Raw genomic sequence first — 72,089 nt, forward strand, 5'->3', positions numbered from 1 at the left:
ACAAATGGAGACCTCAGGAAGCTAGTCCCAGTGGAATGGTGAGTACAGCACAGGAGCCCATCTCCCCCAGAGGCTGCAGAGAGGGGGAAGCTGCATTCAAGCAGTCACATGTCTGTGTGGAGTCTGTCTGTCACCACCAGGAAGGAAGTAGAAAAAGAGGGTAAACAATGAAGGTTTGAGGTTCATCTTCAGCCCTGGCCTAGAAAGAAGGACCCTTCTCCCACAGGATAATGACCTCAAGTCATTGTACTTGGGGAAATAGGAAGTCCCCTTAGGTGTGCTGTTGTCATTATGGTCATCTTATGGCTGTTGTTAGGTGGGTCTGGATTTCTGGTTTGGGATTCATAGTATTGGTCGATCCAATTGGTTGTGCTTTGTGGGAACTGAGAAAACCACTGTGCAGCCAGACTTAGATGAAGGGTTTTGTCCTTCCGGACTACATTTGATTAAATTTCAGCAGTAACTTGATTCCAGGTGAGAGATGTCTTTTTCGGAACATTGAAACCCAGCCAGAGAGCATTCATCCAAACTGCAAATGGGAAGGGTGTGTGTGTGTGAAGGACTGAAAGTCTGTCCCTGGGAACCTCCCAGCAGGTCAACAGAATGTGTTTGACCTGTTGTGTCTGCATTACTCTCAACTCCAGGGAAAGCAAGCAGCTTCTGCCTGTTCTTCTGAGCTGTTTAAATGGGTCAATTTCTTTATTTCCTTTTCCTATGAAAAAAAGGAGATTGCCTTATCATTTCTAGTTGTTTTAAGTATGATTTTTCTTTATTCTTTGGGAAAGTTGGACTGAAGTATGAGATTGAGAGTGGAGAATCCAAGAGGACCTTGGAACCCCATATTTCTGGGTCAAATAGCAACTGTGTGTTTAACTTTTTGAGCAACCTTTAACCTTTTTCCACAGCAGCTGTGGCATTTTATATTCCCACCAGCAATGTATGAGTGTTCCAATTTCTCCACATCCACAATAGCATTTGTTTCTTTTCCTTTTTTAAAAAAATATTATAGCCATGCTTGTGGGTGTGAAGTGGTTTCTATCTCATTGTGTTTTTTTTCATGGTTTCCTTCAGCTTTTTGAAGATATGTCAAATATTTGATTTGAAGTTTTCATCTACTAAGTACAATGTCTAGAATTCCTTGGGGACAGTTTCTATTAATATTTTTTTCTTGTAATGGAATTTCTGTTTTATTTCTTTGCATGCCTTGTAGTTTTGGAGTTTTTTTTTTTTTTTTTTTTGAAAAGTGTGCTTTCAGAGTATTTTAATATAGAAGTTCTGCAAATCCAGTTTTCCCCCATCTCATTGCTGGTTGTAGCTGGTGTTGTTTCTTAGTTTAATGATGTTTCTTTCCTTCTTTCTTTTTTTAAAAGATGACTGGTAAGGGGATCTTAACCCTTGACTTGGTTTTGTCAGCACCACGCTCTCCCTAGTGAGTGAAGTGGCCATCCCTATACAGGGATATGAACCCTTGGCCTCAGTATTATCAGCAACACACTCTCCCAAGTGAGCCACGGGCTGGCCCTAATTTAATGATATTTCTGAACAAACTTTGTAATGTCTGTATTTGTCATATGTGCATGTGTGTGTGTGTGTGTGTGTGTGACATTCCAAGGATATGCAGTAGCTTTAAAAATCCCTATTCCCTAAAGCATCTTATTCCCCACTGCTGCTTCTAGGATTTTTGCTTCATCTTTTGTTTTCTTCATGGTTTTCCCTTGTGCACTCAGCAGTATTTAATGCATTTGCATTTACATATGTTTAGACACATTCCCCACCCCCAGGTAGCCTCCTCAACTCTGGGGGAGTTTAGACTTAGACAAGTAAAGGCAGACCCTTTGAACCAATTCTTTAAGGAGCCACTGGATGGATTAAAACAAGTGACCACAGTTTTTTGAGAATAAGTTCTGTTCTGTTCCCTCCAGTACTGGGAACTCAGGCTGTTTTCTTCAAGGCATAAAATCTAACCTTACTCATCACAAGGAAATTCATACTGGAGAAGAACCTTATGACTGTAAACAATGTGTAAAATTCTTCGGCAGAAGTCCTTACTAATAGATCTGCAACATAACCAGCACCATTTTAAACAAGCCCAAGTACAAAACTGCACCGTCCACCTCCTCCCCTCCCCTCCCCCATTCTCTCTTACAAGAAGCCTCATGGTTTTGGAGAGAATGAAACTTTTGACATTTCAGCATGTGCAGAACTCTCCATTCCCATGACCTAACTCAATCCCCACCCCTGGAATTACATCAGCCAGCTCTTGGCACCAGCATACCAACATAAGCTCTACCACCCCCACACCTGGTGCTGTCCCCATTTTCAGGGCAGCCCTGGGCTGTCCTCCATTTTGAGCACAGCCCGGCAGATTTCTTTATTTAATAAAGCTTGAACAGTACCCAGCATCTCGGCTCACTTTCTTTCAGTTATCTTACAGTTCATAAGAGAAATACACAATGAAGATGAATCCTGTGAATGCAATGAACACGGGAAAACCTTCAATAATCCCTCATCCCTTAGATGCGTGTGAGAATTCACACTGGAGGAAAACCCCATGAATATAACAAGTGTTTTCATGTCTTCTGCACTCAGTGTATCCTCAAAAGGCACAATTGAGTCCATACTGGGAAGAATCACTATGAGTGTAGTCAGTGTGGGAGGCCTTCAGCATGACCTCTTCCCTTACTGTGCACAATAGAATTAATACAGGAGAGACCTTGAGTGTGATGATTATGGGAAATCCTTTAGGAAGTGTTCCATCTAACAGCATGTGAAAATTCATACTTGAGAAACCTTATGGAGAGAAACGTTATGAATGCAGTAACTGTGGGAAAGCCTTTACAAACTCTCATCTGAGATAAGAACTCACATGAGAACATATGAGCACTCACACTGGAGAAAAAATCTATAAGAGTAATTACTGTGGAAAATCTTTGAGTAGTAAGTCTTACATTTGTGTGCATAAGAGAATGTATTGTAGGTACATACGAATGCAGTAACTGTGAGAAAGACATTCTTTGATCTCTCATCCCCCAGACAACATGAGAAAACTCATACTGGATGTATGAGTTACCTGATGTCGCATAACAAATTAACTCTAAAAACTTTGGTGGCTTCAACAGCAAACATTTGTTATCTCACAATTTCTGTAGATCAGGAATTTGGGAATGGCTTAACTCTGTAGTTCTGTCTCAAGATTTCTCAGGAGGTTGCAGTCAAGATTTAACCAGAGCTGCAGTCATCTGAAGTCTTTCCTGATGGAGGGTCCATTCCCATAATGGCTCACTCACATGCCTGGCAAGTTAGTGCTGGTTACTGACAAGGGAGCTTCAGTTCCTCACCATGTCGCCCTCTCCACAGGTCTGAATGTCTTTATGATATGGCAGTAGGTTCCTTCCAAATCAAGTGATGCAAAAGAGACAAAGCAAGAGCCACAATGTCTTTTATGATCCAGCCTCAGAAGGACATATTTTTTACTTCTTACATATTGTCACACAAACCAATCCTGAAACAAGAGATGAATATCAGGAGACAGATCACTGGGAACCATCTGGGAACTGTGCCATGAAATAAGTATAGAAAAACCTTTAGTAGACCCTCACCCTTCTAATCTAATCATATGGAGTAGCATTCAATAACTCACAGTTAACTCTGGAGAGAAACCTCATTAGAGCAGTCTATATGGTAAAGCCTATAGAAAAGTCTTCAATGATAGTTCAGAGTCATGTGACAATTCACAGTGAGGGAAAACCCTATGAATCTCATCAAAATGAAAAACCCTTCAAGGGACACTCATCCTGTAAGACACACTCGAGAAATTACACCACAGAGGAACACTTTGTACTAAGGAATGTTGAAAAGTTTATAACACAAGCATTCACATTACTGACCACAAGACAAAACGGTTTGGTGAGATAGTCTGAATGCAATGAATGTAGAAAACCCTTGAACGTTCTCTGAATTTTTAAGATGTAAGAATTTATAGCAAAGAGAAATGCCTATTGAATATCATCAATATTGGAAAGCTTTCCACTTTTCCATATTTCTTTGGAACTTAGGAACTCATACTGCAAAGGGACTTAGGAATATAAAGGATGAGAGAAAGCCTTCAACAATGCATCTTGCATTAGGAAAAAAATTAAAATTCCCTCTGGATGCAATATCCATGGATGCAATACCATGGGTGTATTAATTTTGGGAATCTTTCAATGATTCCTTTCTTCATTATATATCTGAGAACTCATACTGGAGGAAAAACTAGGAATGTAATCACTATGTGTATGGCCCAGCCTAAAATCTTCACTGAGTGGCCACAAAATACCGTATATGGGAACAAAAATATATAAATGTTATTAGTGTGAGGTTAACTTTCTCAGTGTCTAATCCTTAATTTGGGCCACCAGCTCATTAATATTCAGTTTTTTTGTTTTAGCATGAACATTTATGATATAACTAAGCTAAAAATAAACCTTAAATTACATGACATTGTATGCAATATATTTATTATAATTAACTCTTTTAGAACATCAGTACATGGCACATTCAAAAAGGTGTTTCCAGATATCTCCTGAGTGATCTAGTTTGACCTAATGGAAATTGGACAGTATTTAAAGTTCATGAAGTCCATGGACTTCATGATATCGATTCTGTTTTCTCTTTCTATCCTAGTATGGCAAATACTGTTAGCATTGTCCCCAATGTCTGTTCTCCCCTTACTTATTTACTTAAAGAAGAAAAAACAATTTAATTCAAGTTGTCAAAGAGAAGTATTGAGAACACTTCATGGACCAGGCTTTCCTGAAGCCCAGACAGGCTTTGTCCCACTCTGCTGCCGTGAGAAGTCGGTAGAAGTCATCTGGATTGTTTTCCTCACCTGTGTTCTTTTCATTCTTTCTTTTGGAAAGTGGACACAGGGTGTAGATTTGAAATAGCCTTTTTATTTTTTTACCATAATAACAAAAAATCACACAGCAGAAAATATCCACAACAATTAGGGTTCTCCAAAAGCCTGACTGGCTGCATTAGCTCTGCACTAGTCTTCTATGTGGTTAAAAGTAACCCCTAACTGGTTAAAGCCAAAGTATGTGTTTGTTTGTTTGTTTGTTTAGGGGGGGTGTTCTGTTAACTTCCAGTAAATGCAATATCTAGCTGATAAATCTACTTATTAATTCATTTTTATAAATGTTCCTTGTTTCTTTGAAAACAATATATGTTATCTAATTTTTGGATAAAGGGTATATGTTCATTTACTCAAGCTAATTAATTGTTTTACTATAGTATATAGTTTCAGATTTTTCTCCAAACTTGATTTAGTGGTAAAAGCATATTGAAGTCTTCCACTGGAATTTGGATTAATAAATCCTTTTTGCAATGTCATTTTTACTTTACTTTTTTATGTAATATAACTAGGTGCATATAGTTTATGTATTCTCATGTGAGTTGTTCCTTTTTCAGTAGGGATCTATTTTTTTATGGTAAAGAATTGTAATACATTATCAGTAAAAGATCAGGGGTGGCCAGATGGCTCAATTAGTTAGAACATGGCATTGTAACACCAAGGTCAGTGGTTTGGATCCCTGTACTGTCCATCCATCAAAGAAAATAATAATAATAAATAATAATAAAAAGAAGATAGCTATTTAAAAAACCAAAATATTTAGCTAGCTCTTCCCATAACAAAGTCCTCTTATAAGTGTCTTATGAATATTATCTAATTGAGCACTCATTATGAGCTTATAAGGTATTTACTATTATTATTTCCATTTCAGACATGAGAAAACTGTCATGGAATGTTTAAGTTGTTTGCTCAGTTGACCAGCTCATAAGTGATGGAGTCCAGATTTGAACCCAGACAGTCCATGCTCAGAGCCTATTTACTGAATACATTTGACATGGCCAAGCACTGTTTGAGAATCTACATATACAGCAATGAGTGAAACTCCAGTTTTTCCATTGAGGCATTTACATCCTAATGGAGAATAAAAGATTATAGAAAAATCTACAAGAAAATATTATATGTATTAGGCAGAAAAATTAAGTATTGTAAGAGAGTTGAGGAGAACGGGGACTTGCTATTTCAAATACGAATGGAAAGCCGCCCAGTTAAGAAGCATTTGAGGAGAGACTTTAATGGGTAGGAAAGGGAGTCACATGAGTTTGTGTGGCAAGAGCAGTCTCGGCATGCAGAAACTCACAGCACAGGGGCCAATATGACTGGAGCAGAACAAAAGGGCTGCTGAGAGAGTGGTAGAAGATATGATCTGATATGTGGTGGATTCTGATCTTGTGCAATATTTTAGGTCACTGGTTGGACTTTTTCTTATATGTTCAGCAAGTTGGAACACCAGGATCTCAGCAGCGAACAGTGGACACAGTTCAACTAGGACAATTCAAGTATAGTTTTGATCAAGGACGGCTCACAGAGTTGTGGACAGGGTGTAGGGAAATAACAAAAGATAGCTGAGATGTGACATCCACCTTCTGCCTTCAGACTTCAGTATCCTGGTTCTCCAGCCATCAGACTCCAAGTGCAACTTACACCATCAGCCCTCATGGCTCTCAGGCCTTTGGGCTTGGACTGGAACTATACCACCGGCTTTCTTCATTCTCCAACTGGCAAAGGTCAGATCTTGTGGCTACTCAGCCTCCATAATCACTTCAGCCAATCATATATAAATACACACACACACACACACACACACACACACACACACACACACACATTTCCCCCCTCTGGAAATCTTTCACCCAGCACTGTGGTACCCAGTAGCTAGTAAGGACAGGGGTCTATCAACACCCCTAAGACTGAAGAGGAATGAGGTGGGGACAGTGACTGAAATCTGGACACAAAAGAGGAGAAGGCTGCATTCTAAAAGCTGAAGAAGTCAGGAGCAGCATCTGGCCCTGAGTTTCTCCTTCGGGAAGTATCCAGGATCAGACCTCACTTGGCTTTAACCTTACGACGTCATGCCTGAGCTCCCCACTGGCCAAAACCAGCCAGAAGCCATAAGGCAAGGAAGCCTGTTGATGTCATTCATATTGACTAACCCTCCTGGGTGCAGCAGGGCACAGAAGATGGATTCATTTGGGCAGATGGAAACATGCAGTACTTGTGACCCCTTTTGGTTCTTGGAATCTACTCCTGTTCATCACCTGGATGGAAAGTTCATATTCCTGTCCAGGAATCCCATCAGCAGTTGTACTGTTCTGGGGTACTGTCAAAGCATTGATTCTCCCACCTGAATAAGTGCCATCACCAGTCTTGTTCATGCAGGATGGGGATGGGCTGTTGGGGGAAACGTACAATAAATAATTAACCTAGAGGGTGAATGCTTTCACCAGAAGACAAAGTAAGAGTTTCACTGGACTTTAAGCTACCACTGCTGCTAGGAGCCCAACACACAAGAAAAGAAGTCACCATCCTATCTGGAGGACATGGGGCTGCTACTATACATTGAGGACGGGGAGGAAAACATTTTGGTACTCAGGTAATCCGCTGGGATGTCTCTGGATATTATTTCCCCAATCTCTATGATCACTAAACAAGTGCAGCAACTGTGTCCTGAGAAGGGCATGGTGACCAGTCATCCAGACCCCTTAGGGTGAGGATCTAGATCCCTCCAGGTGAGCTGCCTAGATTAGCAGAGGTGGCAGTCAAGGGTGAAGGGAATCTAAAATGGGGCAGTAGAGGAAGTGTGGTAATGAGGATCAGTTGCAGCGCTGGGACAAGCAGCTCAGGGTAGAAGGGCATGTCTGTGATTTGTCCCTGTGACCTTACTCTTGTAAGATTCTCCAGGCACAGGACTAACCCAAAACTTGCATGCACTTACTTTAGAAGCAAGTACAGCTCAGTGGCATAACAGTGGACCATAGTGAATACCAACAATCTGCTATCTGTAGGCTTGTTGTATCAACTTCCAGGAATTATAGTTATAATTGCTGTGTCTTCTTCTCTCCCCCAAGACTGTTTGTGTATTTATTTATTTATTTATTTTTAGCTCCCACCAATAAGTGAGAACATGTGGTATTTCTCTTTCTGTGCCTGACTTGTTTCACTTAATATAATTCTCTCAAGTTCCATCCATGTTGTTGCAAATGGCAGTATTTCATTCGTTTTTATAGCTGAGTAGTATTCTATTGTGTAGATGTACCACATTTTCCGTATCCACTCATCCGATGATGGACATTTGGGCTGGTTCCAACTCTTGGCTATTGTAAAGAGTGCTGCGATGAACATTGTGGAACAGGTATACCTTCGACTTGATGATTTCCATTCCTCTGGGTATATTCCCAACAGTGGGATAGCTGGGTCGTATGGTAGATCTATCTGCAATTGTTTGAGGAACCTCCATACCATTTTCCATAAAGTCTGCACCATTTTGCCGTCCCACCAACAATGTATGAGAGTTCCTTTTTCTCCACAACCTTGCCAGCATTTATCGTTCAGAGTCTTTTGGGTATTAGCCATCCTAACTGGGCTGAGATGGTATATCAGTGTGGTGTTGATTTGCATTTCCTGAATGCTGAGTGATGTTGAGCATTTTATCATGTGTCTGTTGGCCATTCATATATCTTCCTTTGAGAAATGCCTATTTAGCTCTTTTGCACTTTTTTAATTGGGTTACTTTTTTTTGTTGTTAAGTTGTTTCAGTTCCTTGTATATTCTGGATATTAATCCTTTATCATATGTATATTTTCAAATATTTTCTCCCACTCTTTTGGTGATCTTTTAACTCTGTTAATTGTTTCTTTTGCTGTGCAGAAGATATTTACTTTGATATAATCCCATTTGTTTATTTTTCCTTTGGTTGCCTGTGCTTTGGGGGTCATATTCATGAAGTCTGTGCTAAGGCCTACTTCCTGAAGTGTTTCTCCTATGTTTTCTTTAAGAAGTTTTATTGTTTCAGGGTGATTATTTAATTCTTTAATCCATTTTTAGTAGATTTTAGTACATAGTGAGAAGTATGGGTCTAGTTTCATTATCCTGCATATGGAAAACCAACTCTGTGATTCATTGATCTTTTGTATTGTTTTCTAGGTTTCAATTTCATTAAGTTCTGCTCTGATCTTAATGATTTCTTTCCATCTGCTAACTTTGTCTTTGGATTGTTCTCGTTTTTCTAGTTCTTTAAAGTGAAGTGTTAGGTTGTTCACTTGCCGTCTTTCCATTCTCCTGAAGTAAGCATTTAATGTCATAAATTTCCCCTTTAGTACTGCTTTTGCAGTATCCCACAGGTTTTGGTATGATGTATCATTATTTTCATTAGGTTCAATAAATTTTTTGATTTCCTATTTGATTTCTTCTTGGACCCATATATCATTAAGTAGAATGCTGTTTAATTTTCATGTGTTTGTATAGTTTCCAGAATTTCATTTTTTGTTGATTTCTAATTTTAATCCATGGCAGTCTGAAAAAATACATGGGTTAATTCCAAATTTTTGAATTTGTTGAGATTTGATTTGTAACCTAGCATGTGATCTATCCTGGAGAATGATCCATGTGCTAATGAGAAGAATGAATATTCTGAGGTTGTTGTATGGAATGCTCTGTAGATATCTGCCAAGTCCAATTGGTCTAAATGTTGTTTAGATCTTGTGTTTCTCTGCTTATTCTTTGCCTAGATGATCTGCCCAGTATTGACAGTGGGGTGCTCATGTCCCCTGCTATTACGATAATTGTGTCTATCTCCTTCTTTAGGTCTAAAAGAGTTTGCTTTATAAATCTGGCTTCTCCAACATTGGGTGCATATATATTTATGATTGTTATGTCTTCTTGATGGATGAATCCTTTTATCATTATGTAGTGGCCTTCATTATCTCTTTTTATGGTTTTTAGTTTAAAGTCTATTTTATCAGATATAAGTATAGCTACTCCAACTCATTTCTCATTTCTGTTTGCATGGTAAATATTTTTCCATCCTTTCATTCTTTGTGTATGTGAGTCTTTATAGGTGAGGTGGGTCTCTTGAAGGCAGCATAGAGTTGGGTCCTCCTTTTTAATCCAGTCAGCCAGTCTGTGTCTTTTGATTGGGGAATTTAATCCTTTTACTTTAAGAGTTCTTATTGAAAGGTGTTGATTTACTCCTAGCACTTTATTGATTTTTGTTTGGATGTCTTAAGTGTCTTTTGTTCCTTTCATTCTGATTTACTGTTTGTGTTCTGTATTTGTTGGTTCCTTGGGTTGTAGATAAACTTTTTTTTCTCTGTTTTCTCTTCATTGTTGGCATTTTTATTTTACTAGTGGGTTTTGCTTTTTCTTGAGCTTTTATGGCAGTGGTAGTTATTTTTCAGGTTTCAAACCCAGTACTCCCTTGAGAATTTCTTGTAAGGGTGGTCGTGTGGTGGTGAACTCCCACAGTTTTTGTTTGTCTGAGAAACATACTATTTGCTCTTCATTGTGGAAGGATAGCCTTGCTGGGTAGAATATTCTTGGCTGGCAATCTCTGTCTTTTTGTATTTTGAAGATATCATACCATTCCTTTTTGGCTTTTAGGGTTTGTGATGAAAAGTCTGATGTTAGTCTGATTGGAGCTCCCTTATAGGTGATTTGATGCTTCTCTCTTGCAGCTTTTAAGATTCTCTCTTTGGCTTTGAGTTTTGCCAACTTGACTGTAACATGTCTTGGAGAAGACATTTTTGGGTTGAATACAGTTGGGGATCTTTGAGCTTCCTGAATATAAAGATCTGTGTCTTTTCCTATACCTGGGAAGTTTTCTGCCACTATTTTGTTGAATATGTTTTCAATGCAATCTCCTTTCTCCTCCCCTTCTGGAATACCCATGACTCAGATATTTGAGTGCTTTAGGTGGTCGGATATCTCTCTTAGATTTTCTTCAATGTTTTTAATTCTTTTTTCTTTTTGTCTGCCTGTGTTATTTCAAACAGCCCATCTTCAAGGTCAGAAGTTCTCTCTTCTACTTGTGCAAGCCTGCTGGTGAAACTCTCCATTGTGTTTTTTATTTTGTTAAATGAATTCTTCACCTTGGCAAGCTCTGCTACATTCTTTTTTAAGGGCATTGACTTCCTTGTACATTTCTTCTTTCAGGTCCTGTATACTTTTCCTGGTTTTATCATGTTGTCTAGCTGATTTTTCTTGTATCTCATTCAGTTTCCTTAGAATTATAACTCGAAATTCCTTGTCAGACATTTCAAGGGCTTCTTCTTCTATAGGATCTAGAGCTTGAGAGTTATTACCCTTTGGTAGTGTACTTTCTTGATTTTTCATATTTCTGGTATCTTTCCTTTGATGTTTAGTCATTGTGGCAGGGAATTTCATGGTCCACTGGTTTGACACTATTGTCTGGCTAGGATGCTGCTGGGGCTGCCAATTCGGTATGGTTGCCTCAGTGTCTGCTCTGTTGCCCACTACTGCCTCAGGTGCATGGTTGCCTCAGGTTCTGGGCCTCTCCAGGGTGGCGCCTCTCTGGTGAGCATGCACTCAGCCAGGGTGGGGATGGAGTCGGGTGGAGGCAGTGAGTCTTACCTGCTGGGTCATGTGCTGATACCACAGGGTGCATGGTCTCCATGGAACTTCTGCTTCTCTCGCTGGGCACCTCTCTGATCCATGTGCACTCTGCCAGGGTGGGGATAGAGTCGGGCAGCGTGGTGAGGCCTGTCTGCTGGGTCATGTGCTGGCACTGCAGGGCATGTGGTCTCCGTGGAACTTCTGCTTATCCAGCTGGGTGCCTCTCTGATCCACATGTGTGCACTCAGCTGGGCTGGGGATGGAGTCGGTCAGTGGCGGTGAGGCCTACTAATAAGCTATTTTATAACAAACATCAAAATCAATGAGGAGAAAAAGAATTTTGAAATAAATGTTGATTGCAAAATTATTTGTTGGAAGCAAAATGAAATTAGATTCTTCTCTTAACAATTACCATGGTAAATTAAATTTTGAGGAAAACTCAAAAATAAGATACCTACGAGAAAGTATAAATGAACTCCCTGAGCATAAACAGAGATGAAAGAAATACAAATAAATGAACTGAGAAGATAATTGATAAACTCAAGTACATTAAAAATGTGCATATCAAAAACATTGTAAAGAAAATAAAAGACAAATTAAAAACTAGGCTATATGTAGGCTATGTATATGTGTGTGTGTATGTGTGTGTGTGTGTATATATATATAGACTAGTTTTTTATTTTCTGTATATATAATATTGTACATTCCAAAACAACAATGTAGACAGAAAACTTCTTATACTCTAATTAGAATAAAAATGCAAGATAAATAATCAAAGGATGTGAATCAAAGATTCAGTTGAATAAATACAAGTAACTCATAATCATGACCGTGTGCTCAATTCCAATAACACGCAAAGAAAAACCAATTTAAGTATTAAGGAAACCTTAAGAAATCTTAATCTACTGTTTGCTTTATTCCCACACCTGCAGCCTTAGAGAAATAAGTTTTCTTGGGGAGTAGAATTCCTCATGTGAGAGTCTCCGAAGGAATGTGGCCAGCCCACAGAGAGTGGAAAAGGGAAGAAAATGGATTCTCCTTTTTCATATGTATCAGAAGACCCCTATTTTCTTTGAGATCTAACTATTATTATTATAAGATTCGCTTAGAGGCAACATAATAACATCATGCCCCAGAGGGTGACTTGGGTTTGAGCCTCTTCACCACTGTGATACTGTGAAATATACATTTGAACTTCATCCAGTCTCCTGGTATACAATTCTTCAAAAATTCTTGGAATCTCCAAAGTGATGAGTCTTTTGTATGCTGATGAGTTGACTGATGGCTGGGGGCTCTGGAATAGCGTCAGGATGGGGGCTGGTCACAAGAAAGACCAGTGCAGGCCTGGATGGTTGGGACTTTGATCCACACTCCAACTTCCAGGGAGGGAAGGGTAGCTGAAGGTTTCATTGATTACCATTGGCCAATGATTTAATCAATGAAGACTTCATAAAAACCTAAAAGGACTGGGTTCAGAGAGATTAAAGAGAGCTTAACATGTGGAGGTTCCTGGAAAGTGGCACCCCAGGGAGGGCATGGACTTTCCCAGTCCCTTCTCCCAAACCAATCACTGTGCATGTCTTCATCTGTATCCTTTGAAGTGCAATTTATAAGAAACTGGACATACAAAAGTGTTTCACTGAGTTCTGTGAGTTGCTCTAGCAAATCAATCAACCCGAAGGAGGGGGCTGTGGACACCCCCATTTATACCTCATCATTCAGAAGTACAGGTAAAACAACATGGGGCTTTCAATCAGCATCAGAAGTAGGGGGCAGACTTGTGGGACTGAGTGCTCAACCTGTGATGCTATCTCCAGGTAGATAGAGTCAGAATTGAACTGGAGGATACCCAGCTAGTCTCTGCTGCCAAACAGATTGCTGTTTCATATGTGGGGAAAACCCTCACACATTTGGTTACAAATCTTCTATGTTCATTGCGGTATGATAGCAGAGAAAAAACAGTTTGTTTATTCCTCTGTATTCTTAAGTACATCTGCGATCTTGACCTAGTTACCTAGTTACCATAAGCTCTCATTTCCTCATAAAGAAATTGAAAGAAAGTGAGCCAAAATGCCGGGTACTGATCAAGCTTTATTAAAGGAAAGGAATCTGCTGGGCTGCCCTCAAAATGGAGGGTTTGGTGTCCTCTGCAGTGTATAACCCCAACCTCCTTTGGGAGTTGTGCAGCCTCAAGAAGTATCATGATAAGATGTCCATTTTTTACAGGCCCTCCCTGAGTGGTCGTGTATCCTCTCTCCTTCCATATGGCCGTGCAGGAGTGTAGGATGTGGTGAGCACACTTAGAGTCAGTGTACATATTGACTCTTTAGTTACTTGCCAGAGTGAAAGCACGGGTGAGGGCAATGAGTTCTCCTGTTGGGAAGTGGTGTCAGGGGGAGGGGGCAGCCTCAATAGTTTGTGTTAGATTTACTATGGCATATCCTGCCCAGGGGGGTGGGAAAGGAGGTGGCACCCCCATCTATGAACCATGTATGTTGGGGCCGGATAATGGGAGGTGGTGAGATGTTTGGAAAAGGATTGAAAAAGAGGTCTAAAGCCTCCATGCAATTGTGTTCTAAGGGTCATGAGTGTTTTGGGATGAGAGTGACTGGATTTAAGGGAGGGCAAGGTTTAAAGGGAACTGGAAATATTCCGTGAAGGTAAGGTGGATAAGTTGTAGGTGGGAAGGGGAGAGAATTGGCTTGGCCTTATGGCTGAGAAGGTCTTGAAGATGATGGGGGGAACAAATGACTGTTCGTTGTCCAAAAGTTAGTTTAGAGCTTTATTGTGCTAAAAGGGTGGATGTCGCCAAGGCCCATAAACAGGGAGCCCATCCTTGAGCTGTAGCGTCTAGTTGTTTAGAGAGGTATGTAACCAGGGAGAAAATATCTCCTGAATTTTGTCCCAAAACCTCGACCACCAATCCTTGGTTTTTTGTGATGTATAGGATAAAAGGATGAGATAGGTTTGGGAGGGATAGAGCTAGGACTGCAAGGAGAGCAGCTTTTAATCACTGGAAGGGAGAATGAATGGGCTTGGTGGGATCTAAGGGGATGGCAGGATCCCCTTTGGCAGCCTCATAAAGTGGTTTTGCTAGCACACCAAAGTTGGGGATCCACACATGGAGGTATCCAGCAAGCCTCAGGAAAGAGAGAATTTCACTCTTTGTGGTGGGAGTTGGTAGTTTAGAAATTAAAGTTTTGCAATCCATTGTTACTTCTCTGGGGTTGGGGGTGAGGTGGACTCCCAAATAGGTCCTGAAGGGAAAGAAATTTGGGCCTTGCTGGGGGACACTTCATATCCCCTGGAGGCCAGGAAATTTAGGAGAGCAAAAGTGTGGCCTGCGAATTCTCACAGGAGAGGCTACAAAGCAGGATTGTTGGAGGAGGTTCAGATAAGTCTTAAGCTAAGGCCTGGCTGAAGAAGTGGGGGCTTTCCCAAAATCCGTGGGGCAAAACTGTCCAAGTAAGTTGTTGGGAATGGCATGTCAGGATTAGTCCTATACTAAATGGTATGAGCCGTTAGGCTTTATAACCAGAAGGATGGGTGTATTACAAGTTGAATGAGTGGGTGTTAGAAGGAGAGAAGAAAGGAATTTGTTTATAAGGGGTTTTAACCCTATTAGGTGTTTATTAGCCATGGGGTATTGTGGGACATTAGGGAACGAAGAAGGATCGTGCAGCCTCATGAAGATGGGAAGGTGATGGGTAGCGATGGAGGGTGGGGAGGTGTCCCATAGGATGGGACTAACTTTGTCAGGGAGAAAGGGGAGGGCAGAGGTTTCAGGGCTCGGGTCTGGGGTGGCCTATAGCAGGAGTATTGTAGCTGGAGTTAAAGTGTTTAAGGTAAGGGTAGCTTTGAATTTGGAAAGGATGTCCTGCCCCAATAAGGGGACAGGGTATTAAGGTATTATTAAGAATTTGTGGGTGAATCGGGTATGATGTAGGGTGCAGGAAAGGTGGTTGAGTGATCTGTGGGCAGTATTCTGATTCTGTGACCCCTATTATTGTGATAGAGGATGGGGTTGCTGGTCTTACATATTCAGGAAAGGTAGAGTTAAGTGGCCCCTGTATCGATGGCAAAAGAGATCAACTTACCTGCCATGAGGTGAGTTACCCTGGGGTCACATGTGGTGATCTCTGTGGGGGGCTTGGACCCTGGGCATCACCAGTCCTCCTCCTGGGCAAAGCCGAGAAGCTCTGGCAGGGATGGCCATGAAGCCAAAGGCTGTGGGTTTGGGGACTGAGCCACTCACGCTCTGGTGAGTTGAACTGTCAATCCCCCCAGTGACCTGGCTGTTTGCAGTGAGGACAGGGCCCTGGAGGGGGCCTGGGGTTAGAACAAGCCCATGCCCAGTGGCTCAGCTGACCTCATCTGAAGCAGTTCCTGGGTGGCATGCTCCTAGAGGCAGATGGCTTTGGAGTATGTGAGCCACAGATGGCATTAGCCAGGAGTTGGTGTTTGGCCTGATCTCTTTGGTAACAATACTTTTTTTCCTTCTATTGTTAAAAACCTTGAAAGCTGCATCGAGGAGGTCATGTAAAAGAGCCATGTCTCCAGGGGACTTTGGATTTATATGTGTGTATTTATGTAAAGCCTCAGAGAGGCAGGATAGGAACTCACTGGGATTTTCAGTGGGTCTCTGTGTGATTTATTTCCATAAGTTTATCATAACTGACCAACTTGTGAGTAGGCATTTGGAGACCATAAATCAAGTGTGTGATCATGTTATCCCAGAAATCCTGATCCCCATTGCTGGCCTGGTAGTCCCTGGGTCCATGCAAAGCACTGCAATGGCTCCCACTGGCTGTCTCTTATTTTGAACATGTTCCTCATCTGCCTGTTGTTGGGCCACTATCCAGACCTGCTCCCTATCTTCAGGGGATGGATATGTGTCTGGGTCAGATTGGAAGGATCCCAGTCATTTTTTGATTTGGGAGAGATTGGAAAGAGAAAAGGGGATATGTAGCTAGATAGTTCCCTCTGTCCCAGCCACTTCATGGAGGGGCTATAAAGGAGCCAGAGCTGAGGCGGGGTTGTCATCTCACTAAGGAGAAGGAGAGGGGGGTTGAATGGCTGAGGATGAAGAGAGGAAAAAGGTGGAGGGGCTGGTGAAGGATCTGGACTGTAAGGAGTTAGTCAAGGTGGCCCATACGGGGAGCAGAGTAGTCTGACAGATCAAAAGATTGATCCATGTCTGGAAAGGGAGGTCAGGCATGAGCTGGGAGAATTTGAGACAAAAGACAGTTTTGACAGAGAGAAGGACTGTAGTTGGAGATAGAAAAAAGACTTGGACATAAGAAATCTATCCAACTTTTGCCATTTTGGTGGGTATCTAAATCGAGAGTGCCATTTTGTGGCTACTGGGGTCCATTGTAATGAGGTGTTCAAGTTTTAATGTCTCCCTGAGACAGCCCAGAGGCATAGAGCACAGAGTACAGTAGAAAACAAGACATTTATGTTTAATGTCTCCCTGGAGGCTATGGGGTAAGTTGTTCATGAGAGCATGGAGGTTTGGATGGTGAGGATCCCATGTAGAGGGTGAGAAAGGGAATGGGCAGTCCTGGTAGAAGAATGTTGCTAACAAAGAGCATCCTCTTTGCTGTGCACCTTCTTTTTGAGAGAAAAGACATGACCAGCTTATGTAGCATCCTCCAATTGCTGGGGGGCATGAGAGGAGTTTCACTGGCCAGGCACACCTGGGCTTTGAGAATGAGAGAGAGCAAGCGAGTTGGGGCAACCCGAGGAGAGAGAGGAGTGACCCATTGACTCACCCTGAATTGAGGTCAATGTTGGATGCATTAGTCTGAAACTGCAAAAGGAGAGAGTCCCAGAGGTACCTGGTTTGGCAGGTCTGAGAAGGGTGGCCAAGGGCCAATCAAGCCAAGAGAGGGGTCATCCAGCAGTGTTGGCCAGATCCCTTCCTGGGTTTTGGCATCATAATGAAGAAAGTGAGCTGAGATGCTGTGTACCAATCAAGCTTTATTTAAGCAAAAAATCTACCAGGCTGCACTCAAAGTGGGATGTGGGGGAGAGAGAGCTTATATAGGGCACCAAGGGCTGGCTGATACAATCAAGGAGGGGCATTATGCTAATGTAGAAGCTATGTGACCAGGGTGTAGAATTGCACCCTTGCAGCAGCAAAAGGGTTTCTGTTTTGCAAAAGTCATGAGTCTTCTCGTAAAGGGAAGCAGGGACAGATTTGGTGCTGGAGTGGAAGACAAGGCCAAGGGCTATTTTGTGCTTATTGAATGCAAAATGGCACTGGTCACGCTCAAGATCCATCAATTACCTCTTGTCATTTTTGATAATAGCCATTCCAATAGGGGTAAGGTGATTCTCACTGTGATTTTATTGGCAGTTCCCTGATAATTAGTGACAGTTGAGCACCTTTTCATATACTTATTGGTCATTTGTATGATTTCTTTGGAAAAAATGTCTATTCAGGTCCTTTGCCAAATTTTTAATTGGGTTATTCGATTTATTGTTTTTAAGTGATAGGAGTTCCTGCATATCTTTGAAATTAGCCTCTTATCAGAAATGTGGTCTTCTAATATTTTCCTTCACTCTGTTTGTTGTCCTTTAATTTTTGGATTGCTTCCTTTTGCTATGCAGAAGCTTTTAGTTGATGTAGTCCCACTGCCTTATTTTTCCTTTGTTGCCAGAGTTTGTATTCTGTCCAAAAAAATGATTGCCAAGACCAATGTCAGGAAGGATTTTTCCCTATGTATTATTCTAGGATTTTTGAGGTTTCATGTCTCACATTTAAGCATTTAATCCATCTTGAGTTCATTATTATGCATGGTGTAAGATAAGGATGCAATTCCATTATTCAGTATATGGATATCCAGTTTTCCCAGCACCATTTATTAAAGAGACTATCCAATTCTCATTTGTGTTCTTGGTGCCCTTGTGAAAGATCAGTTGACCATAGATGTGTAGGTATTTCTAGGCTCTATGTTTTTTTATTGGTCTACTTTTTAAATTCCTTATGAATATTCATGAGATACAGAGCTGATCGTCACCCCTCATGCCTAAGATGTGTTGGCCAGATCCATACTGGTAGCATATCCATTACCACAAATTGCATTTATACCCTGTGTCCCCCACCCAATTATCCCCAACCTCCCTCTGCCTCCACCTTTTCCCCACTCCACTTTGTATCCCTGGGTATGTTCTCTTCCTCTGCAAGTCCAATGAACCACTGTGGTCTTTCTTTCCTACCTTCTTTCTCTCTTTGCTCCCACTTATGAGTACGTGTGGTATTTATCCCTTTGTGCTTTGCTTACTTCACTCAACATAAGTTTCTCCAGACTCATCCATGTTGTAGCAAATGGGAGAATTTCATTATTTTTTTATGGCAGAGTAGCATTCCATATCTTGGCTCTTGTAAACAGAGCTGCAATGCACACGAGAGTGCAGGTATCCCTAGGACATGATGATTTCCATTCCTTTGGATATGGACCCAGAAGTGGGATTGCTCGATCATATGGAACATCTATCTGTAGTTGTTTGAGGAAACTCCATACTGTTTTCTGTAGTGGTTGTACTAATTTACAGTCCCACCAACAGTGCAGGAGTGTTCCCTTCTCTCCACATTCTCACAAGCACTTGTTATTCGCCATCTTTTTGATGGGCAAAGGAACTGAATAAACATTCCTCAAAGGAAGACATACAAATGGCCAACAGGTACATGAAAAAATAGTCAATATGTTATGCTCTATTGTTTCATGTATCTGCTTTTATGTAAGTACTACACTGTTTCAATTACTGTATCTTTGCAGTAGATTTTGAGAAAAGGTAGAATCATGCCTCCAGCTTTTTTCTTTGTTCTAAGGAAACAGAAAACCTATTTTCAAATTTAGGTGGATTCTTAAGGAATCCCCCAAACCCAAATAGTCTTGAGGGGAAAATAACAAATTATGAAGACTCACATATCCTGATTTCAAAACCTAATAAGTAGCTACAGTGAATAAAAACAATGTGGTGTTGGCAAAAGACAGATATATAGAACAATGGAATGGAATAGAAAATCCAGAAGTAAACTCTTCTGTGTATGGTAAAAACATTTTTCACAAAGTGCCAAGATCATTCAACAGAAAAATAACCAACATTTTCAAGAAATGATGCCAGGAAAACTGCTTATCCACATGCAAAAGAATCAAGTTGGAACTTTACTTAACACTATATATAGAATTAACTCAACTAGCCCAGTGATGACCAATGAGCCACCACAGGAAGCACCCCAGGTTCCTGAGCTGGGACAGTGGGCAGCCAAGGGCCTCAGCCACACCACTTCTGCATCTGCAACCAGCCCAGCAATGACCACCAAGGCACCACCAGAAACAGTGGGTTACTGAGCCAGTGTGGTGGGTTGGACAAGAGCTTCAGCCATACCCCCTGACATCTGCATCCGGCCCAGCAATGACCAAGCTCCTGCTGGAAGCCCCTAGGTCTGCCTTGTCAGAATGAGGGGTGTTCCACAGGTCTCAACCATGCCCTCCCTCCTTCTTCCTCCTACCACCTTATTTCCCTGCCTCTATCCCTCTCCCCCGCCCCCAACTGCTCCACAACAACATCTCAGAATGTAGAACAATAATAATATTAATAAATAAATCAATTTTAAAAAAATAATAAAAAATAAAGTTAACTCAAAATAGATCAAAAACCTAAACATAAGAGCTAAAACTATATATCTCTTAGAAGAATACATAGGGGTAAATCTTATTTTTGACACTAGATTTGGCAACGATTTTGGGGATGTCACAGCAAAGGCAAACTGCACTTTATAAAATTAAAAAACTTTTGCATCAAAGGACAGTATCAATGCGATTAAAAGGCAGTGTAAATCATACATGTGATAGGTGATTAATATCCAGAATGTATAAGGAGCTACTAATGCTCAACAGCAAAACCATATAAAATTGGTAAAAACCAATTTAAAAATGGGTAAATGACTTGAACAGAGATTTCACTATAGAAAATATATAAATTTACAATTAGCACATAAAAAGATGCTCAGCATCACTAATTATTAGGAAAATGTTAATCAGAACCACAATGAAATATCACTCCATTCCCATGAAAATGGCTATTATTTTAAAAAGAAAAAGAAAAGAAAAAGAATGTGTGGGAATGCAAAATGGTGTAGGCACTGTATAAAACAGTACGGCAGTTCCTCAAAAAATTAAACATAAATCCACCATATAATCTAGCAATTCCATTTGTAGGTTTATACCAAAAGCAATTGATACCAGGGACCCGAACAGATGTTTGCATTTATAGCAGCATGACTCACAATAGTCAAAAGATGGAAATAACCCAAATGTCCATCGATGGATAAATCAGTACACAAAATGTAGTATATGTGTACAATGGAATGTTATTCAGCCTTAAAAAGAAGAAAATTTTGATATGTTATAATATGAATGAAACTTGTAAACATTATGATAAATGAAATAAGCCAGACATGAAAGAACAAATAGTGTATGATTCCACTTATATTATGTACCTAAAAGAGTCAAATTAATTTACACAGAAAGTAGTGGTTGACAGAAGTGCAGGTAGGGGAGAATGGGGACTTATTTTCTAACGGGTACAGAGTTTCAGTTCGAGAAAAATGAAAATGTTCCAGAGATGGATAGTAGTGATGGTTGCACAATGACAGGAACATTCTTAATACCACTGAATTTTATTCTTCAAGATGGTAAAATGGGAAATTTATGTTATGTATGTTTTACCACACTTCACTGAAATTTTTTTTAAAAGAGTGGCCTAGTCTTAAAAGAGAGTTTATTCCATAAATAACTTATTGTTAGGTATAGGAAGGAATCCAAAGTTCACAGAGACTGGTATGCTGGATGTTCTCAGATCCAATGCCTGAAATCTCCAGAATGCCCTAAGAAGAAAGGGCTTAGAGGCTGTTGTGTTCACCAGGAGATCGAGAAATACAGATGATATGTGTACCATCTCCTTGGAAATCTCTGTAGGGTTGTCTTAATGTATGACTGAGTTAGCGTGGGAAATGTTGGAAATGAAATAAGGTCACCCTGAGTTCAGTGGGGAGAATGGCATCTTGGACTGCCAGAGGCCAAGTGCACATCACTCAACCCAGGAGGCAAGAAACTAATTGTTAATGTAAAAGTCAGTGGGACCAATGTTTTATTCCCGACTCACGGAACTACAGAAATTTTTGGAAAAAGAAATTGATTATGGTGTCTCCGTGAAGAAATATGATGGGCATCTTATTAAGATCCCATGAATCTGTGTAGCAACAACAACAACAGTCTAATTCTTATAAATAGAAGATTGGTCTAAGTCACCAGAATGAAGATTCAAAACATTTCACTTGATTCTCACAATTGAGACTGTCACTGACACAGACCCACCAATCAGGGGCAAGGTAACCTTGAGAAAAGACTACTACTGCATACATGAATGCTCTATGTTTTCCTCCTAACTCTACACAAAGGCACTGGTCTGTTGGAGCCAGCTCAAAACAGGTCATGAGGTCTGACTGTACACATTGTGTCTCACTCCATGGTCAGCAAAAGTCACACTGATAGAATGAAATTGCCCAATGGGAGAATATTTATGCTACAAAAGTCAGCAAATGCTACAATTAAGCACTTCCTTCCTGTGGATTTTTCCTAGAAAATTATAAAGTGGTTAATAGGAAAATAGCATTATGGCATACAGATTAATGTGGTCATCTATGGGAAATATGATAGTAAAGCATTAGCCCTTTGCTGTTTCACAAAGCTTATCTTACTTCCATAATTATATCCTGATATTATTACCTAATTTATGGAATGCATAGTTGAAAAATTTATAATTGGCCATTGGTAGAATACCTACAAAGCTTTCATAATATGTGAACAAGGGATATTATGGTAGCTGGTGCCAAGAGAAATCTACAGTGTTCCTGCCTATCAAAATATTAAGAGTAACAGTGCATTCCCAGGAAAATCGCAATGATTAGTGACACTATCAGTGCTTGAAATACCATGGCTAGTGATGACTGTTATGACCCTACTTAACTAATGTTTTGGATGTTACAGAAGAAAATTAGATATCGGAGAGTGAATTCAGATCACTGTAAACTTTATCATGTTGTGACTCCAGTTGCCTCTGCTATTGCAGATGTGATTTCTTTCTGAAGTGGGTTGACACAAATCCTGAAAATTGGTATATAGCCTCCACTTTGATAAATGATTTTTCTCTAAGAGCAACTTATATTAGGGGCAGCTGTTTTAATCTGACAGGCCCAGCAGTACACATTTGCTCCTATAACACTTCCTATAATATTATAAGTATCCAGTTTCCTGTATTATACATTTTGCTGCTACAAATTCATGCACTGGATTCTATTTTCAACACTGAACCCCGAAAAAATATAATGAGAAAGATCAAAAATTTTTTAAAGAAAATACAGAAAAAAAAATCCATTTCTTAAAGTGTGTGAAATGTTAAAGAGACCAAACTTTGTCAATAAGGTAAATTGCAGATTGTATCAGTAAACTGAAAAAAATATATTATGATTTATGTCTTCTAGGGTTTTGAGCACTGTTACTGATGAATAAGTCTATATTCAGACAAAGAATCTCCTTATGTAGAGAATGGTTTTGGGCTGAAGAGTTTGTAAAGGGCTTGCTTTATGTCCTTGTTTTTAAGACTGTAAATAAAGGGGTTCAGCATGGGTGTGACCACAGTGTACATCACTGAGGCTATGGCACTTGCCCTGTGGTTTTGGGTAGCTGCAGAACTAAGGTACACTCCAAGACCTGTACCATAAAACAAGCAGACAACTGAGAGATGAGACCCGCAGGTAAAAAATGCTTTATACTTGCCCTCAGCTGATGAAATTCTAAAAATAGATGTTACAATCTTAGAGTAAGAGAAAAGGATACCAGTGAGTGGAATAACACCTGCAATTCCAGTCACAAAATACATTACAACGTCATTGGAGAAGGTGTCAGAACAAGCAAGTTGGAACAACTGATTAATTTCACAGAAAAAGTGGGGAATTTCCACTTCTGTACAAAAAGACAGTTGCAAAACCATTAAGCTCTCTAACAAAGACTGCAGGGCAGTTATGATCCAGGATGCCAGAAGCAGGAGGCCACAGAGCTGGGCGTTCATGATGATGGTGTAGCGCAGGGGGTGACAGATGGCCACAAACCGATCGTATGCCATCACAGTTAGGAGGAAGTTATCCAAATCTCCAAAAAGCACGAAAAAGTAAATCTGAGCAATGCATCCTGCATAGGTAATGAGTTTGCTCTGTGTCTGGAAGTTCAGCAGCATCTTTGGGACAGTGGTGGAGGTTAAGCAGATGTCAGCAAAAGAGAGATTGGAGAGGAAGAAGTACATGGGTGTGTGGAGGCGGGAGTCGGTGATAACGGCCAGGATGATGAGCAGGTTCCCAGAGAAGGTGACCAGGTACATGGACAGGAACCACCCATATATGAGAGGTTCCAGCTCTCTCTCCTCTGAGAGTCCCAGGAGGATAAATTCTGAAACACATGTTTGGTTTTCCAGTCCCATGTGCTGATGAAACTGCTAGAAAAGATTTTAAAAGATTGCAAATTTAGAGACAAGCAGTGTTCAACAGATTAACAGAAGTCTTGTTTGCCTTTTGCACACATTTAGTGATTGAATTCCTTTATATCATATACAGGTCTATGAAGCAAACATCACCCTGATACCAAAACCAGGTAAAGATACACCAAAAAAAACAAACAAACAAACAACAACAAAAAAAAAAAACTACAGGCCAATATCCTTGATGAATATAGACACAAAAATCTTCAATAAAATACTAACTAACAGAATACAGCAACACATCCACAAAATTATACACCATGACCAAGTGGGATTGATCCCAGGGATGCAAGGTTGGTTCAACATACACAAATCAATAACTGTGATACACCGTATCAATAAAATCAAGCATAAGGACCACATGATGATCTCCATAGATGCTGAAAAAGCATTTGATAAAATCGAACACACATTCATGATAAAGACTCTGTACCAGTTAGGTATAGACCGAAAGTATCTCAGCATAATTAAAGCCATATATGATAAACCCACTGCCAATATCATCCCGAATGGGGAAAAGCTGTAAGCTTTTCCTTTAAGAACAGGAACTATACAAGGATGCCCACTCTCACCACACCTATTCAACATGGTGTTGGAAGTACTAGCCACAGCAATCAGAGAAGAGAAGGAAATAAAGGGCATCCCGACTGGAAAAGATGAAGTCACACTGTCCCTGTTTGCAGATGACATGATTCTACATATCGAACAACCTAAAGGCTTTACAAAAAAACTCTTGGAGTTCATAAATGATTTCAGCAAAGTTGCAGTATAAAAAATCAACACACAAAAATCATTCTCCAAAAGTGAACATGCAGAAAGAGAAATAAAAAAAGCCAGCCCATTTACAATAGCCACCAAAAAAATTAAATACTTAGGAATTGAGTTAACCAAGGATGTGAAAAATCTCTGTAATGAGAACTACAAACCACTGCTGAGAGAAATTAAAGAGAGCACAAGAAGATGGAAAGATATCACATGCTGTTGGATTGGAAGAATCAATATTGTGAAAATGTCCATACTGCACAAAGTGATATATGCATTCAATGCAATCCCCATCAAAATTCCAATGACATTATTCTCAGAAATGGAAAAAACTATCCCAAAATTTATATGCAGTAAGAATAGAGCACACATAGCCAAAGCAATTCTGAGCAAAAAATAAAAATAAAAGTAAAGCTGGAGGTATAACACCACCTGACTTTAAACAATACTACAAAGCTATGATAACCAAAACAGCATGGTACTGGCATAAAAACAGACACACTGATCAATGGAATAGAATAGAGAATCCAGAAATCTACCCACACACCTACAGCCATCTGATCTTTGACAAAGGGACCAAGCCTATACACTGGGGAAGAAACTGCCTCTTCAGCAAATGGTGCTGTAATAACTGGATATCCATATGCAGGAGAATGAAACTAGACCCATACTTCTCACTATGTACTAAAATCTACTAAAAGTGGGTTAAAGAATTAAATATACACCCTGAAACAATAAAACTTCTTAAAGAAAACAGGAGAAACACTTCAGGAAGTAGGACTGGACACAGACTTCATGAATATGACCCCCAAAGCACAGGCAACCAAAGGAAAACTAAACAAGTGGGATTATATCAAACTAAAAAGCTTCTGCACAGCAAATGAAACAATTAACAGAGTTAAAAGTCAACCAACAGGGTTGGGAGAAAATATTTCCAAAATTTACATCTGACAAAGGATTACTATGCAGAATATGCAAGAAACTGAAACAACTTTACAACAAAAAAACAAGTAACCCAATTAAAAAGTGGGCAAAAGAGCTAAATAGGCATTTCTCTAAGGAAGATATACAAATGGCCAACAGACATGTGAAAAAATGCTCAACATCACTCAGCATTTGGGAAATGCAAATCAAAACTATACTGAGATACCAGCTCACCCCAGTTAGGATGGCTAATATCCAAAAGACTGTGAAGGATAAATGCTGGTGAGGTTGTGGAGAAAAAGGAACTCTCATACATTGTTGGTGGGACTGCAAAATGGTGCAGCCTCTATGGAAAATGGTATGGAGGTCCTTCAAACAATTGCAGATAGATCTACCATATGACCCAACTATCCCACTGCTGGGAATATACCCAGAAGAATGGAAATCATCTAGTCAAAAATATACCTGTTCCCCAATGTTCATTGCAGCACTCTTTACAATAGCTAAGAGTTGGAACCAGCCCAAATGCCCATCATCAGATGAGTGGATACGGAAAATGTGGTATATCTACACAATGAAATACTACTCAGCTATTAAAAAGAGTGAAATACTGCCATTTGCAACAACATGGATGGACCTAGAGAGAATTATACTAAGTGAAACAAGTCAGGCACAGAAAGAAAAATATCACATGTTCTCATTTATTTGTGGGAGCTAAAAATTAATATATAAATGCACAAATGAACTGGGTGGGAGGGAAGAAGACAACAATTACAATTCCTTGAAGTTGATATGACAAGTGAACAGAAAGGACATTGTTGCGAAGGAGGGGGGAGATGGAGAGGGGAGGGAGGTTTCGGTGATGGGCCACAATAATCAACCACATTGTATATTGACAAAATAAAATAAAATTTAAAAAATAAATAAATAAAGTAAATTTCTTACTTCCCCAAAATAAGAAAGCTGCCAGACATGAGATTCTATGTTTGAGTTGCTGGTCTTTACATGTATAAGCATATTATATTCCGTTACATCATGTATGAAATCATATCATCTATTGTATTTATATAGTTGTATATCTTATACATAATTTATATAAAGTATACATAATTAATTCCTCCATTATCTACAATTTTTGTATGTCAATTTCCATTTGGTTTAAATTATACATTTTGGAATACAAATTACACTTTTGAAATACAAATTTTGAAAACAAGTTTGGGATATATGCTCCACCTGTAGCCCTTTACTGATAATTTCTTCTTCTCCCTTTATACAGCCAGTGCAATGATAGTGGTATTGTCTGCTCTTGCAAACAAGGCATGAGTGATTGTCCTTTTGAGGACACTCTATAATATGAGCCGATCAGCTTCCTTCTCCCTTGAGATTTGAGTATTGTAACTCAGCTTTCCAATGAAGCTAGTCATGGGGGAAAAAAAATTGCAGAATTGAGAGAGGGAACACTGGAGAACCAATAGAGCATTATAATTTCTCCTTATAATCTCCACAATGCCCAGAAAAAAATAATCATAATGGAAACATCAAAGTAGATAAATATTTCTAATCTTTATGACTTAAAAAGATGTGTATCCTTGTACAATCATGATTAAGTTCAAATATACATATCAAGGAAAAATAAAAATTCACATAAGAAATGAACAAAAACTTAAAAGATTTCCAGTTTTTTAAAAAAAATCTAATGGTGATGAGAAATATCTAGGTATATGAAACTGTCAGTATAAAACGTTATTAATGAAAGGTTAGTAAATTTTTACCACTTTAAGGAAGAATCAGTGGCAATACTTCACAATCTGTCAGAAAATAGAAGCAGAGGTAGCCCTTCCTAACTCTTTGAGTGATACTAGCATTACCATAATACCACAGGATCATTAGTGTCTTCAAAGATAATTGGACTAGAGGACCAATTCCAGAAACCACAGAACCAACTGAGAAAACACACCCTTAAAATTCTCTTACTCTATTCAAACAGGAAAAAAAATCTGTATTGACTGGGGATGCCTTCATAGGTGGTAAAATTATAAAGAAAGGCAAGAATCAGGCTACTGTTACTTTGGGGGAGGGAAGAGCTGTAACTGGGTAGGGACACAGGGAGAATTTCTCAGATGCTGGCAATATTCTATTTTTTGATATGGTTGGTGCTCATGTCATAATAATTCATTGGACTCTGTGTGTATATTTTACAAACTTTACTTATACTATATTCAATCATTTAAAAGTAAAATTTTGAATATTAAAAAAAAACAATCTGTCACTCTAGAATCACTCTTGGTACCAAAGTCTGTATTAGTCAGGTTTCTCCAGAGAAACAGAATCAATATGTCAAATATAGATAGATAGATAGATAGATAGATAGATAGATAGATAGATAGATAGATAGATAGATAGATAGATAGATAGATTAGATAGATAGAGAGAGAGACAGAGAGACAGAGAGAGAGACAGACAGAGAGAGACAGAGAGACAGAGACAGAGAGACAGAGAGACAGACAGAGAGAGAGGGAGAGAGAAATTTGCCATAATAAATTGGCTCACATGATTATGAAAGAAGAAAAATCCCAAGATCTGCACTCATAAGGCTAAAAACCCAAGATAGCCAATAGCAGGTCTGAAAGCTTGAGAACCAAGAAAGCTGATGATGTGAGTTACAGCCCAAGAGCCAGCAGGTCTAAGACCTTCCAAGAAGAGCTGATGTTTCAGGTCAAGCCCAAAGGCAGGAAAAGACCCATGCCCCTGATCAAGCAGTCCGGCAGGAGGAAATGCTTCTTATTCCAAGGCAGGCCAACATTTTGTTTCTTTCAGGCCTTCAACTGATTGGATAAGGACCACCCACATTAGGGAGGGAAATGTACTTTGCGCAGTCTACCTATTTAAGTGCAAATGTCATACAAATACACCCTCACTGACCACCTAGAATAATGTTTAGGCAAGTATCTGGGTTCTCTGTGGCTCAGTCAAGTTGATACATAAAATTACCATACTGGTATAAATAAGTGACTAAATAAATAAATAAGAAAAGACAAATCTCTCATGCAGAAGAAATCCAATAATTTTTATAAATATTTCACATTCAAGATTGTGGAGAATAACTCATCACCCATGAAGTGTGGACAACACATAGTAACTTCCTTACAGAAAGTACAGTATGGAAAGGAGAGAAAAAGCGAAATTTCACAGTGCAGAAAGCTGACAAACAGTATCTCAGTCACATGATAAAGATCAACATGAAGAGAAAGACATCAAATTGACGGTATGTACCTTGATCGGATGTGATTAAAAATGATATGTAACTTCTGTAGTATACTCTTCCAAAAGTTTATAATCCCAGTTAAAATCATGAAATAATCATCAGTCAAGTTTCAATCAAAGGAAATTTGTCAAATACTCAAACAGTACTCGTCATAATTGTCATGTTCTTCAAAAACAAGGAAAGTCTGAGAAACTGTCACAGCCAAGAGGAGCAAAGGAGAAATGATGACTAAATGTAACATATTTTAGATGGGAGACATTAGTAATAAGAGAAGTTGGTGCAGGCTTATGGGAATTATTTGTGCTATATTAACAATTTTCCTATAAATCTAAAACTATTTTTTTTAAAAAAGGAAGATTACTAAAAATAAAACTATTGATGAAATGCAAAAGCCTTGGAAGCAAGGAGCTCTGAGCTTGACTCCAGACTCCACTGCATGCTTTGGACAAGCAATATCACTGCTCTCACATTTTTCATTCACAAAATCTGAGTAATAATACCAAGTTCATAGACTTATTGAAAAAATTAAAATAAATAATGAACATAAAATGCCCACCCTTGTGCATAGTGTTCCTTCTCCCGTGCATAGTGTTACCTGATAAATCTTTGGAAACATTGCTCCAACGACTCATAGATTCATTTCCCACCTTCCATCCCCACATCCACTGTTTTATTTGCACCCATCCCCTCAATATCTCATCATGGCTTTGACAGAAGCAATAATCTGTTCCTCATACTGACTAAGGTGACCACTTCACAGGGTGGGCCTCGTAATGGACATCACCTGCTATCCACTCCATACTGACTCTTCACTCATTACAGAATTATGAGTTAACTCTGTAGCTAAAGTTAAAAATCTCTGTTATTTGGTAGCTTCTTTCTGATCATGGCCAAATTTCATTTGGCATCCTTGGCCTTATGTTGTTGGTCAGGTACTAAAAACTGGTTTTCATTTCTTAAGCACAATTTACAGTGTATTTTCTCCCCACATTTCCTGCCCTACTTCTTTCTTGGACAACTTTCATGCCTTCTTCACCTGGAATTACTCCACTCCTACTTCAAGGCTCTGTACATTTATAAACTTTACTGTGGGGCTTTCACTGATCTCTCCAGAGAAAGTCTAATATTTTAGAAACTGTTTCATCAGTATTGGAGTGCAGTGTCAGGAGACTGCATTTGCTTATTTCTATGTCTCTTCCCCTATTTAGACCATGAGCACCTCAACAAAAAGAGCACTGTCCTATTTATTTATTTATTCTCAGTATATAAAAATTACAGAATAAATGTTTATGAATGACTGAAAAAACAAATTTTCAGCAATGTTAAACACTAGGGAGGAAGGAGAAACTGTGAAATTTGGAGACATGATGTTGAGAGAGGGTAGTGCTATGATTGACAACCAACACCAGAAGACAGATTGCAAGAAGATATTTGCGTGCATGCAGAATTGACCTCCAATGTGCAGCTTTAAATCAGCAAGAGTTTTTTCACCAAACTTTATTTACTTGTTATCCATTTGTATTACTTAAAGCTAATAACAAATAAAATGAACCCTATACACCATTTCCAAAATCCGCAGTACCTGTGAAGATGCTGTGGTTCGCCCAGATATAATCATGGAAGAGTCTTGAGTTCACTGATACAGTTTCTTCCCTGTAGGATGAATGAAGTTGCCTCAAGAGTGGCAAAGAGACAGAGTCACTCATGAGGCCTCCAGAAGACACATTGTATTTCCTCATCATTTGAGATTGGTAAAGTAGACTTGAGAAGGTTTAGTGGAAGAATTTAGAGTTTCTGTGCCTTTATGAGCTGAATTCCCATGAGTCTCATTGATGATGTTTTCTTTTGTCCCTCAACTCCCTGAGAGATTTAGTTCTCTGAAGCTAGGAGAGAAAAAATAGAACACAAACTTGTACCAGATTGCGTCCTGGGGGAAATCTATGGATTCTTATCTCTTTGGACTCTTTCTTCCTAGAAGGAAATCACCACTCTTTAGGTGTGATATCCAGGATACAGGGAGGGCCATAATAACTGTTCGGTCCCTGGATCTGGGGGGAGATTCTGGATGCACTAACACATCTTCTTTGTCCCATTTGTCTTCTCTGGTGTTGTTCACAACCACAGAGCATCCTCCATCAGCAGTGATTCCCCTTGTTTTACTAAATCTCATGTTTCCCTTCCATGCTGGAAGTATATTACCTCACTCCTTCATCTGACATTTTAGTCTTCTACAAATATTTATCAAGCAAATACTGTACAGTAGGCACTAAAACATGTTCTGAGGATGAAGAGAGTAGTAAGACATTGTTCCTTCTTTTAAGGAACTCAATGTCTGTACAAGAAAAGACATGTAAGTAAATAAATGCAGTATTATGAGGTAGCACTGTAATCCTGCTGAAATGGACCCCCAAAGCAGTCAACTATTCCTGAGGAGGTTAGCAAGCCTTCAGAGACAAGGATAGAATTTCAAGTACTGAAACTTGAAGGAGGATTGGAGTCATTCCAGTGCGGAAGCACACACCAGAAGTAACTGCATAACAACAAAACTGCAAAGTATAGTTAGGAAATGAAAAATAGTTATTAATCTGACCATCAGTGAGGGGCAGAGTATGAAAACTGAAACATGAGCCTGGACAGGTAGGCACTGGCCAGACAGCAAAGAGCCTTCTATTCTGGCTACAGGATTGATCATTACTTTTAAAATTAGTACAGAACAGTGGAAAGTTTGTGGTAGGTGATGTTCATAATCAGGCCCACCCTGTAGAATGATCCTCCCAGCACAATATGAGGAACATACTATTGCTGATATGAAAGCCATAGATAAAGGATAAAGTGGAAACAGCCTGGTGGATCTAGGTATAGAAAGGAGAGAAATAGATGGAGACACATTAGTTTAAATGAAATTTTTTTTAAAGTCATTAAGTTGTAGGAGTTTCTTATATATTTTGGATATTAACCCCTTATCAGAGACACAGTTTGTATATCAATTACACTTCATTAATGCTATTTAAAGAAGGAAGCCTAGCAAAATTCAGCATTTCACAGAAAGGCAAATAATTGAATTGTATCATTTTTTTAAAAAGTCCTAGAACTTAATCTTTTCCTAAAGTATGATCCAGTAAATATAATCTGTAAAATAAAGATTTATGATATTTTAAAAAACTAAAATTTATTGAGTAGTAAAGATGATAGAGTAGGGAACTCGGGTCCTGTTAACCCTTCAAAACCTCCCAAACATCTGGAAAAAACAACAATCAACCTGATCAGAATTATGAAAGATTGTCAAAGTTTTCAGCAACCAATTAAAGTCTTAACCAGGAGGAAAATGACTTAAGTTCAGTAAGAGAGCCTAGAAGCATTTTTATTTTTATTTTCCCCACCCCTCTCCCCATCCAATGTTGGGCTTATAAGCAGCAACCCATGATACCAGTGCGGGTTCCTGGTTCAAGAAGAAGTATAGCAAACCTCATTCCCAAAGAATTGTGTTTGTGGGCTCCCTGAAAGACTGATGTAAGGATTTGTCTTTCTTTTGATTAATTTGAATCTCTCCCAGGTAAGAAAAGCAGGTACAAGTAGGATGTTCCTCAAAAACATTGAAAGGCAAATAAAGAAGCCACTATCACCTGGCATAAAAGATAACAGTTGAGATAGGCAATAGATGCAACAAAAACCTAAGAGGAAAAGCTGAAGTGTGCGATAAAGCCTTTGAGAGCAATTGTGTATGTCATACAACATAAACAGGTAGGCACACACATGCCCAGAGCAGGATGCATACTCAGAAAGATCTGAGAAGGCCATAAGCTTTCCTCTCTGACTGGCTTTTGCCTTTAGCAAAAGTAGAGATGTACATTGGCTCACTATGTGTTGAAGGAGTGTTCCAACATAGAACAAACTTGTAAAGTCCCAGAGAGGAAATTTTTCCTTTGTATTTGCTTTCTCTCTCTCTCTCTCTCTCTCTCTCTCTCTCTCTCTCTCTCTCTCTCTCTCTCTCTCTCTCTCTCTCTCTCTCTCTCTCTCTCTCTCTCCCCCTTCCCTCTCCCCCTCCCCTCCCCTCCCCCTCCCCCCCCCTCTCTCTCCCCCTCTCTCTCCCCCACTCTGTCTTTCTCCCCCCCTCTCTCTCCCCCTCTCTCTCCCCCACTCTGTCTTTCTTTTTCTGTTATGTCTCTAGGCATTAAAGCAATTCTCTTTCTAACTCCTAGCTGAACACCAAGCTAAAGGAACAGAGACTTCACTGACCAAACATGACAAAGAATACTATCTTTACAATAATAGTTTGGAAAAATCACTAAGCAAACAAACAACTATAACACATAGGAAAAAAAATCTTGGGGAGAGTGGAGTATCTGAGCCCCAGAGTTACCACATCAAAATATTAACTATATTCAGTTTTCAACAAAAAAATTTTAGGATATGAAGAAAGACAGGAAATTATGGCTCATTTTCAGGAGTTAAAAAAAATTAACACAGACTGTCCCTGAATAAGTACAGACATTGGATTCACCATTGAAGTCATTAAAGACTTTAAAACAAGTGTTTTAAATATTCTTCAAGAGCTTCAGTAAACCACAGGAAAAAACTTAAGTCAGGAGAATGATGATACATAAATAATGTCAATAAAGAGGTAGAAATTATAGAAGAAAATAATTAAAAAGTCTGGAGTGGTTAGATCAACTGAAATTTTCCATTGTGAGGAACACAAAGAAAAATAATGAAAAAAATAAATGTATTCAAAGAAATCTGTGGGACACCATAAACCATACCAAAAAATGGGTATAACATGAGTTCTAGAAGAAGATATAGCAAAGGAGACAAAGGATATTTGAAGAAATGATGGTAGAAAAAGTCCAAAATTAGACAAAAGATGTGAATGTATTCATCTAAGAAGCTCAATGAACTCCAAATGGGATAAATTCAAGGAGATTCACCCAACAACATTATAATGAAACTGTCAATAGCCAATAACAAAGGGAGACCTTGAAAGCAACAAGAGGAAAAGAATACATGACGTATAACAGATTCACAATAAGATTAACAGCTAATTTGGGGGGTGGTTGGGGGCCTTGCACATTTTTATTTGTTTCATTAACATTTCAAGTTGTGTTATAAGTCCAATCTAACAGTAAAATCTTTTTTTAGACACCATGAAGCCAAGAACATAGTGGAGTGACACATTTAAAGTGCTAGGGTGAAAACTCTGTCAACCAAGAATTCTATATCCTGCAAAACTATCCTTCAAAAATGAAGAAGCCATTAAGGCATTCTCAGACAAATAAAAGCTTAGAGAATTTGTTACTGGTAAACCTGCCCAATAGGAGATACTAATGACACACTGGCTAAAGACTAGAGGGGCTAAAGCTGAAATGGAGGATGCTAGAAAGTTATTTGATGCCATACATAGAAATATAGAGCATTGGTAAAGGTAACTACAAAGGTAAATATAAAAATCAATATTACTGTATTTGGGGTTTATACATCCTGTTTTTTCTATGCAATTTTAAATGCAAATGCATAAAACAATAAGCCTATGTGAATGTACAGAAAATGTATCTGTGACAACAAAATAAACAGAAAAGAAAAAATGTATTTTTGTACACAATAGAAGCAAATTCTGTATTAATTAAAATTAGATATTTATAAGTTTAAATCATTAATTGCAATATCCAAAATAAAAACTAAAAAAAAAAAGGAAGTGACAAGGGAATTAAAACAGTATAGAAAAACAACAACAAAAAATCAATTAAAGGCACAGGAATGTCATAAAGGAGGAACTGAGCAATGAAAAATATACAACATCTTTAAAAATACTAAAAAAGAAAAATTAAGCGCTCCCTTATCAAAAATTACTTTAAATGTTAATATAATAAATTCTCCACCTAAAATCCAGTTGGTTAGGATAGATAAATACACATCATCATGGACCTAGAAAGAATTATATTAAGTGAAATGAGTCAGGAACAGAAAGAGAAATATTACATGTTCTCACTTATTTCTGGGAGCCAAAAATAAATAAATACACAAATAAACTGGGGGTGGGGAGAAGAAGACAAAACAATCACAATTCCTTGAAGTTGATAAGATAAGCGAACAGATATGAGGTTGTTGGGGGGGGAAGGAGTTTTCAGTAATGAGCCTCAATGATCAAACACATTGTATATTGACAAAATGAAATAAAATTTTAAAAAATAATAATAAGTGTTAATCAAGACCTGTTTAAAAAAAAAGAAATGAGTGAGAAATAGTGTATTTCCCAGACAAACAAATGTTGTGGTAGTTCACCACAACACAATCAGACCTGCAAGAAATTCTCAAGGGAGTCATTCATCTGGAATCTGAATAATGGTGACCACCATCACAAATATACAACAACAAGCAAAACCCACAGTTAAAAGAAAAATGCCAGCAAGAAAGAGAAAGAAGCTAAATCAGTCCACCTTAAATTCCCAAATCACTTTGAAGAAGAGAAATAAAAGGGGAAATAATGATATATAAACCACCTAATCAAGTAGCAATTAAATGAAGGGACGGAAAAAGATATACCATGCAAGTGGAAACCAAAAATGAGCAGGAGTAGCTATTCTTATATAGGACAGAATAGACTTTAAAACAAAAAATATTAAAAAAAAGACAAAGAAGGCCATTATATAATGATAAAGGGGACTATCCAGCTAGAAGACATACCAATCATAAACATGTATGCTCCCAATACCAGAGTACCCAGATATATCAAGGAAACACGCTTAGACTTGAAGAAGGAGATAGGTCCCAATACATTAATAGTGGGTGATCTGAACTCCCCTCTCTCTGTATGGGACAGGACTTCCAGGCAACAGGTCAACAAAGAGACACAGGATTTAATCTGCACCCTAGACCAACTGGACTTGGCAGATATATACAGAACATTTCACCCAACAGCTAAAGAATACACTCTGTTCTCATCTGCTCATGGTACATTCTCCAGGATAGACCACATATTAGGTCACAAATCTAGTCTCAGCAAATTTTAAAAATTTGAAATCATTCCAACAATTTTTACAGACCACAAAGGACTAAAACTGGAGATAAACAATAAGCAAAATGCTGGAAGATATACAAATAGAGGGAAAATAAATAATAGGTTCCTGAATGACATATGGGTCCTAGAAGAAATTAAAGAGGAAATCAAAAAATTTCTAGAAACTAATGAAAACAAAGATACATCATACCAAAACTTGTGGGATACTGCAAAAGCAGTACTATGAGGCAAATTTATTGCAGTTAATGCTTATATCAGAAAAATGGAAAGACTTCAAATAAATGACCTAACACTTTACCTCAAAGAACATGAGAGACAACAACAATCCAAACCTAAAGGCAGTAGACAGAAAGAAATAATTAAGATCAGAGGAGAACTAAATGAAATAGAGACCCAAAAAACAATAGAAAAGATCGACAAAACTAAAACTTGGTTTTTTGAGAGGATAAAAAAAATAGACACACCATTAGCTAGATTAAGAAAAGAAAGGAGAGAAGATCCTCATAAAAAAAATCAGAAATGAAAAGGGAGACATTACAACTAATACCACAGAAATACAAAGAATCATTAGAGACTATTGTAAACAACTGTATAACAACAAATTTGAAAATCTGGAAGATTTGGATAAGTTTCTAGACACACATAAATTACCAGGACTGAACCAAGAAGAGACAGAAAACCTGAACAGACCAATAACAAACAGGGAGATTGAAGTGGTAATTAGCAATTTTCCAACAAAAAAAGTCCAAGTCTGGATGGTTTTACAGCTGAATTCTATCAAACTTTTAAAGAGGAGTTAAAACCAATTGGCATGAAACTATTCCACACAGTTGAAACAGATGCTACTCTCCCAAACTCATTCTATGAGGCCAACATAACTCTGATACCAAAACCAGATAAAGACACAACAAAACAAGAAAATTATTGGCCAATATCCTTGTTGAACCTAGATGCTAAAATCCTCAACAAAATATTAGCAATAAGAATACAGCAACACATTTAAAAAATCATACACTATGATCAAGTGGGATTCATTCCTGGAATGCAAGGATGGTTCAACATATGAAAGTCAATAAATGTGATACATCACATCCGAAAGCTCAAGGGCAAAGACCATATGATTATCTCAATAGATTCTGAAAAAGCATTTGACAAAATTCAACATTCCTTTATGATAAAGCTTCTCAACAATTTAGGTATAGGAGGAAATTATCTTAACCTAATAAAAGCCATTTATGATAAGCCCACCACCAGTATTATTCTGAATGGGGAAAAATTGCAGGCCATCCCCTTAAGGACAGGTAGAAGACAAAGATGTCCACTCCCACCACCTTTATTCAACATATTCCTGGAGTCACTAACTAGAGCAATAAGGTAAGAGAAAGAAATAAAGGGACCCAGATTAGAAAAGATGAAGTCAAACTGTCTCTATTTTCAGATGACATGATACTATACATAGAAAAACCTAAACACTCTATCAAAAAACTTATAGAGCTGGTTAATAACTTCAGTAACATTGCAGGATACAAAATAAATGCCTCCAATTCAGTAGCATTTGTATAATCAAATAATGAATTAACAGGAAGAGAAATAAAGAAAGTAAGCCCATTTACAATTGTCACCAAAAAAATATGATACCTAAGGATCAATTTAACCAAAGAGGTGAAAGACCTCTACAATGAGAATTGCAAACCACTTCTAAAAGAAATTAAAGAAGACACAAAAAGATGGAAAAATGTTCCATTCTCTTGGATTGGAAGAATTAACTTTGTGAAAATGTCCGTATTACCCAAAGTGATCTACATATTCGACGCAATCCCCATCAAAATGCCAGTGACATTTATCACAGAATTTCAAAAAAACAATCTTACCTTTCAGATGGAAAAACAAAAGACTTTGAATACCCAAAGCAATCCTGAGCAAAAACAACAAAGGTGGAGGCAATACTCTGCCTGACTTAAAATTATATTACAAAGCTGTTGTAACCAAAACAGCATGGTACTGGTATAAAAATAGACATTCAGATGAGCGAAATAGAATAGAGAGCCCAGAAATCACTCCTCAGGCTTATAGCCTTCTGATATTAGACAAAGGCTACAAAAATCTACATTGGGGAAAAGATTGCCTCTTCAACAAGTGTTTCTGGAAAACTGGATATCCATATGCAGAAGAATGAACCTAAATATGCATCTCTCACCATACACTTAATTCATCTCAAAATGGATTAAAGACCTAGGTATAAGACCTGAAACTGTAAAATTACTAAGGGAAAATCTAGGTGAAACATTTCAGCAGTTTGGTGAGGGCAGAGGCTTTATGAACTTGGGCCCAAAAGCACAAGCAGCAGCAGAAAAAGTAAGCAAATGGGACTATATCAAACTAAAAAAGTTTTGGCATGGCAAAAGAAACAATCAACACAGTGAAAAGACAATCTACAGAGTGGGAGAACATTTATGCTAACTATGTATCCAACAAGGGATTAATATCCAAAATATACATAGAACTTAAGCAATTATACAGTAAAAAATTAAAAGACCCAATTAAAAAATGGGCAAATGAGCTGAATAGACTTTTTTGAAAGGAAGACATACAAATGGCCTACAGACACATGAAAAAATGCTCAAAATCACTAGTCATCCCCAAAATGCAAATTAAAACTTCTTTGAGATACCACCTCACTCACGTTAGACTGGCTATAATCAAAAAGACGGTGAATAACAAATGCTGGTGAGGATGTGTAGAGAAGGAACACTACTGCCCTGTTGGTGGGATTGTAGATTAGTACAACCACTTTGGAAAAAGATTTGAAGGTTTCTCAAACAACTACAGATAGATCTTCCATATGATCCAGCAATCCCTCTTCTTGGTATATATCCAGAGAAATGGAAATTGTCATGTCGAAAGATACCTGCACTCCCATGTTTATTGCAGCTCTGTCTGCAATAGCCAAGATATGGAACCAACCTAAATGTCCATCAATAGCTGATTGGATAAAGAAACTGTGGTATACATATGCTATGGAATATTACTCTGCCATAAAAAAGAATGAAGCACTCCCATTTGCAATGATGTGGATGAGTCTGGAGAAACGTATGTTGAGTGAAACAAGCAAAGCACAGAGAGATAAATACCCCATGTGCTCACTCATATTTGAGAGCTAAGAGAGAAAAGAAGGCTGGATAGAAAGACCACAGTGGTGCTGTGATCCAACAGAGGGAGGGAACCTTCCTAGGGCTGCAAATTGGAGTGCAGGGGGGAGGTTTGGGGATAATTGGGAGGAGGCAAAGGGTACAAAAGTAATTTCTGATAATGGGTATGCCCCCAGTATGAATCTGGCCCTCACATCATGGGCAGGAGGGGGAATAATCAGCTTGTATCTGATGAATATTTGTACTAAATAAATATTTTTTAAAACCCTTTGATTTTCTTGAATAGATTCATTACTTTAATTGCAAAAAAAAAAAAAAATCCTGCAAACAGTAATGTGAGGGCTGTGTTTTATGCCTAATTAAAGTTCTTACCTAAGTATCTGTGCTCTAATTAGCAGTTTTTTTCTATGGTAGAATATGCTTCAGAAGAGCCATTTGAATGAAAAAATATTTCACAAAGAGTAATTTTTTTTCTTCATAGCCATAATGAATTTTCCCACCTTCTCCCCAACCTCCTAAAAACTGGTGTTATCAACTGTATCATTACCATCTGTGAGTTAAAGTAGGCTTCCAAAAGAATTCTAGAAAAAAATAAAAATAAAACCCACTAGGTTGTCAACATGAATGAAAAACTGCTGGCGATTATGTGGAACATCAGGAACTTTTAATGTGTATGCGAAGTGATTCACCCGCTAAGGAAAACTACTTGGAACCATTCAAAGAATAGATACTTTGTTACACTGAATATTCTACCCCAAGTATAAAACTCTTTTTTATTTCCATTAGGAGACATATACAAGAATATTTAAAAGATTTATTCATAATAGTAGAAAAATATTAACCACCAAAATGTCTATCACTATCAGAAAGAATACCAATTTTGAAAAGTCACCATACATAATGTAAAAATATACAGTATTAAACATAAATTAAATACTGCTACACCCATTAACATGATTGAATCTTTAAAGTGCAATAATGTAAAAACATTCAGAACGCAAAATTCCAACATTAATATTGAACTTTTCACAAGTTTTTAAAGAAGCCAATATATAAATTGGACAGGAATACATACAAGGGTGATATGACAATGGCATTTAATCCTATTGCCATTTCCACTGGGCAAATATAATCAAATACTGATAATTTCTTTCATAGATTTCAACCTCGTAGAAGAACATAAAAAATGATAAATATGGAATTTAGAATAATGATTGCTACTTGCAGTGAATATACCACTGTGATTAAGAAACCCTTCAGGTAAATACTATGGTGATGTCATGTTACTATTCTTTCAAAATTACAGATAGATTTTATGCATAACTTTGTGCATACTATTTTAACAAGTAAAATTGAGCAAAGTCCTTCCATATTCCTAATTTGAAATACATCTTCTGAAGTTCTTCTCATGGGAAAGTCATGCATCTCAGACTTCAGAGAGCATCAGAATCTGACACAGTGCTTACTAAAAATGCTTGTCCCACACATGTATCCCTATATTCAAAGTCAGTAGATCTTGGGTAAGGAATGGGATCCAGTCCTCTGAGAAAAAGCATCAGATGACTTACCTCTGCAGGAGTTCTATATATGTCAATGGAGGAAGCTCTGCATGGAAGACAGCTTGGGAGCCAGACAAAGAGCTGTTTCCTAGACGTGGTGCTGAAAATAACAGCATCCCCTCGACCTCCAGCGATGATCACACAGAAGGCTCTCTAGCCACTCCTTAGATTCTCCTTTGAGACCACCATAGTTTTAGCCCTCATACACACAAAGACAATTCTGATTTATGGCCCCCAATTTGTGTGCATATGGGGAGAGTGATGTCCCTAATCTTGCCAGTTTTCCTTTTCTCCCATCTTCACTTACAGTCAAGATATCCATCTCAAACTAAAGTACTTCTCCATAGGATAACATTCCTCATAAAGGCTCCTAAAAAAGTTTTGCATGAGAGCCCTAAGACTGCAGCCAAACACATCAATGATATAATCAATTTTATTCAATGTTTTCTATGTAGACTCCAACAGCAAGATTTTTTAAAAAAAGAAGAAGAAGAAGAAACACAGTATAAAAAGGTGACTAAAGAGAAAGTGAAAAACCATATACATTCTTACAAATAAGTTCCGGGAAGGTTTCAAAGCAAATAAGATGCCAGACCACTAGAACCTTTTCATGGTTACCTAATAATTATTTATTTTATTATGTTATTCAGACAGGAAAAGCAGCTAATAAATATAACAATGAACAAAAACTAACCTAACTACTGAGACAAGTGGTAAAGATATAAAAGACCAGTAGCATTACAAGATTATGCATATAGGCAAAATAAGGAATACAATAATGCCAGTTAAATTTTACTGAGTACTTACTAGGTGTGAGGAATTCTACTAAGTGTTTGTAGTACTTATGGGAGTGAACTTTCCAACAGGAATTACATTCCACATGGCCAGTCAAAGTATCTCTTAGAAATTGTTTTCTTCACACCGAGGAATTACCTTAAGAAGTGGCATATTATTCAAATACAGTTGGCAAGACTGAAGAAGATACATTTTGGATGACTCTGTGCAATGTCACTTATCAATAGACCTAGGGAAGGATGGTCAGGTTTCTGTCTCTGGGCATCATGTCTGCATGTCTGCCTCTATTGCAACCATCCAGGTCCATGAGGAGAAACAGCTCTAGGATAAAACCACCACGGGAGGAGTAAATGGATTTTCCTCTATGTACACCATCTCTGAAGTCCTTGTAATTAAAGGTAACTCTCTTTACTGCTTGTGCATATCAGAGTCAGGATTACTTTCTCTCATTAGAAAGAAACAAAGGCTTCCTAACCAATGATGATCAAGGTCTCAAATCATCTCCCATCACTGAGCTAAACTAGCTGTAGAAATTCTGTAGATGATAAAACTGAGTGTAGTGGATGCTGAAGCTGCATGACACACATACAACTTACCAGTGACCAGTCTCCAGAACTACTGAATTGTGGCATGGAACATCACTCCCGTGTTTCTGGGGTGCAATTCACATGTGTCTAAGAGTGGGATAAGGTAGAAGTCTCCACTATAACCACATCTTTGTTTGAGTCTTTTCAACGACCGGTCCAATTTCTCCATTTTTCCTACTTCTGAGAATGTTCCAACAAAATCACTATAACCCTTACCTCAGGTTCAGATTCCATAAACTCCAATCAAAGGAACTGAGCTAGAGAATGGAATTTATTTTTGAAATATCACAGAGCCATACAAAGGGCATGACAGGTGTCAATGCGAAGCTGAAATAAATTTACCCATTATGTCATTAACTCCTTTTGGAACTTCCTAATGCAGAAGTTTGGCATTCTGGCTCACTGAGAATTTCTCCTTGACTCACAATGAATCCCTATCACAAAGCAGATGACACAATCACAAAAAAGAAGGTATCCTACCCATGAATTTCCTCAAGGCTCCCTTCAGGTCCCAGTTCCTCAGGCTGTAGATGAAGGGGTTCATCATGGGAGTGACCACAGTGTACATCATTGAAGCCACTGCAGTCTTCCTGGAAGAATGTGTAAATGCAGAACCAATGTACACCTCAAAACCTGTCCCATAGAACAAGGACACAACTGAGAAGTGAGACCCACAGGTGGAAAAAGCTTTATATTTTCCTCCTACTGATGGGATTCTCATAACAGAAGAGACAATTCTAGCATAAGAGAAAATAATTCCAGAAAGAGAAACATCACCAAATATGCTAGCTGCAATATATATCAGGAAGTTATTAATAAGGGTATCAGAACAGGCAAGATTGATGACCTGAACAACTTCACAAAAGAGGGGGATTTCCAGGTCTGTACAGAAGGACAGCGGCAGCACCATCAGGCTGTGGATCAGGGCATCCCCGATGCTAACAAGCATGGAGAGCAGAATCAGCAGACCGCAGAGGCGGAGGTTCACGATGACTGTGTACCTCAGAGGGTGACAAATGGCCATATAGCAGTCATAAGCCATGGCTGCAAGGACACAATTTTCCAAGCCACCAAAACCAGGACAAGGCAGATCTGGGTGAGGCAGCCTGTGTAAGTGATGCTTTGACTCTGTTTTTGCATGTTCACCAGCATCTTTGGGATTGTGGTTGTACATAAACAAATGTCAAAAAAGGACAGGTTGGAGAGAAAGAAGTATGTGGGTGTGTGCAAGTGTGCATCAGAGATGACAGCCAGGATGATGAGCAGGTTTCCCAGGATGGTGGCCAGGTACATAGTCAGGAAGAGGCTGAAGATGAGGGGCTGCAGTTCTGGATCTTCTGTCACTTCCAAGACAACAAATTCTGAAACTGCTGTTTGGTTTCTGAGTTTCATGTTGTCAATGAATCTGATAGATACAATGGGGTAAAATAGAGAAGACAATCAAGTGTGTGTTAACTAGACCAGCAACGGGAGCTTCATCACAGGTAAATGCCATCCTGGGAAGGGAAGAAGACTGATGGAGGGCAATGCCAAGGGTGTACCTTCCATAAATGTATTATTTTGTTGCTTTTAAAAGAGCTTGGCATCTCTGGTGTATTATATGGAAGATGTGTCCTCTGGAAGGGAAGAGGGACTGAGTGAGGCACCGGTAAAATATACAGTGTGTCAGATGGTTATGAATGTTAGGGAGAAAAAAATAGAGCATAAAAGGGGAATTGGCATGTGGGAAGATATGATACAACTTATAACAGGTCTCACTAAGAAGGTGACTTCTGAAGAAAACAGAGGATGGGGACGAATGCATGCATATATCTGGTAGAAGAACTGACAGGGAGAAAGAATGGCAAGTGCAAAGGCCCTGAGGTGGAAGCATACCTGGTGGGCTCAATAATAGAAAGGGAGTTCAGTATGGCTGAGGGCTGGCTGGTTATCTCAGTTGGTTAGAGCATGGTGTTATTACAGCAAGGTCAAGGGTTCAGATCCCCATACTGGCCAGCCACCAATAAAGGAGGGGGGAGGAGGGGGGAGAGAGAGAATAGAATATGACTGAAACAGAATGAGTGATGGGATAATGATGAAAACAAAGAGGAAGCTTGAGGGAGATTGTACAAGCGACCTCCTGATGGCACAGGCACACTCAGGGTACCCTAGGTTGGTGCTGTTCTAATCATCCCAAAATAATGGTCTATTGTGGTAATAGCGAAGCTGGTGAGATTTGGCTGGACATTGGATATATTTTGATAATATAGACAAAAGTGCTTTCTGAAAGACTGTGCACAGGATGTGGGAGAAAATGCAAAATTAAGATGATGCCAAGATTTTTGGCTTGAGCACCTAAAACAATGGAGTAGTCATCAGCTGTGATAGAAAACACTATGGGTAAAGCATATTTGGGAGATTATATCAGGGTTTTGGATATGTTTTTAATTTGTCTATTGGGCATCCACAAGGTGAGCTGAGCGAGGCACTCGGATATACAAGTTTGGAATTTAAGGGAGAATGCCTTTCTGCACGGGTAAAATCAGGAGTTGTCATATGCATGTGACTTTCTCTTAAATTGTGCTAAAATATACATTACATAAAATTTATCATCGTTGACATTTTCACATGTAGAGTTCAGTAGTGTTAAGCACATCCACATTGTTGTGCAACCGATCTCCAGAACTCTTTTTATCTTGCAAAAATAAAACCCTATGCCTTTAAGCAGCAGGTACTTATTTCCCCCACCCCACTTCCCCTGGCAACCATCATTCTAATTTCCATGTCTATGAATTTGAGTACTGAGTACTTCATGTAAATGGATGCATGCAGTATTTTCCTATTTGTGACTGCCGATTTTTTGTTTTTATAAATAAATAAAACAAAAATGTTTTAAAAACATCATGTTGTACCTGATAAATATATACATTTTATTTGTCAATTAATAAATTAATTTCTTTATAAAAAAAATAGCCAGTCACAAGGGAGCTAAGAGAGAAAGAAGGAAGGAAAGGAAGACCACAGTGGTGCATTGGAGTTGCAGAGGGAGAGAACATACCTAGGGATACAAAGTCGAGTGGGGAAAGGGGGAGAGGGAGAGCGGGTGGGGATAACTAGGTGGGGGACATGGGGGATAATCACAATTTGTGGTACTTGGCATGCTGCCAGTGTGGATCTGGACATCACATCTTAGGCATGAGTGGTGACAATTAGCTTTGTGCCCCAAGAATATTCATAACCAATAAAATAAATAAATAAAAATTTAAAAATATGTTTACACTACGAAATGGCTAATTCAAGCTAATTAACATATAATTTTAAAAACATATACATTAGATCACATACTGACTATTTTTCGTAGTGAGAGCATTTAAACACAGCTCTCTTAGCAATGTTCAAGAATAAAATAGTTAACTATAGTCACTATGCTGTACAATAGATCTCTTGAACTCATTCTTCCTGCCTAACTGAAATTTTGTATTCTTTGACAATCATCTTCACACCTGCCCCCCAGCTCAGCCCCTGTAAACACCATTCTGTTCTCTGTTTCTATGAGTTCAACTTTTCAAATTCCACATATAAGTGAAATCATGCTGTATATGCATTTTTGTACCCAGCTTGTTTCACTTAGCATAATGTCCTCCAGATTCATGCATGTTGTTATAAATGGCAGGATTTCCTTCTTTCATAAGGCTGAATAGTATTCCATTATGGATATACACCACATTTTAAAAATCCATTCATCCACTGGTGGGCACTTACCTTGATTCCATTATCTTGGCTACTGTGACTAATGCTGCAATGAACATGGGAGTGCAGACATCTCTATGACATAATGACTTCATTTCCTTTGAATATATACCCAGTAGTGGGATTTCTGGATCATTCATTCGTTCAACTTTTAATTTTTTAAGGAACCTCCATACTATTTTACATAATGGCTGTACTAATTTACATTCCCAGCAACAGTGTACAAAGGTTTCCTTTTCTCCTCATTCTCATCAACACTTATTTTTCATATTTTTGAGTATAGCCATTCTAGCAGGTGTGAAGTGATGTCTCATTATGGTTTAATTTGCATTTTGTTGATGATTAGTGGTGTTGAGATTTTTTTCATATAGCTGTTGGACATGTGTATGTTTTCTTTTGGGAAATGTCTATTCAGGCTCTTTCCCCATTTCAAAAATATTTATTTATTTATTTATTTACATTTTTTAATTGACATGTATTGATCATACTTATTTATGGGGTACAGAGTTATATTTTAATACATGTATACAATGTGTGATAATCAAATCAGGATAATTAACACATTTATCATTGTCAAAACATATCATTTATTTGTGATAAGAGAATTTGAGCTCCTCTCTTCTAGCCATTTGAATTAACAGAAATTTATTGTATGTTTTTGCCCATTTTTCACTTTGGTTATTTGTTTTCTTTTTATTCAGTACTTTGAGTTTCTTATGTATTTTGAATATTAGCTCTTTATCAGGAGTAAAGTTTGTAAATACTTTCTCCCATTCTGTAGGGTATCTCTTCATTTGATTGATTGTTTCTCTTGCTGTGTAAAAATTTTTAGTTGAATATAATACCATTTGTCTATTATTGCTCTTAATTGCCTGTGCTTTTGAGGTCAAATCCAAAAAATCAGACTAATGTCATGTAGCTCTTCCTCTATGCTTTCTTCTAGTAGTTTTATAGTTTCAGGTCATGTGTTTAAATCTTTAATACATGTTGAGCTGATTTTTTGTATATGTTGTGAGACAAGGAGCAAATTTCATCCTTCTACATGTGGATATACGGTTTTTTCCAATGAAATTTGTTGAAAAACAATCCTTTCCCCATTGTGTGTTCTTGACAGCTTTGTCAAAAATCAATTATCTGTTAATGTGTAGATTGTTTTCTGGGCTCTCTATTTTGCTTCATTTCGTCTATATGTCTGTTTCTATGCCAGTACCGCATTGTTTGGATTACTATAACTTCATAGTATATTTTGAAGTCAGGTATTGTGATGCCTCCAAGTTTTGTGCTTTTTGCTCATAATTGGTTTGGCCACTGTTGGGCTGAATCTCAGATCTTTCTGCCCCTTCCTGTACAGGTCATGAGTCAGGTAATTGAAAAAAAGATTCTGGCAGTGTTCTGCAAGGTAGACGTATTTTATTCTTCAGATATGAGCTTCAAATACATGCTTTATTCTCAGACATGAGCTCAAGCTCTACTCCACTGACCCTCCATGTTCTGCCAACCAGCGGTTCAGAGCAGTTAATTATATATTCTTAGTACACAATAGTGGCCACAAGCAAAGTATCACATAATTGCAACAACCATGCTGAATCAGTAAATGCATGCACACACACAGTTACACTACCTTTATAACTTGTTTCTAGTGAATGTGCTGAATCTTGCCCATTTGTAACAGATGTGAGGTGAGTTAGCCTGACTAAGCTTTTTCCACTTCCCTTACAGCCACTCAGAGTCTTTTTTGGTTCCATGCATGTTTTTAGATTGTTTTATCTATTTCTGTGGGAAAAAAAAATAGTAGCATTTTGATAGGGATTGCTTTGTGTCTATAGATCACGTATTAATTCTTCCAGCCTGTGAACGCAGAATATCTTTTTATTTACTTGTGTTTTCTTCAGTTTCTTTCATCAATGTTTATAGTTTTCAGTGTACATATCTTTCACTCCTTGGTTAAATTTATTCCTATTTTATTTTATTTTTGTAAGTATTATGAATGGGATTGTTTTCCAGACCTTTTCTCAGTAGTTTATTGTTGGTATGTAGAAACACTTCTGACTTTTAAGTGTTGGGTTTATATTCTGCAACTTTACTGAATTTGTTTATTAGCTCTTACAGTTTTAGTGTGGAGTTGTTAAGGTTTTCTATATATATAAAATTATGTCATCAGCAAACAAAGACAACTTCACCTCTAATTTTCCACCTTTGATACCGGAGTCCTTATAGCCCATTGCCAGAATCGAGATCAAAGATCACCCTTCAAAAGGTATATCAAGGAACTCAAATAAAAGGACAAGTAATAGGCGACCATATGTCCCTTCCTCTAACTAAAAATTAAATAACATTTTAGAGAATTCTAGAATATTTATCAGAATTGTACCGGGGAAATTTTCTATTGAGAATGGAAAAAGTCCCCAGAATGTTAGGGTCAGAGAAGGAAATCAGTAATCCGATAACTGCTAAATATTGATGCAAACTTACAAGCAAACGTGATGGTTAACTAGGAAGGCACTTCCTTGGCTAATTAAGTTCTCCCGTTTTGCATATTCCCAACTTGTAGCTCCCAGATGGATTGGAAGAATAAGATCTCTTCCTATCTGCAAAACATAAACTAAGAGACTTCAGGTTCCCTGGGTGCCAACCCTAAGGAATAATATCATTTCTCCCCATGATGTTGAAGGACATAAATGGAAGCCTGAACTCAGGCAGCATGGAAATACAGAGTGAAGAACTGAGCTGCTGTGAAAAAGGATTATCTCTGGGAAGAGGCTTAGGTGTGCTGCCTACTGATGTGGGCAGGGTTCTTGAAAGGGGTAGCAACAGGTCGACTATTTGTAAGTTTTGTGGCCAGGTTCAATATCCAAAACTTTGTGGGTGTTCAATTTTCTTATCATTCTGATCCCAGGGCAGTGCAAATCCTTAAGGATCAAGGCTCAAAGAAGGCAGAACTTCACACTGGCTGATTTGCTCAACCTGGAAGGCCAAAAGTATGTAATCCTCTACTGTACACCTGTTTCTGCTCACATGTATTTTAAGTGCTTTGCACACATGGGCACAGTTCCCTTCTGTAATTGCATCCCAGTCTTCTTTCCTTAGGTACATTCAGAGGCACCCTTATGCTAATGACAATCTCAGGAATACTGAAATGATATTTAAAACTACAGACTCAAAAATATAGTTTCTTTATTAACTCCAATATGGTGTTTTATTTTATGAATATGCCATGTTTATCCATTTGTCTAATGATAGATCTGTATATATTAACATGGATCTCAAAAATCTAATGTTGTCTAAAGATAGCACTTTGCAAAATGATTGTTCATTTTAACATCTATACAATGAAAGTGCAAAACATTGCTACATGCTGTTTATTGACAAGATATGTAACTAATGCATGTAAATGCATGGATAAGAAAAATACAAATTCATAAACTTGGGAGAAAAAGGAATAAAACTGGAGATGGACCAAAAAGATATAGTTTATTATCTAAGTATATGTAGATTACCTGTAAAATACAAGTGATAACATAGAAAAAATAATGAGAAAAAGCACATTATTTTATTTATTTATTTTTTATTGATTATGCATATTCATGGGTTACAAAGCTGACTGTCAGCACCTGTGCCCAAGATGTGATGATCAGATAAATACTATCAGCATGGCCATTACCACAAATTGCAATTTTTTACCGTGTCCCCCACACAGCCTCTCCCCAACCTCCCTCCCTCTCTCTTCCTCACCCCCAAACTCCCAGCAACCTTAGGTGTATTCTCTTCTTCTGCAAGTCCAATGCACCACTGCGATCTTTCTTTCCTTCCTTCTTTTTCTCTTAGCTCCCACTTATGAGTGAGGATGTGTAGTATTGAGAAAAAGCTAATTCTAAGGCATAGATCTATGCATGCCTCATTGAATTCTATTTCTACACATTATATTCAGAAGTTTCTACTATACTCTTTGTAATCACACAAGACTGTGCATGGAAGAGTAACACTAACAAAATGGCAGAGTAAGCAGCTTCAAGCACCTAGCCCCTCAAGAAAACATCAAAAAACAAGTAGAAACTATCAAAACTATCTTTGTCAGAACTTTGCAAAACAGTCCATACTTTCAGCAACAAACTGAGTGCTGAATCAAGGAAAAGGCAACTTCAATATAGAAGAAAAGTTGTATGGTGTTTTTATTTGCCATTGCCTCCACCCCCTTCCCAGCATGGCAGAAATCTTAGTAAGGAAACAACAGCAGCCTGTGTCCCCAGGTGAGACCCTGGTTCATGTCTCTGGAAGAAGCAGAGTGAACATTTTCTCACATCATTGTATATGTCTTCTCTAACCCAACTGGGAGCTACCTAGAGAATTGACACAATGCATTAGTCTCTGTTTAGCATAACTCTGAACTCAAGCTTAGAAATCAGTAGATATTGTACCAAAACACTGAAAATGAAATTAATAGTTCAGATGATGCTTAGAATAAGAGATACAATCAAAATATACAATAGACCACTTAAGGCCAGAAGCAAAACTGTAGAAAGTTTCTTTAGGAAATTAGGACTTTGAAAAGCAGCCCTGCATTTGAGGGAATTTAGAAAGCCATGGGTATGCCCATGGCAAAATATACACTCAGAAAAGACCAGAGAAGACCCTAAGCTTTCACATTGTTCTAATTCCTAGGCTTAGGGAAAGACTGTCTAAGTCATGAAGGAGTGCCACAGCACAGATACAATCCACAAAGACTGAGAGAGGTGTGTTATTTGTTTTTTGTTTGTATTAGCTTCTGAAATCCAAAGAAATCTCTGTCAAGCACTAGGTGAACAAAGCTAAGGAACATAAACGTCAGTAATCACATGCAACAAGGAATACAGTCCTTACAAATGTATTTTGGGAAAGTTACTAAGCAAATGGACTGCTACTGCATTCAACAACTAAAAACACTAAAAATCAAACCATCAGGGAGAATCTAATTTTTAGATTTTGAGAGGCAGAAAGAAAAAAGAATTTAAAAAGTGAGCATAGTTTAAGAGACCTATGAGACACCATGAAGCAAACCAATATATTCATTATGTGACTCCCAGGAAGAGTACAGAAAAATAAAGGAGCAGAAAGAATATTTGAAGAAATAAATGGCAAAAACTTACCCAAATTTGATAAATCTGAGAACCTCAAAGAACTGTATGTAGGATTAACTCAAAGAGACTCACACCAAGACACATTATTATCAATTTGCCAAAATCTAAGAGAGAATCTCACAAGCAGCAGGAAAGAAGTGCCTTGTTACCGACAAGGGATCCTTATTAAGATTAACAGTGAATTTCTCCTCAGAACAATGGAAGCAGGAATTTAGCAGTAGTGACATATTTAAGGTGCTAAAAATATTTCAAACTAGAATTTTAGATTTTTTTTGGCAGCTGGCCAGTTTGGGGATCCAAACACTTGATGTTGGTGTCATAACACTACACTCTAACCAACTCAGCTAACCAGCCAGCCTTCAACCTAGAATTTTATAGTCAGAAAAATATTCCTCAGAAAAGTGAGGGAGAAATAAGGTGTCTTTAGACAAGTGAAAGCTGAGGGAGTTTGGTATCATAGGCCTGCTCGACAAGAAATGTTAAAGGGTTGAAATAAAATGACACCAGTTTGAAATGAAAGGACATTACATGGAAATTCAGAGCTGCATAAAAAAATAATAAAGATTTTTGATTACTACAAATACATGAGCATCCATCACATGTCTACTCAGTGACTCAAAGTCAGTGGTTCTAGGGTTACATTAGGGAATCTACCCTATGAGCAAAGACTTCATGTAATTCATCTCTCCAGGTATTCTATAAACGACAATAAATCCCATCCCAACCTCTAATGACAACCGCAACAGAAGGATCTCCTGCCACTCCTCTGACTATCCTTTGATACCTCCACCATTTTCATATGGGCCTACTTTTTTGGTGGATATGGAAAAAGTGATGTCACTAAATTGCTAGTTTCCTTTTATTCCTGTCTTGTGTTACTCAATATCTCCTTGTCAAACTAAAGTACTTCTTCGTAGAATAACCTTTCTTGTAAAGACACATGAAAGAGATTTTCATGGGAGCCCCAAGGCTGCAGTGCATTCTCTAACACATAAATGATACAATTATTTTTATTTAATTACAATTCCCTGTGGACTCCAAAAGAGATGTGTAAGAAACACAGCAAGATGACTGAGGAGAAAAGTGAAAAGTCAGACATATATTTCAAGGAGAATGTTTCAAAGCAGATAAGATGCTGCAAGAATATTACCAATCTTTGCCTTGCTGATCTAATAATTATTTAATTCTATTACGCAGACCAAAAATGTAGCTGTATTTATAAATACGACAATAAAGAAAACAAATCTATTGTTGAAGTAAATGGAAAAAATACATGAGAATGATAGGATTATAAGAATATAATTATAAGCAAGATATAATTACATGATACTATGTAATTATATTGAGTACTTACTAGGTGCCAGCCATTAAGTGTCTGTAATGCTTATCAGAGCAAACTTCAAAACAGGAATTACACTCTATATGGTCAGTCTAAGGCTCTCATACTAATCGTTTCCCCTTCACCAGAGGCTAGATTAAGAAAGGGCATATGGTCCATTTCTCAGCAATGAGATTAAAGGAGATACCTTCTGGATGACTCCAAGCAACCTCATTTACCAATAGATGGGGGAAAGGGCATTCAGATTTCTGTCCCTAATGTCATGTCTGGATATGATGCCCTGTCTGGGTCCATGAGGAGAAGAAACCATAGGAGAAAGCCACCACATGGAGAAATGAATGAATTATCCTACACATTCCTTACCTCTGATATCTTTGCAAAGAAATATAGCTCTCTTTATTGTTTGAGCTTATTATATTCAGAATATCTTTCAATTATTAGAAACAGACTTTTCTTCACTGATTAACAATTATCTCAAACCACTGACATAATCTAATTATAACAATTTTATATATGACAAAACTGATGCAACTGAGTATAGTGGATGCTGATATTGATGTGCACAGACACAGTTTACCAATGAATGATCTCTGAAATTACTGAATTGTGGTATGAATAATCAGTTTCCGTGACTCATAGAAGGTGTCACTCTGGTGTGCAATTCACATGGTCCTTATATTAGGTCAGGCCTGTGCTATGAACACAGCTTTCTTTGGATTCTCACCCCAAAGTGTGAAATATCTACTTTTCTTCTTCTGAGAATGTTTCAACCAAATCACTACAACACTTGTCTCAGGTTAACTTTGTAAATGAGCCACACAAAGAAATGGAGCTTAGAGAATGGAACTCATTTTTGAAACATCACAGAGTTATAGGAAAAGCAAGTCAGATTTCAATACCAAATAACAATATGCTTATCCATTATGTTAACTAATTATTTTAGATGCAAGAGTCAGGCATTCTGACTCACCAAGGATTTCGGACATGTTGACTTATTCTAGAAACCCCAGTCCAAAGTAGATAACATCATCACGAAGGAGAAAGCATCTTACCAATGAGTTTCCCCAAAGCTCCCTTCATGTCCCTGTTCCTCAGGCTGTAGATAAAGGGGTTCATCATTTGAGGGACCACAGTGTACATCATTGAAGCCACTGCAGTGATTCTGGATGAGTCAGTAACTGCAGAACTAATGTACACCCCCAAACCAGTCCCATAGAACAAGAACAAAACTGAGAGGTGAGACCCACACGTGGAAAAAGCTTTATACTTTCCTCCTGCTGCTGGCATCCTCAAAACTGAGACGGCAATTTGAGCATAAGAGACAATTATTCCAAACAAAGGAATAGCACCAAGTACACTACTTGCAAAATATATCAGAATAGTATTAACGAGGGCATCAGAACATGCAACCTTGATGACCTGAACAACTTCACAGAAGAAGAGGGGGATTTCAACATCTGTGCAGAAGGACAGCTGCAGCACCATCAGGCTCTGAACCAGGGCATCCACAATGCTCACAAACAGGGAGAGTAGAGTCAGCAGGCCACACAGACGGATGCTTATGATGACTGTGTACCTCAGTGGGTGACAGATGGCCACATAACGGTCATAAGCCATTATTGCAAGAAGGCAACTTTCCATACCAGTGAAAACCAGGACCAGGCAGACCTGGGTGAGGCAACCTTTATAAGTGATGCCCTGATTCTGTGTTTGGATGTTGAGCAGCATTTTGGGGATGGTAGTTGTGCTTAAACTGATGTCGGTAAAGGACAGATTGGAGAGAAGGAAGTACATGGGGGTGTGGAGGTGGGAGTCAGAGATGACAGCCAGGATGATGAGCAGGTTTCCCAGGATGGTGACCAGGTACATGGACAGGAACAGGCTGAAGAGGAGGGGCTGCAGTTCTGGATCCTCTGTCACCTCCATGAGAAAGAATTTTGCAACACCTGTTTGGTTTCTGGATTCCATGTTGTTGATGAATCTGATGGAAGAGACGGGGTGACAGGACAATCCAATATGTGTTTTCTAGGCCAGCAAGAGCAATAACATCAGAGAGGGAAACACCATGGTAGGAAGGGTTGGCTTCTAATGGAGGAAAATTAAAGAAAGGTTGTCTTCTGTATGCATATTGTTTTGTTACTTTTAAAAAACCTGGATTTTGTACTGTGGACTGTCAATAATTTTTACTTCTAGAAAAGGTTAAGGGGTCATCATTAAAAAATAGACTACCTGTACTGTTCTGATTACTTAAAATATTTGGTAATTTTTTAAGAGAAACACACAGACTGGGGAGGCAGCTTAAAGATTCTGTCTGGATCCCCAGAGACATCAGACCCAGGACATAGAGATGATACAAAGGTGTGTCAAGAACCAGGAATGGGAAGATAAGATGAAGTTAACAAACTTTCTGCCCCCACAACCACTGGGTTGCTGGTAAATGTCAGAGAATTTTATAACAGTCCTTCTGTTTTAGAAAAGGCAGATTCCTGCTTAAGAGTACAATGGTCCTGGCCATTGTAGAGACTGAGCCCGAGATTAGTAGATGAGAGGTGCTCCAGTATTGGTGCAAAGGTACAAAGGACAGGTAGTTAGACAAGGGACCCATGGGGACTTGATTCTAATGACCTGATAGACATCCTTACTGTCAGCTTCCCCCAGATGAAATTGCAGTAGAACACTTGCCTTCATTTGCTAACATGAATTAAGGGAATTTAGATTACCTGGGTGGAGTCACAATGGAATAATGCTTGACATCTTTGAGTGTATCATATGAAAGATCCATCATCAGAGAAGAGGGATTGAGTGAGTCACTGGTCTCCTGTCCAAGAGGGGTCACTCTGGGAGGAGCCTCAGTCCTGCTATTTATTTACTAGAGAACTGATGAATGAGGTAGTCGGAGGCACATTGTCATCTCTGTATTCCTAGAGGCTTGATTCCCAAAGTTCCTCATTAGCCAAGCAATTATATTGTCACTGTGATCCCAGGGCACTGCAAATCCTTAAAGACCAAGACTCCAGAATGAAGAAAGTCAAGATGGCTGCTTCCCTGACCCTGTGAGGCCAGGTGTACACTGTCTCCTTTTCTCCATCTGTGCCTGCTCATCCCCATTTCACACACCTTGCACAGGTGCACACACCTCTTCTCTAATTGTATTTCAGCCTCTTTAGGGGTGAACGATGACATCACTGTCTAATCAATTATAGTAATTTTAGGCCTGAAAATGTAGCTTATATATGTAGATATAAATATATTTTAAAGTACATCTATTTTAAAAATTATTATTGTTATTTTTATTGAACATTGTGGGGTACAGAGTATTTTTTAATTAATTTTTTAATTGAAATGTGTTGATTGTACCTGTTTATGGGTACAGTGTTATATTTCAGTACATGTATACAATATGTGATGATCTAATCAGGGTAGTTAAATTATAATTACAGCTAGACAGAGTGATATTTTAATATACAAGGCATGATGTTCATATTGATGTCGTTTGCATATCCATTATCCCAAACCTCTATCATTTCTTTGTGTTGAGAACATTTTAACTCTCTTCTAACCATTACAATTTATACAATAAATTACTATTATTTATAGAAACGTAGCAGTGCTATAGAACACAAGAACTTATTCTTCCTATCTTGTTGTAAGTTGGTATCCATTTCCCAACTTTCCGCTTTCCTCCCATTCCCTCTACCTTTTCCAGTCTTTAGAAATCACAATTCTACTCTCTACTTTATGAGCTCAACCTTACCTGCTTCCACATAAGTAAGAACATGCTAAGTTATAATATGTTTGCATTGTTTGTAAAAGTGCAAACAGTTGAGGGTTTTTCTCTTTGAGTCATGGAATATTTCCTGAACCTTAAACTTTGTTATGTATATTTTGTATAATAGATTCTAATTTATTCTCTGTGACAATTCTGTCTCTGATCGATACTGACTGATGATCTGTCACTCCGTTTTCAGGCTTTCATCACCACCTTCTGAAATTTTGTTTCAGTTTTTAAAAATATACATTTTTCTTAACCTTAGGGAACAACGGGTTCAAATAATAGCCATTTATTTTTGTTTTTATAGTAATTAATTAATTTTAATTGGTACATAATTGACTAAAGTCACCCTCTTGAACACTAGGACTTATTTCTCCTGTCCAACTGTATTTTGCAAACATTAACCATACTTTCTCTCTCTTCCCCCGCACCTTAACATTCCCAGTCTCAGGTAACCACTATTCTACTCTCTTCTTCTATGAGATCAACTCTGTGAGCTCCCACATATGACTGAGAACATGCAATATTTGTATTTCTGTGCCTGGCTTATTTTGCTTAACATAATGTCCTCCAGGCACATCTATGTTGCTGCAAATGACAGAATTTTATTCTCTTTTTATGACAATTTCACTGTGTATATATTCCATATTTTATCTATTTTGTCCACCTAACCATTCACCTGTTGATGTACCCTTAGGTTGATTCCATATCTTGCCTATTGCAAATAATGCTGCAATAAACATGGGAGTGTGGATATGTCTTTGACACACATATTTTGTTTCTTTTGGACCTAGTATGGGCTTACTGGAAAATATGGTATTTCTCTTTTTAAAATTTAATTTAATTTAATTTTACTTCTTGAAATACATTGTACTTGATCTTCATGCCCCTTTACCCATTCCTCTCCTCCCCTCCCCTCCCCCCCATCATATCTGTGCACTTGACTTAAATATTGCAAGGAATTTCTGTGGTTATTTTGTCTTCTTCCTCCCATCCCCACCATTTATTTCCATGTGTGCTTATTTATTTATTAATTTTTAGCTCCCACACATAAGTGAGAATGTGGTATTTCTCTTTCTGTGCCTGACTTGTTACATTTAATATTATTTTCTCTAAGCCCGTCCATGTTCTTGGGAATGGTAGTATTTCATTCTTTTTTATAGCAGAGTAGTATTCCATTGCGTAGATGCACCACAGTTTCCTTATCTGCTCATCTGATGATGGACATTTGGGCTCATTCCAACTCTTGGCTATTGTAAATAGTGCTGCAATAAACACTGGAGTACAGATATGTCTTTGGCATGATGATTCCCATTCCTCTGGGTATATTCCCAGCAGTGGAATCACCGAGTCATATTGTAGATCTATCTGTAATTGTTTGAGGAACCTCCATATCATTTTCCATAGAGGCTGCACCATTTTGCAGCCCCACCAACAGTGGATGAGAGTTCCTTTTTCTCCGCAACCTTATCAGCACTTATTGTTCTCAGTCTTTTGGATTTTAGCCATCCTAACTGGGGTAAGATGGTATCTCAGTGTGGTTTTGATTTGCATTTCCTGGATGTTGAGTGATATTGAGCATTTTTTCATGCGTCTGTTGGCCATTCCTATATCTTCCTTTGAGAAATGCCTGTTCAGCTCCTTTGCCCATTTTTTAATTGAGTTATTTGTGGTTTTTTGCTGTAAAGTTGTTTGAGTTCCTTGTATATTCTGGGTATTAATCCTTCGTCAGATGTATATTTTGCAAATATTTTCCCCACTGTGTTGGATTTTTTTTACTCTGTTGATTGTTTCTCTTGCTGTGCAGAAGCTTTTTAGTTTGATATAATCCCATATGTTTACCTGACCTTTAGTTGCCTGTGCTTTTTGGGTCCTATTCATGAATTCTGTACCCATTCCTACTTACTGGAGTGTTTCCCTTATGTTTTCTTTAAGGACTTTTATTGTTTCAGGATGTATATTTAATTTTTAATCCATTTTGAGTTGATTTTGCTATATGGTGAAATATACGGGTCTAGATTCACTCTCCTACATATGAGTATCCAGTTTTCCCAGCACCACTTGTTGAAGAGGAAGTCTCTTCCCCAGTATGTAGCTTTGCTGCTTTTGTCAAAGATCAGATGGCTGTAGGTGTGTGGATTGATTTCTGGGTTCTCTATTCTATCCCATTGGTCTGTGTGTCTGTTTTTATGCCAGTACCATGCTACTTTGGTCATTATAGCTTTATAATATAGTTTAAAGTCAGGTGGTGTTATGCCTCCAGTTTTATTTCTTTTGCTCAGGATTCATTTGGCTATGCATGGTCTTTTGTTGTTCCATATATATGTCTGGATAGCTTTTTCCATCTCAGAGAAAAATGTCATTGGAATTTTGATGGGGATTGCGTTGAATCTATAGATCACTTTGGGTAATATGGACATTTTCACAATGTTAATTCTTCCAATCCATGAGCATGGGATATCTTTCTATCTTCTTTTGTCCTCTTTAATTTCTCTCAACAGTGCTTTGTAGTTTTCCTCATAGAGATTTTTCACATCCTTGCTCAACTTTATTCCTAAATATTTTATTGTTTTGGTGGCTATTGTAAATGGGCTAGCTTTCTCGATTTCTTTTTCTGCATGTTCACTGGTGGAGTATAGAAATGCTACTGATTTTTCTGTGTTGATTTTGTATCCTGTAACTTTGCTGAAAACATTTATCAACTAGGAGTTTATTTTATAGAAGCTTTAGGCTGTTCAATATATAGGACCAAATTTTCTGCAAAAAGGGACAACTTGACTTCATCCAATCTGGATGCCATTTATTTCCTTCTCTTCTCTGATTGTCCTGGCTAGTACTTCCAACACTATGTTGAACAGGAATGGTGAGAGTGGGCATCCTTGTCTAGTTCCTGTTTTCCAGATGATATTGGCAGTGGGCTTATGGTATATGGCTTTAATTAGGTTGAGATAATTTCCATCTATGCCTAACTTGTAGAGAGTCTTTATAATGAGAGGATGTTGAATTTTGTCAAATGCTTTTTCAGTGTCAATACAGATGATCATGTGGTCTTTGCTTTTATTAACGTGTTGTATCACATTTATTGATTTGTGTATGTTGAAACAACCTTGCATCCCTGGGATGAATCCTACTTGATCATGGTGTATAACTTTCTGTATGTGTTGCTGTATTCTGTTATCTTGTATTTTATTGAGGATTTTTGCATCTATATTCATCAAGGGTACTGGCATGTAGTTTTCTATTTTTGATGCATCTTTGTCTGGTTTTGGTATCAGGGAGATATTTGCCTCATAGAATGAGTTTGGAAGAATGGCCTCTGTTTCAATCTTTTGGAACAGATTACAGAGAATTGGTATCAGTTCTTCTTTGAAGAGTTGGTAGAACTCTGCAGTGAATCCATCCGGTCCTGGGCTTTTCTTTGACGGGAGCCTTCTGATAACAGCTTCAATCTCTTTTATTATTATTGGTCTGTTCAGATATTCTCTATCTTCTTGGCTCAGTTTTGGTAATTTGTATGCATCCAGAAATTTATCCATTTTCTCCAGATTTTCAAAATTTTTTTTGGCATATAGATGTTTATAGTTGTCTCTAATGATTCTTTGTATTTCTGAGGTGTTCGTTCTAATATCACCTTTTTTATTTCTAATTTTTGTTATTTTGGTCTTTTTTCTTCTTAGTTAGTCCTGCTAAAGGTTTGTCGATTTTATTAATCTTTTCAAAAAACCAACTTTTTGTTTCACTGACCTTTTATATCATTTTTTGGGTTTCAATTTCATTTAGTTCTGCTCTGATCTTAATTATTTCTTTCTTTCTACTATCTTTAGGTTTGGATTGTTCTTGTTTTTCTAGATCTTTAAGGTGAAGTGTTAGGATATTTATTTGCCATCTTTCCATTCTTCTGAAGCAAGCATTTAATGTAATAAATTTCCCAGTTAATACTGCTTTTGCAGTACCCCACAGGTTTTGGTATGATGTGCCATTATTTTCAGTAGGTTCATGAAATTTTTTGATTTCCTGTTTAATTTCTTCTTGGACCCACATGTCATTAAGTAGAATGTTTTTTAATTTCCATGCGTTTGTGTTGTTTTCAGAGTTTCATTTATTATTGATTTCTAATTTTAATCCATTGTGATCAGAAAAAATACATGGAATAATTTCAATGTTTCTGAATTTGTTAAGACTTGCCTTGTGACCTAACATGTAGTCTATCCTGGAGAATGTTCCATGTGCTGACGAGAAGAATGTATATTCTGAGTTTGTTGGGTCGAATGTTCTGTAGGTATCTGCCAAATCCAATTGGTCTAAAGTATTGTTTAGATCTTGTGTTTCTCTATTGATTTTTTGCCTAGATGATCTGTCCAATGATGAGAGTGGGTTGTTCAGGTCCCCCACTATTATGGTGTTAGTGTCTATTTCTTTCTTTAGATCTAACAGTGTTTGCTTTGTAAATCTGGCTGTTCCAACATTAGGTGCATATATATTTATGATTGTTATGTTTTCTTGATGGATATATCTTTTTCTCATTATATATTGGCCATCTTTATCTGTTTCAATGGTTTTTTGCTTTAAAGTCTATTTTATCTGATATAAGAATAGCTACTGCAGCTCATTTTAAATTTCTGCTTGCATGATATATCTTTTTCCATCCTTTCACTCTTAGTCTATGTGTGCCTTTACAGGTCATTGAGTCTCTTGGAGACAGCATATTGTTGGGTCCATCTTTTTAATCCAGTCAGTCACTCTGCATCTTTTGAATGGGGAATTTAGTCCCTTTACATTCAGAGTCATTACTGAAAGGTGTTGATTTACTCCTAGCATTATACAGATTTTTGTTTAGATGTCTTAAGTATCTTCTGTTCATTTCTTTCAAATTTTTTGTTTGTCTTCTGTATTTGTTGGTTTCTTGGGGTGATAGATAAACTATTTTTTTTCTCTTTTGTTAGCATTTTTGTTTTGCTGGTAGGTATTGTTCTTTCTTGTGGATTCATGGTAGTGATGGTTGCTTTTCTGGTATCAAACCCAGTACTTCCGTGAGAATTTCTTGTAGGGCTGGTCGTGTGATAGTGACCTCCCACAGTTTTTGTTTGTCTGAGAAATATACTATTTGTCCTTCATTTCAGAAGGATAGTCTTTCTGGGTAAAGTATTCATGGATGGCAATTTTTGTCCTCTAGTGTTTTGAATATTTCATCCCATTCTTTTCCGGCTTTTAGAGTTTCTGATGAAAAGTCTGATATTATTCTGATTGGGGTTCCCTTATAGGTTGACTTGCTGCTTCTCTCTTGCAGCTTTTAAGATTCCCTCTTTGTCTTTGAATTTTGTCAGTTTGATTATCACATAGAGGACCTTTTTGGGTTGAATGTGTATGGGGATCTTTGGGCTTCCTGAATCTGGGGATCTGTGACTTTCCCTATACCTGGGAAGTTTTCTGCTATTATCTTATTGAATATATTTTCAATGCCATTTCCTTCATCCTCCCCTTCTGGAATACCCATGACTTGGATATTTGAGTGCTTAAGGTTGTCAGTTGTCTCTCTTAAATTTTCTTCAATGTTTTTGATTCTTTTTTCTTTTTTCTGATGTGCCTCTGATACTTCAAACAGCCTGTCTTCAAGGTCAGAAATTCTCTCTTCTGCTTGTTCAAGTCTGCTGGTTAAACTCTCTGCCATGTTTTTAATTTTGTTGAATGTATCCTTCAGCTCCACAAGCTCAGCTATATTCTTTTGCAAGGCATTGATTTCTTTGTACATTTCTTCTTTCAAATCCTGTATATTTTTTTCTCATGTCACTGTGTTATTTCACTGAGTTTTCTTGTATCTCATTTAGTTTTCTTAGAATAGATTCTCTAAATTCCTTGTCTGTCATTTCAAAGACTTCCTGTTCTATAGGGTCTAGTGCTTGAAAAGTTATTAATTTCCTTTGGTGGTGATATACTTTCTTGATTTTTCATATTTCCAGTTTCTTTCTTTTTGTGTTTTCTCATTGTGACTGGGGGTACCACAGTCCACTCATTTCACCCTGATGTCTGACTTGGATCCTGAAGGGTCTGCTGCTTCTGGACAGCAGAAACTAGCCTAGAGCAGAAGTCCTGCCCCACCTGCCTTCACCGAGTCATCTGGTTCAGGGTGTGGGAGCCCGGGGCCTCTGAAGTCACTCATGGAGACTGGACAGCCTGGGCCAGATGTCCCACCTCGCCTGCTTTCACCAGCTCTGCTGGCTTGGCATGTGGGAGCCCTGAGGCTGTTACATCTCTTAGGGCAGCAGGACCAGCCTGTGCTGGAAGTCCTGCCCCAGCCCTGTGTGTCTTCTCTGGCCAGCAGGTTTGGGGCACATGGGCCTAGAAGCTCAAAAATCTCTCTGTGGAATGGAGAGAAACCTGAGCTGGCGTCCCACATCAGACGGCTCCTTTCTGCTCCAGCAGACTTCGGATCCTCTGTCGCTGCTCCTCAAGAACTGCAAATTGGTCACTCTGTGGATGAGAGTGACACCAGGAACCAACCACTCCACCATCTTGACTGGGAATACACACACACACACACACACACACACACACACACACACACACACACACACACACACACACATATGGTACTTCTATTTTCTTTTTTTTTTTTTTGAGGAATTTGAGGAACCACCAAACTGCTTTCCATAATGGCTATAATAATTTACAATATTACATTTTTGTGGTTGATTATTCTTTTTTTTTAACTTTTTGATTGTATATATTGAAGGCAGTCAATATGATGCTTTGATATACATATACAGAGTGAAATGATTACTACAGTCAAGCAAATTAACATATCTATACCCTCACATAGTTACCTTGTATGAAGGTGAGGTACAAGCTCCTGAAATCTACTCTCTCAGAAAATTTCCAGTATATGATATAATATTTTAAACTATGGTCATTGTGCTTTATATTACATCTCTAGATTTATTCATTCTACATAATTGCAACTTTGTAGACGTTGACCAACACCACCCCATTCCACCACCACCCCAAACTCTGGTAACCACAGTTCTACACTCTGTTTCAGTATATTCAACATTATTAGATTCCACATATAAGTGAGACTGTGCAGGATTTTTCTTTCTGTGACAGGCATATTTTGATTAGCACAATTGTCCTCCGGGTTCATCCACTTTGTCACAAAAGACAGGATCTCCTTCCTTTTTAAGGCAGTATAATATTCATATACATATATGTATTTAATTTCTTTATTCATTCATCCATCAATGGTCACTTAGGTTGTTCCCCCATCTTGGCTATTGTGAATAATTCTGCAGTGCAGATATCTCTGTAAGGTGCTGATTTCATTTGCCCTGGGTGTATACCCAGAAGAAGAATTGCTGTGTCATTTAGTAGTTCTATTTTTAATTTTTAAAAGAAATTTATACTGTTTTCCCTAATGGCTGCACCCATGTATTTTCCCACCAACAGTGTACAAGAGTTCCCTTTTCTACACAAAATCAATAATGCTTTTTATTCTTTGTCTTTTTGATAATAGTCATCTCAAAGGTGTGAGGCGATATCTCAATATGGTTCTGATGTGCACTTCCCAGATGCTGACCACCTTTTTCTATATATATTGGACATCTGTATGTCTTCTTTGGAAAAATGTTCATTCCAGTCCTATACCAATGTTTTAATTGGGTTATTGGTTTTTGGCTATTGAATTGGTGAGTTCCATATATATTGACCCCTAGTCATGGTTTTCCAATATTTTCTACCATTGCATAGGCTACCTCTTCTTTCGTTGATTGTTTCCTTTGCTGTACAGAAGCTTTTTAGCTTTATGTACCACATCTTGTTTATTTTTGCTTTTGTTGCCTGAGCTTTAGGTGTGATATGCAAAAAAAAAAAAAAAAATTGTTTCCAAAGACAATGACAAGGAGCTTTCCCCTATGTTTTCTTCTAGGAGTTTTATGGCTTCAGGTCTGGTGATTTGAACCCTTGACCTTGGTGTTACCAACATAGAGCTCTAACCAACTGAGCACTGTTACTTAAAACTCTCTGTCAGATAATCCATTTATCTCCATTTAATTAGGGTCAGTTTCTGGACATTTATTCTTTTATTTAAAATGTATTTCCCTCTTTCTTCATCTTCCTTGAATTTCTTTGTTTCTTTCTTTTTCTTTCTTTCTTTGTCTATTTTTTTAATGTTTTGTTTTGCTTTTATTGGTTATGAATATTCATGGGGTAAAAAGAAAATTGTTACCACTTGTGCCTAAGATGTGATGGCCAGATCTGTGCTGGCAGCATGTCCATTATCACAAACTGTGATTATACCCCATGTCCCCTCCTTAATTATCCCCTCAGCTATCCCCATCCACCCTTCCCATTTCCCTTTCTCCACTGTACTTTGTATCCCTAGGTATGCTCTCTCCCTCTGTAAGTCCAATGTACCGCTGTGGTCTTCCTTTCCTTTCTTCTTTCTCTCTTGGCTCCCACTTATGAGTGAGCACATGTGGTATTTATCCCTCTGTGCTTTGCTTATTTCACTCAACGTAAGTTTCTCCAAGCTCATCCATATTTTTGCAAATGGGAGAATTTCCTTCTTTTTTATGGCAGAGTAGTATTCCATAGTGTATATATACCACAGTTTCCTTATCCAATCATCCATCGATGGACATTTAGGTTGGCTCCATAGCTTGGCTATTGTAAACAGGACTGTGATGAACTTGGGATTGCAGATATCCCTTCAATATGATGATTTCCATTCCCTTGTGTGTATACTCAGAAGTGGGATTGCTGGATCACATGGATGATCTATCTGTAGTTGTTTGAGAAATTTCCATACTGTTTTCCATAGTGGTTGTACTAATTTACAGTCCCACCACCAGTTCAGGAGTGTTCCCTTCTCTCCACACCCTCGCCAGCATTTGTTATTCTTATTCATTTTGATTATAGCCAGTCTAACTGGGGTGAATGTTATCTCAATCTGGTTTTAATTTGCATTTCCCTGATGACTAGTGATGGTGAGCATTTTTTCATGTACCTACTTACCATTTGTATGTCTTCCTTTGAAAAATGTCTGTTCAGTTCCTTAGCCCAGTTTTTGTTTCAGTGCATTAAATAAGACAGCCAATTCTTCCAGTCTTCTCAGACTAAACTTAAGTAGTAGATAAACCTCACCTATCAGCCTGGGCAGAGATTCTGGGAACCTATCAAACTTTCATGTCTGTCCAGAATACTGTCATTGTTCTCCATGGCCCCAGGAGATAAGAGTGTGCCAAGTCCCGTCAGTGACCTGAGACAGCTGAGATAAAATCCAGTCCTTCAAGGTAAACATGGAAAAGTTAGAATGCTGTATGTGTGCTCCAGTTTCTTCTGTTCTCAGAGAGAAGCTGGAAGGTGGAGTTTATCTCCCACTTGCTCTACATTAAGGTGGGGAGAGGATCTATGGCTAATAGCTTCACTTTCATTCAGATCACATATTCTTTGCTCTTCGTCATCTCCATTTTTTTTCTCTTGCTACCTACTTCTGTATGAATTTTGTCAACATACAGGTTTTTGATATATTAAAACTACCATGAGACAAGATGGCATTGTAACCCCATTAACTCAAATACATAAAATAATAGATAAAATACAAAAAAAACCCCACACTAACATATACAATATAAATGCCAAAGGCACAGGTACGCTTTGTTATTGAAAAATATGAGCAAACAGAAGACATTTGAACATTCCTGGGCTCCTTACTGTGGACATAGGGTAGCTGAAAGTTTTAAAATGGCATCTAAGGAAAAATGGAACCAATCAATCTGATGACTTAATATCTGGGTTTTAAAAATATTCTTAATATCACCAAGCAGCATTAAACGGTAAGTTGGTAAGGGCAACTGTAAACATGCCTGATGAAAAAGAGTGAGCCCACAGATGAGAAGAAAGGGAAGAAAAAAACCTAGTGGTTCAAATAGAATATGCATATCAAAACCTAAATAGTCACAGGGAAATATGATCCTAAAAGAGTGAACCTACCAAATCAATAATCAGAACATGAAAGTACTCGTATAGAGTGGCATAATGAGAATTTGAAAATAAATGCTTGCTTTTTGAGTCTGGCTTCTATATTTCAGAATACTGCCTTTTATATTCATACCAGTTGTTGCATATATCAGTCCCTCACTCCTTTTTAATGCTACACAGTATTCTAGCATAATACTATATCGCAGTTTATTTATCCATTCACCCTGTAAGGCCATTTGGATTGTTTCTATTTTTCTCCATTGTGAATGGAGCTGCTATAAGTAATCATACACAGGGCTTCGTGACATATAAGTCTATTTAAGGTATCATGAAAAAGTCAAAACTTAAAGATGGAGAACAGATAATTTGGTTCACTAACATGAGGGTTACTACAAAGAGGCTGCAGAAAGTAGGTTACTTGGAGGTGGTGTAACTTCTCTGTGTTCTGAATGCAGCAGTGGTTACAATTCTATACATTAGCTCAAATTCAAAGAACAGTAAACAAAGTTCATTTTACTGAATAATAAATTTAAAATTAGTTTTTAAAAGAGTAATACACAAGTATATTTTGCATCCTCAAAGATTAAGAACATAAAATTATGTAGTTTAAAAATTACAAAGTTCCTAAGAGACATTTTTGCACCCATCTTCATACTCAACCTATTCACAATATTCAGGAGGTGAAAGAATCCCCATTGTCCATCAATGGATGAATGTATACACAAAATGTGGTATATACATACTAAGGAATATCATTGACCCTTCAAGGAAATAGCAAATTTTATGTGTTTGAGTGAATGAATAATAAGACAATGATGTTCAATCTTATTACCACTCTCATAGCATGAATACGATCAAATATTGGCAATTTCACAGGAGAGAAGCACCTCATAGAAAACAAAGAGGAACATAAAAGAAAGTGAGAAGTACAGGATTCAGGACAGTGGGTTTGCCACTGGAAGGGGGCAGAGTGATGCGAGAGGGAGATCCATCCATTGGGTTCTACGGAGACAATATTACCTTATCTTTAACCCCTGGATATATACATGTGATTTTATTATATTACTATTCTCCCAGAACTACAAGTAGATTTTATGTACTACTTTATATATCATAATATAAGAAGTAAAATTAAAGAAAGGGTTTTTATACTTCTAACCCTCAATGTATTTTCCCATCTTCTTGTAATATTAAGGTCGTGAATTTCAGACTTCACAGTTCATCAAAATTTTTGAAAGTGCTTATTAAAAATTCTTGTATGTTGCATGTCTTTCAGAGATTCAATGTCAGTAGGTCCTGGTGAGGTCAAGAACCCTCTCTATGAGGAAAGGTCTCAAGTGATTTATCTCTGTAGCTGTTCTGTGAACATTAATAGAGGAAATTCAATGTGAGGTGATACCATGAATTCCAGGAAAGGAGCTGTTAACCAAAAGTTTTAGTGAAAACAAAACCACCCCCTCAACCTCTTATGACAACCACAACAGAAAGATCTCCACCCACTCCTTTGATTCTCTTTTGACACCTCATTTTCAGCCCACTCTTCCAGAGATAGTTCTGGTTAATGGCCCCACTTTCTGTTGTGCTTATGGGGAAAGTGATGCCCCAAGTCTTGCCAACTTCCCTTTTCCCCTGTCTGATCTTACACTCAGCATCTCCTTCTCAAAGTAAAGTACTTTTCCATAGAATAAATTTCCCGTTGAAGAAAAATTAACAATATTTATGAGAGCCTGAAGACTGTATGCAGGCAATCCTCTAAGACTTCAGGATACAATTAATTTTATTCAATTACATATTTCTGTGTGAACTCCAAAACAGATAAATAAGAAACAAAGGAAAATGAGATGACTATGGAGAAAAGTAGAAATTCAGATATATTCGTACAAACAAATTGGTAAAAAGATTTCAAAGAAAATAACCTGCCAGAAGATTATCAACCTTTGCCCTGCCTACCTAATAATTATTTTTGTTATATTAGTCAGACAAGAAAGCAGATGATAAATATAACAACAAAAGAAAACAACTCTAATTGCTGAAGCAAGTGGTAAAAGTGTGTGAGACCAATAGTATTACAATATTATGATTATAGGAAAGATATGAAATGTAATGTTATGGTTTATACTTTAAAGGGTACTTACTCTAGGTACAAGGCATTGTACTAAGTGTTTGTAGTACAATGTAGTATGTAATAAAGGGGCGAACTTCCCTGAAAGAATTACAGTCTAGGTGGTTATTTTCAGACTCTCACAGTCATCAGATTCTCATGTAATTTATTTCTTTTGCCAGAAATTAGACGAATAGTGAGCATATGACCTGATTTTCAGTGATGTGAATGAAAGAAATATTTTCTGAATGACACTATAGAAATATCTATTATAAATTGATTCTATTCACAGCAGGTCCACAGAAGGACAGTCAGTTTTCTGTCTCTGGGCATCATGTCTGTGGATAATTCTTGCATCAGTTTAGAAATCTGGGTCGAAGAAGGAAATCAGCCTGACATGAAGATACTTTATGGAGGAGTGACTGAATCCCTACAACACTGTTCCTATATATTACATAGCTCTGGAGTTCTTCTAATAAAACTCTACAAGAATGAGAGTTATCTTTTTTTTAAAAAAAAAAAAAAAAAGGAATTCAGAGCTACATAATATAGAGTATAGTCAATGTTTCTTTCTCTTATTAAAAAGAAGAGATTCCTCACGGATTAAATTCACATATTACACACACATTTTAAACCACTGAGATAATCTAAATACAGGGATTTCATACATGATTAACCTAAATTTTGTATAGGCTAAGGTTGCCCTGTACAGATAGTTTACCAGTGTCCAAACTCAGGAATTACTAAATTGGAATATGAAATCTTATCCCTTATATGGCAATATACGGTTAACCAAGGAGTGCAATTCACATAATCCTACACATGTGATCAGGTAGATTCTGATCTCTGTCTCTGCTATGACCACAGGCTTGTAGGGATCCTTTCTCTGACCTATCTAACTTCTCCCAGTTTCCCTCTACTGAGAATATTCCCTAAAATAACAGTATATATAAAATAGCAATTTGCTATTTCACTAAATGAGCTTTCAACAGTGAACAGATTTTAAACATACATTATTTTAAATAAAGCATAATAAACTTCCTCTGGTTATAAGAATGCATACTAGAGGCATATAAAGGAGGTTTGAGACTTCTCTGAATATGGAGCATGACTCCTTGGCTGTGAGTGGGACACTCCAAAGATGAATTAAGGAATTAATTAATATAATGAATCACAGAAGGATCTGTCAGCTAAGAGATAATGTGGTAAACTAGGAAAAGTTAGAAGAGTCTAAGTAAACTGTGTAAATTAGTAACACTCACTGAAATTCATTAAGGCTAATTTGAAGTAACCTGAGTCAAAATTATTGTCCTAGAAACTTATAAAAGTCTGAAAATTGTTTAATTCAACTACTCTGTCAATTGTATTTCTTATGCTAATATTTTGTTCTTTAGATCCCGCAAAGCACTGTGGCAATTATGTTAAAAATATTAATGATGAAAAAAATAACAGTGCTGCAAGAACCCCGCCTCAGGTTCACCTTCTGTAGACCCTGACCAAAGAGCTGAGCTTAGAGAATAGAATTCAGTTTCAAAATATCAAAAAATTATAGAATGGTAATAGTGTGGTGCTGAAAACACCAAGGCTAAGGGTTTGGTGTACCAGCCAGACACACACACACACACACAAACCCCAAAAAGTTAGACAAAGAGATAGTCAGTTTCAATCTTATTTTTAAACACAGTTAGCCATTTCATTATCTAGTCTTTTCATAACAATTTGGTGACAATTGCAGATCCCCAACTCAGGTTCACCTTCTGTAGACTATGATGGAAGAACTGAGCTTAGAGAGTAGAATTCATTAGCAAAATATCAATAATTTATACATTGGTTACAGTGTGGGGCCGATAATACCAAGGTCAAGGGTTTGGATCCCTGTATTGGCCAGAAACACATAAACCACCTCCCCCCAAAAAACAGTTACACAAAGGAATAGTCAATTTCAACCTTATTTTTAAACACACTTAGCCATTATATTATCTAGTCATTTTATAAGAATTTGGTGACAAAAGAGTAAGGCATTGTGGCTTACCCATTATCCCTTTCTCTTTGCCTCATTCTAGTAACCCAGGCCAATCCAGATGACACATCACAGATAAGAAAATCTCCTACAGAGGAGGTTCTTCAAGGCTCCCTTCACATCCCTGTTCCTCAGGCTGTAGATGAAGGGGTTCATCATGGGAGTGACCACAGTGTACATCATCGAAGCAACTGCACTCTTCCTGGAAGAGTGTGTAAATGCAGAGCTAAAGTACACTCCAAAACCTGTCCCATAAAATAAGGAAACAACTGAGAGGTGAGACCCACAGGTGGAAAAGCTTTGTACTTTCCTTCTGCTGAAGATATTCTCAAAACAGAAGAAGCAATGTGAATATAAGAGAAAATGATTCCAGAGAGGGGTATCCCACCTAATATGCATGCTGCAAAATATATCAGAATATTGTTGATGAGGGTATCAGAGCAGGCGAGCTTGATGACATGAACAGCTTCACAGAAGAAGAGGGGGATTTCTGGGTCTGTGCAGAAGGACAGCCGCAGCAGCATCAGACTGTGCAGCAGGGAAACCCCAACACTAATAGACAGGGAGAGGAGAATCATCAGGACGGAAAGACGAGGGTTCATGATGACCGTGTATCTCAGGGGGTGACAAATGGCCACATAGCGGTCATAGGCCATCACCCCTAGGAGAAAATTTTCCAAACAGGACAAAACCATGACAAAATAGATCTGGGTGAGGCAGCCTGTGTAAGTGATGCTTGAATGCTGAGCTTGGATGTTCACTAACATTTTGGGGATCGTGGCTGTGCTTAAAGAGATGTCAGTAAAGGACAGATTGGAGAGAAGGAAGTACATGGGGGTGTGGAGGTGGGAGTCAGAGATGACAGCCAGGATGATGAGCAGGTTTCCCAGGATGGTGACCAGGTACATGGACAGGAACAGGCTGAAGAGGAGGGGCTGCAGTTCTGGATCCTCTGTCACCTCCAAGAGAAGAAATTCTGAAACAGCTGTTTGGTTTCTGGTTTCCATGTTGTTAATGAATCTGGTGGAAATATGGGATGGTGACAAGATCATCAGATATTTTGTCGTCCCACAGGTGAAGCATCACCTGATGGAATCATCACCTTGTGAAGAAAAGTTGATAAATTAAGGGGAGTTCAAAAGGTGTCATCAGGGCTCCTAAGCATGCAGAGTCCACAGCTAACGTTGTCAGTAAGAGGCCACATCGAGTGATTGTGTAATAGGCTATGCCACCTAGGTGTGTGTAAGGACACTCTGTGATGTTCACACGATGGTGAAATCACCTAAAGATGCATTTCTCAGAACATCTCCTTGATGTTATTTGACCCATGTCTGTATCTTGCAACCATGAGCTAGGAAGCAGGAGGGCAAATGTAATGCACTAAAGATGGTAAAGCGGAGAAACAGAAACAGGCTGAAACCCTGACAGCATTGTTGGGATGATACACCCTTGGACTTCTTGTTCTGTGAGACAAATAAACTCCTACTTGTTTCAACAAAGAAAGAAACAAACAAACAAAGAAACACAGAAACAAACAAATAAATAAATAATAAGGGTGCCTTCTGTTTCCATTCTGTGTTGTTACTTTAGAAAAGACCTGAATCTAATATAGCAGAACATCAACCATTTTTAAGTCTGGAAAGGATGAGGCAGTGGTCCTTTTTAAAATTAAATTCTCTCTGCTATTTGATTATTTCGAACATTCAGTAATTTTGTAAAGAAAACAGATGGGCTAAGGAGGCAGTTTGAAGATTCTGTCTGGATCCCCCAAGACATCAGAGCTAGGACACAGCGATAATACAAAGGCGTGTCAAGAACCAGGAAAGGGAAGGGAAGGTGGAGTGTAGTAAATGTTTGTCCTCACCACTACAAGATTCTAAGTAAGTGACAGAGAATCTTTATAACAGTCATTTGTTTTAGAA

The 72,089-nt window shown here is 38.0% G+C and overlaps 2 protein-coding genes and 2 pseudogenes across 2 annotated transcripts; all 4 read right to left on the minus strand.

Annotated features, from left to right (window-relative positions):
• Positions 1-23,068: 23,068 nt before the first annotated feature.
• Positions 23,069-24,007, minus strand: LOC134387555 (olfactory receptor 7A17-like). The gene has a single exon (XM_063110001.1). It carries the CDS (start codon positions 24,005-24,007, stop codon positions 23,069-23,071), a length of 939 nt encoding a protein of 312 aa, XP_062966071.1.
• Positions 24,008-42,577: 18,570 nt separating this feature from the next.
• LOC134388424 (olfactory receptor 7G2-like) lies at positions 42,578-43,515 on the minus strand (annotated as a pseudogene).
• A 9,816-nt stretch (positions 43,516-53,331) lies between these two features.
• On the minus strand, positions 53,332-54,291 carry LOC134387556 (olfactory receptor 7G1-like). Its single transcript, XM_063110002.1, has one exon. The coding sequence runs from the start codon at positions 54,268-54,270 to the stop codon at positions 53,332-53,334; it is 939 nt and encodes a 312-aa protein (XP_062966072.1). The 5' UTR covers positions 54,271-54,291.
• Positions 54,292-70,236: 15,945 nt separating this feature from the next.
• LOC134387557 (olfactory receptor 7G2-like) lies at positions 70,237-71,177 on the minus strand (annotated as a pseudogene).
• Positions 71,178-72,089: the final 912 nt, after the last annotated feature.

The sequence above is a fragment of the Cynocephalus volans genome, chromosome 10 (assembly GCF_027409185.1).
Source record: "Cynocephalus volans isolate mCynVol1 chromosome 10, mCynVol1.pri, whole genome shotgun sequence".
Taxonomy (NCBI): domain Eukaryota; kingdom Metazoa; phylum Chordata; class Mammalia; order Dermoptera; family Cynocephalidae; genus Cynocephalus; species Cynocephalus volans.

Excerpts from the sequence above, each read along its gene's own strand:
- LOC134387556 (XM_063110002.1), bottom strand. The coding sequence starts at position 54,270 with ATGGAATCCAGAAACCAAACAGGTGTTGCAAAATTCTTTCTCATGGAG.
- LOC134387555 (XM_063110001.1), bottom strand. The coding sequence starts at position 24,007 with ATGGGACTGGAAAACCAAACATGTGTTTCAGAATTTATCCTCCTGGGA.